The 70,739-nt window shown below is 47.6% G+C and overlaps 3 protein-coding genes across 9 annotated transcripts; 1 reads left to right on the top strand and 2 right to left on the bottom strand.

Moving 5' to 3' along the window:
* Positions 1–14,288: 14,288 nt before the first annotated feature.
* On the bottom strand, positions 14,289–16,386 carry LOC125524569 (protein NRT1/ PTR FAMILY 8.3-like). The gene is made up of 4 exons (XM_048689602.1): positions 16,245–16,386; positions 16,062–16,164; positions 15,753–15,970; positions 14,289–15,648 (listed from the first exon to the last, which is right to left on the bottom strand). Exons 1-4 carry the CDS (start codon positions 16,305–16,307, stop codon positions 14,368–14,370), a joined length of 1,665 nt encoding a protein of 554 aa, XP_048545559.1. The 5' UTR covers positions 16,308–16,386; the 3' UTR covers positions 14,289–14,367.
* Positions 16,387–36,260: 19,874 nt separating this feature from the next.
* LOC125518585 (myb family transcription factor PHL7-like) lies at positions 36,261–39,876 on the top strand. Of its 5 annotated transcripts, XM_048683397.1 has the most exons (8): positions 36,261–36,513; positions 36,836–36,923; positions 37,058–37,281; positions 37,536–37,612; positions 37,703–37,745; positions 37,825–37,882; positions 38,112–38,181; positions 39,121–39,876. In XM_048683397.1, exons 2-8 carry the CDS (start codon positions 36,841–36,843, stop codon positions 39,676–39,678), a joined length of 1,113 nt encoding a protein of 370 aa, XP_048539354.1. In that variant the 5' UTR covers positions 36,261–36,513; positions 36,836–36,840; the 3' UTR covers positions 39,679–39,876. The 5 variants fall into 5 exon arrangements, with proteins under 5 accessions (XP_048539354.1, XP_048539359.1, XP_048539357.1 ...); XM_048683402.1 differs by lacking the exon at positions 36,836–36,923 and having other exon boundaries at positions 37,068–37,281; XM_048683400.1 differs by having other exon boundaries at positions 36,920–37,281.
* Positions 39,877–40,006: 130 nt separating this feature from the next.
* Positions 40,007–42,619, bottom strand: LOC125518586 (probable calcium-binding protein CML21). Of its 3 annotated transcripts, none has more exons than XM_048683403.1 (5): positions 42,406–42,619; positions 41,547–41,809; positions 41,002–41,198; positions 40,654–40,828; positions 40,007–40,322 (listed from the first exon to the last, which is right to left on the bottom strand). In XM_048683403.1, the coding sequence occupies exons 2-5, from the start codon at positions 41,740–41,742 to the stop codon at positions 40,219–40,221; spliced, it is 672 nt and encodes a 223-aa protein (XP_048539360.1). In that variant the 5' UTR covers positions 41,743–41,809; positions 42,406–42,619; the 3' UTR covers positions 40,007–40,218. The 3 variants fall into 3 exon arrangements, with proteins under 3 accessions (XP_048539360.1, XP_048539361.1, XP_048539362.1); XM_048683404.1 differs by having other exon boundaries at positions 42,411–42,611; XM_048683405.1 differs by lacking the exon at positions 42,406–42,619 and adding an exon at positions 41,895–42,015.
* Positions 42,620–70,739: the final 28,120 nt, after the last annotated feature.

The following is a 70,739-nucleotide window of genomic DNA, read 5'->3' as shown; positions in this document are numbered from 1 at the left end:
AGTTGTCTCTGCTTCTCCTCGAATTCGGAAAATTTGGAGATGAGCTCACAGGATTTTTGAAGTCAACAAATGTTACATCAGTGAACAAAATCAAAAGTTATTCACTCCTGGGTGAAAAAAATTCTCAGACTACTGTCGAATCAAACATTCAACGGTAGTCTCGGGGACTACACCCAGTGGGTGCACTTAGCGTGCCCCCACTGGTTCAAGTTACACTCGACATGATCTGTTCAGACCAAGTGAGAAAGTTATGATTCTCAGACCATAGCCGACCGCCCGCAGTCAACTACGGTCTCGGGGACTACACCCAGTGAATGCACTCAGCGTGCCCCCACTGGTTCAAAGACTCAATCGACAGAATCTAGTCGACTCAAGAAGCAAAACTATTCAGCAGTACTATTCGGCAATAAATTAAACACCCAGTGGGTGTGCAAATGCAAAAGGCAGACTGATGAAAAGATGCACAAGGGAAATTTTCAGGTAGCATATCCTAACAGAGCAAGCGACAAGCTAAGAGTTCAGTCGGTAATCAACCAACCTGGACGTTGCTCCGGAGAGTTGAGCTGGCGTCATAAGCAGCTTGACTGGCCCCTCGAACCACCTTCATCTGCTCCATCATGATGCATATGGCCTCCTTGGCAGCACCCACTTGGTCCTCCGGGACGCGATACGTAGTGAAGATTGGAGACGGTGTATCGGTTGGGATCTGAGAAGTCGACGTCTAAGGCTGAGCACTCGACAATGGTACGGCAAAAGTCACAGAAGCTCGGTTGGCATCGCCGGTCTCCTGGATCACTGGCTCCGTCACTAGTGTCGACTGGGGCACCTTGCCAGTTGATGTCTTCTTACTCCTCCTGGGCCTCAGCGGCACATCCTCATCGTCATCTGGAAGATCAATGACATTGGGAGGAGCTGCAAAAAAGAATTAACCATAAAAATTCAGTCGATCAACAAAATGGCTGAGAAAGCAAAGACAAGTTTGCAAAAGTCATACCCGGGTTAGAAGTGACCGCGTCTTCCACATCCTCGTCATCATCCCTGTAAGCAGAAGTCCCAGAGGTAGCAGCTCTGCAAGTTTCAAGATTCACTCGGACAAATGAGAAAGAGTCGATAGCACAAGTCCCTGGTCAAAAAGTGGGGGCAAGACACTTGCGCAGAAGTGACGGGGACGTCGATCTTGATCTTGGGCAGGGTCTTCCGAGGCTTTGGTTCTGCAACTTTTGGCTGCTTTGGAGCCTTCTCAGTCGGCACAGGCGAAGAGGTCCGAGTGCGCTTCGAAGTCTGTCCGGTCGGCTTAGCTACTTCGCCGTGGATACTTGATGGGTCGTGCTTATGTTTGGAACGCTTTTCGTTGCAAGGTGGTGACTCGACTTCTTCACCATTGCTTGAGTCCTCGCTTTCCTCCTCCTCTTCTCCTCCATCAGACTGACAATCCATGCTTTCGCCTCCGCTTTCTTCTCCTTCCTGGTACTGCTCTTGCTCCCTGTTCGTCATTGAGTACGGCTCCGTATAAACCTGTGAAGCAAAAGAGGTGACCAAAGGGTGGTCGACTCAGTAAACAAATGCAAGTCAGAATGAAAAACACTCGGAGATAAGGGACAAACCTTGTCTGGTTGGTTGTTGGTGTCGAATGGTAAAACTCTTCGGGACCCCCTGGGGTTATCCTTGTTCCCTATCATGCTTTGCACCCACTGTGCCACCGACTTCTCATCAACGTCCTCTGGGTGGATCCAAGTGGAATCTTCAATCCCCGAGTACATCCACATGGAGTGATCACGAGCCTGGAGGGGTTGAATACGTCGACTGAGGAATACCTCGAGCAGATCCATACCAGTCACACCCTCATGGATCGGCTGAACTACTCGCTCCATCAACATGGACACCTCCACCTTCTCTGCTGGAGTCACTCTCAAGGAAGTAGGCTTCTGGACTCGCGCTAAGGAAAAGGGGGGAGACCAGTCGAATGACCAGGGGTCGACTTGTCTTTGCAATAAAACCAAGTCGACTGCCACCCTCTAACCGAGTCAGGGAGAGTCATCGCAGGAAAAGCACTCTTCCCCCTCATCTGGATACCTAAGCCCCCACACATCTGGATCACCTGTGTTTTCTCATCACTCGGGCTAGCCTTTTTCATAGTCTGTGAGCGGCATGTGAAGATGTGTTTAAACAAACCCTAGTGCGGTCGGCAGCCCAGGAAATTCTTGCACAAGGAGACATAGGCCGCAAGGTACGTGATAGTGTTGGGAGAGAAATGGTGGAGTTGGGCTCCGAAGAAGTTCAGGAATGCACGGAAAAAGGGATGTGGGGGCAAAGAAAAACCATGGTCGACGTGAGTGGCGAGTAAGACACACTCACCCTCCTGAGGCTGTGGCTTAGTTTCATCCCGTGGGAGCCTCCAGGAATCATGCTCAATCAGCCCCCTCTTGGCCAGGTCTTGCAAGTCATCCAGCACGCTTGTGGATCGGATCCAATCGCCCTGAACCCAACCGCGTGGCAAGCCAGATCTCGACGACGGCCCGCTCCTGGTGGTCTTCTTGCCCTTCCCCTTTGCCGCTCCCTTCTTTGTGCGCTCCAGCGCCGCCATCTTGTCCTTCACCATCACAGCAAGGGGCGCACGGGCGGGAGGCGGCATCGAGAGCGAAAGCGGTAACGGTGGAGAAGGAGAGGAGGAAGAAGGAGAAATTGAGGCGCACTGTGCAAAATTCCCCAACCCAACGTCTTATATGGAGTCATTTCCGAGTGACTGACGACTGGGCCCGGGCAATCATGTCAAATACCGCAACTGTCGCTCGCTCGGTACGTGGCGAAAAAGGTGGCGCGGTGATCGAGGCGCCCCTGCCTAATCCATCCCGATTAATGCGGCCTCCTCCGCCCCGCGCGCTTCCCAAAATTTCGAATCCCGCAAGATCCGGGAACTGCAGAGCAACCTGTCAGACTGAAGATTTCTTTCATATCAACACTCGAAGATTATCAGCAAAAGTTCACTCGACTACTTTAGAATGGATCAAGGCGACTAAAAATGAAGTCAAAGTTGTCGCATAACTCATCAGTCTAAGGAAAATACTTCCACGGCATGTAACAGAGTCGGGACCAACTTCCACTCCTTTTTCCACTCGAACCCTGAACCATTCGGAGGCTAATGACGATGACATGTACCTAGGGTAGGGTCATAGGCCTGACCTAGACACCCTCCCCAAGGACATTGGCCTAAAGTCATAAGCATTCGAGGGATACCATCATTCACTCGACCATAAACAGACCACTCGGAAGATTCAAGTTCACTCGACCAAGGAGTACTCACTCGACCGCGACAAGAATCACTCGACATATAGAAGATCTAAAGTCACTCTGTATGGCAACGGTCAGGCGTTACCCTATAGACTTAATAGTCATTCATGTATCTTTATTGTTGGCATTATCAGTAACGGCCACCTTTATGTACCTTAAACCCTGTGTAATTGAGGGCTGGAGGGGTCCGGTGCACTTTATATAAGCCACCCCTCCTCTGGCCAAGGGTTCGCACTCCCTGCACTACTAGGAAAAGGGTTATAGCTAATATGGACATTAATGGCGCACCACCTATATGGTGCGCCACTGCTATATAGCAGTGACGCACCATGTGTAGGTACGCCATTAGTGTCCATATCACTAATGGCGCACCACACCCATGGTGCGCCACTACTAACAATTTTTTTCCAAAACTAGTAATGGCGCACCACACACTCTGTGCGCAACTACTAACATTTCTTTTACTTTTTTTTCAAAACTAGTAGTGGCGCACCAGGGTATAGTGCGCCATTACTATGTCAAACTAAGTAATGGTGCACCTACATAAAGTGCGTCATTACTAAGTTTGACCAAGGTTTAACCAAGTCATACACATAGTAATGGCGCACTTTGTGAAGGTGCGCCATTACTATGTCAACTAGTAATGGCGCACTATCCCCTGGTGCGTCATTGCTAACCAAATGCACCCCTCTGGACCGCCTTTTCAGTTTTAAAAAAAATAAAAGAAAATGATGAAAATGTCAAAAAAATAAAAGAAAATAAGTTTCCCGCGTGATATGTGGTCTAGTTGTTGGGAAAATTTACAAATATGAATTTCGACTTTATTTGCAAAATCTCTCTGAAATTTAGTAAAATGGGCATAACTTTTGGATACGAACTCGGATTAAAAAGTTTTTTATATCGAAAATCATCTACTCGAAAAGTTACATCTGAATTGAATCGGGGGAACGATGTTCAAGATTTTTCAAAATCCCCAAAAACCTAACAGAATAAAAGATACAAGGCTTTTAAGATCTAGAGGGGGGAATGAAAAAAAATCAAACTTACTAGTGACGCACCATTTGCTAGGTGCGCCACTAGTAACAGAAAAAAATGGTTTCAAATTTTGTTTTTGATTTTTTTTCAAAATATGATACGTAATATGACCGGAAGTTTGAAATATTTTTTAAAATTTCATCACACTCATGAACATGAATAAAGTCCTAGACATCAACAAGGTTTAATAGGATTGATATGATAGATATATCAACAAGTGCCTGTTAAGCATATTGACCCGAGATTAAGCCATAGTGACCCGAGATTAAGAAAAAAAATTGAAAAAAAAATTCTGAAAAAAAAATTGAAAAAAAATTACAAAAAATTGTTAGTAATAGCGCACCAGATATGTGGTGCGCCATTACTAAGTCAGATAGTAATGGCGCACCGTTGGACATAGTAATGGCGCACTATGTGGTGCGCCACTATTATCTGGTATACTAATGGCGCACCAGGGGTGCGCCATTAGTACTTGTTACTAGTGACGTGATGATAGTGGCGCACCTATAGTGCGCCATTAATGGCCAAAATAGGTGCGTCACTAACTGGCCTTTTCCTAGTAGTACTGTAACTTCACACATATTCCAATCGACCGAGCCTCCGGGCACCGAGACATAGGGCTGCTACTTCCTCCGCAAAGGGCCTGAACTCGTACATCCTGCGTGCACAATCTCACCGCAGCTAGGATCTTGCCTCTACATTCTTACCCCCCCTACTTTACTGTCAGACTTAGAACCACGACACTGACAACCTCAAGATTATTTGAATTGACAATAACCTTGTTGCAACCGATTGTTTCTGCTAGGCAAAGACCATATCTCAATGCAGTAGCTTCAGCGAATAGCACATAACAAAAGTCAATTTTCCAATTCCTTGCATTTATGAATTTGCCCCTATCATCTCGAATAATTGCACCAGTTGTCCCCTTAAGAAGGTCTTGATCAAACGAAACGTCCACATTGAGCTTCACATGTCCATTAGGATGTAGCATCCATCCTCCGGATTTCCTCTTAGCTTTTGGTTGCGCTGCTGAAGTGTAGTTTGATGTCAAGACTCGGACCGAAGCTGCAATTTGTTTGGCATTTTGAATTGTCTCACCATGGCGGAGCTTCCTTCTCTCCCACCATAGATACCAACAAGTGTGATAGCTATTATTTCATGCACTTTCTTTTGCCCTAGCACAAATGTCTCCTATTCTGGCAACTCCAGGAGATATCCCAGCACACATTCTCCCGCTCTATCAATTAGACATGCATTACTAATAATGCTATCTAGTCCAAGTTCTTTCCAAACTTGCATAACTATTGGACACTTGAACAATGCGTGTAAAGTAGTATCATCCCCTGTTCTCCAAACAGGGCATTGTAGTGATACCTTAACATGTTTGTTTGAAAGATTAACGCCACAAGGTAAAGTTCCATGAAGAGTTTTCCAAAAAAATATTTTTACCTTTGCCGGATAGTCCAAGCTCCAAATTCTTTACCACACACTACCAACCTGCTTGTTCCTTGTCCATTTGGTCGACGCAGGTTGCCCTCGTGATCCCACTCAACATAATATGCTGATTTCACGAAAAATCTGATCTTTTTGTCATACCCGATGCAAAAAAGTCCTCCATGTCATAATCGGGAAGCGGAATTGCTAAGATTCGATGAACATCCACCTACCAGAAGGTTTGCCTCACTAGTTCCTCATCCCACTAGTTAGTACTAGGATCAATCAAGTCCTTTACTTTTGATACGATATGGTTGCCATGTACAGTAACAAATGTTATATTACATGAACCAGGAATCCATGGGTCATCTCATATATTGATTTTCTGTCCATCACCCACTCTTGAGATGCACCCATGTTTCAGAGTGTTCACCCCTGCCATAATACTTTGCCAAGTGAGGGAAGCTCCCATTTTTAATTTAGCATTGAGCGAATCTCCATCAGGAAAATACTCTGCCTTCAGGACAGTACCACACAAAGAATATGGATTATCTATTAACCTCCATGCTTATTTTGCTAGAAGAGCCAAATTAAAACAGTGGATGTCTCTAAACTCCATACCTCCTTTGCACTTCAGCACACACAATTTCCACCATGCCATCCAATGCATTCTCTTTTGGTTGTCACTGTCCCCCTACCAATGGTGCGACATCGAGTCAGATATTCCTTTATAAACTTGTTTAGGAATTTTAAATACTGACATTTCATATGATGGTATAACCTGTGCAACTGACTTGAGAAGGATTTCTTTACCGCCCAATGATAATTGCCTCTCTTTCCAACCATTCACCCTCTGCATGACACGATCAATCAAGTATTGAAAATAGTCTGTTTTATCCATCCCCACTTTATACAGCAATCCCAAATACTCCCTCTATAACTAATATAAGAGCGTTCTAAACGCTCTTATATTAGTTTGTGATCTAAACACTCTTATATTAGTTTACGGAGGGGGTACTTATCATTGAGCGCCTCTGTCGTGATGCAAACCTCGGATGAATTGCCATGACAAATGTTGCTGATCCCAAGCTGGGCATCCATAAAACCCAGTAAGTCTCCAGTCCACACCCGATCATTCATGAACACCACATCAACGAAATTAGCACACTTATAATTCAAAATCACCTTATCAGCATGATTGCAAAACAGAGCAAGTCCACCTGATCTTCCATCACTGCCAACTACATAAGAGCATCTCCAGCCGTTGGCCCCCCCAGGACGCATAAAAATCGCCCCCTGGGGGCGAGCCGGCGATACAATCGGCGCTGGGGGCGGTTTTGCGCCCAGTCGTCGGCCCCAGCTCGCCACCAGGCACCGAAATTGGCCCACTTTGCAGCCCCATTTCAGCGAATAAAGGGCCCATATGGGCGAGAATAGGCCCATATTCGGCGTGGTTCGCCGTGTCTCGGCGTTCAATTATCAACACAATTTTTTCTTACCACATATTTCATCACAGAAAAATCAAATACTTCAACAAAATAGTACAACAACAAATAGTTCAATACAAATTATATAGTTCAACAAATAAAAACTCGTATTTCATCACACGGCGTCCCCCTTGAGCCTCCATAGGTGCTCAATCAGATCTTTCTGCAGTTGATGATGCACCTGTGGGTCTCGGATCTCCTGACGCATACTGAGATAGGCAGTCCAAGTTGGCGGTAGCTGGTGATCAACTTCGGCTAGAGGACCCTGCCTGTAGTATGGTTCAGTGTCAAACACTGGGTCTTCTTGCTCGCTCTTGATGATCATGTTGTGCAAGATGACACAGCAAGTAACAATCTCCCACATTTGATCTTTGGACCACGTCTGAGCGGGGTACCGAACAACAGCAAATCGAGATTGGAGCACACCAAATGCCCGCTCGACATCCTTCCTGCACGCCTCCTGAATCTTCGCAAACCAGGCGTTCTTGCCTCCTGGCACAGGGTTTGAGATGGTCTTCACAAATGTCGACCATCTCGGATAGATGCCATCAGCTAGATAGTACCCCTTGTTGTAGTGCCGCCCATTGATCTCGAAGTTCACCGGAGGAGAATGGCCTTCAAAAAGCTTGGCAAAGACAGGAGAGCACTATAGCACGTTGATGTCATTGTGAGTTCCTGGCATACCAAAGAAGGAGTGCCAAATCCAGAGGTCATGTGTGGCCACCGCCTCAAGCACCACACTGCAACCGCCTTGGGCGCCTTTGTACATCCCCTGCCAAGCAAATGGGCAATTCTTCCATTTCCAATGCATGCAGTCGATGCTTCCAAGCATCCCAGGAAATCCTCTTGCTGCATTCTGTGCTAGGATCCGAGCAGTGTCTTCCGCATTGGGTGTTCTCAAGTATTGCGGTCCAAACACTGCCACCACTGCCCGACAGAACTTGTAGAAACACTCTATGCTGGTGGACTCGGCCATGCGCCCATAGTCGTCGAGTGAATCATCGGGAGCTCCGTATGCAAGCATCCTCATCGCTGTCGTGCACTTCTGGATGGAGGTGAATCCAAGGGCGCCGGTGCAATCCATCTTGCACTTGAAGTAGTTGTCAAACTCCCGGTTGGAATTCACAATCCTGAGGAAGAGCTTTCGGCTCATCCGATAATGGCGCCGAAATGTTTTCTCGCCGTGAAGTGGAGCATCAGCGAAGTAGTCGGAGTAGAGCATGCAGTAGCCTTCGAGACGATGCCGGTTCTTTGCTTTCACCCGCCCCGGCGCCGAGCCACCTCGCCGCGGCTTTTCATTGCTCGCCAGCAGCTGGGCGAGGGCAGCGAGCACCATGAGATGCTCTTCTTCCTGGACGTCGGCCTCAGCTTCCTCCTCCAGCAGCGCGGCAAGCGCTTCCTCGTCATCCGAGTCCATCGCCGAGGCAGGCAAATCGTCGAACACCTTGCACCCGGTGGGCGTGTCCCCGCCGCTAAACTGCCCCTCCGCGGTCGAAAACGGCGGCCGGAAACGCCCAGCTGCTATTGGAGGGGCTGTCGCGGCAAAGCTCTTCTATTTTTCCGGCGTGGAATGGCTATCTAGTGGTGAAAGGCGGTGGGCGGCGCCGAGATATAGCTAATGGCGGCCGAGGGCGCGGGGGGTGGGAGGCGAGTCGGGGAAGAAAACCTTGACTTTTTCCCTGACGACGTTGGCCAGCCGCGCTTTTCCCTTGCGCCGGAGCCCCCAACTGCCCCCAGTGCGCCGGGTTCGGCCTGTGACCGCCGGGCGGAAAAAAGGCCCGAGCCGGCGTTTTTCGGCGTCCTAGGGGCGCGACTGGACCGTTTTTTCGGCGCCGGCACGGCAAAAACGCCTGGGAAGGGCATGTTGGGGACGCGGCTGGAGATGCTCTAAGCACAATCAAACCCCAACTTACTCCTAATTTCATCCGCTTTATTATCATCAAGATGGGATTCCGAGAGGAACACCACCTCCGCTCTCACACGCTCTTGTAGAGACAAGAGGTCCCAAATTGCCGTCATTGAGCATGCACAACAGTTTCAAGAAAGGACTTTCATTGTCGTCGGCAGTCGGTGCAACAAGGAATGTCAAATAAAAAAATCTCGAGGGAAGAACCATTGGAGGACAGCAAACCTTAGCTTCTTTTGCTAGGGGACGACAAGTCTGTAGAGAAAGCCCCTCGTCAGGACCTCAAACAAGCTTCACGCTGGCTAGATTGATTCACCCGGGCACATCACCATACATGCAAAGCCAGCAAAGCTAGCAGGCAACTGGATTGAATTTCCAAACGGTGCATGCACATACACGTGAGCTTGACTTGGGCTAGCATCAACTGGATCGATTCTTCTCGGCGGCTCAGAATAGCCGTCGCACTCGACGGACACTCTTGTAAAGCCAACAGCAGTAGCAGCCGTCGCCGACGGCGACGACGCTGCAACCCTAGATCGCCACCTTTTTCTCTCCTAGCTTTCCTCATTATTTTTGGTGTTCATTGTACTGCAATGATTGAAGATGAATAGATTGAAAGTTTCTCAAAAAAAAGTTATGTCTCCGCATGTCAGCGCCAACATTGGCATCTAGATGATGGCTGCTCGGCGTCCGTGACACATACGTCAACCATTCGCGGGACGGTGGTGCGGCAGTAGTCAGAAGTGATGTGATGGCGTTTCTCTGGCCAGCTAGTTTGTGTGAGTACGCAAGTAGGGTGGTGGACCGTAACCATGGCGACAAACATTCTCTTCGGGTGTAAACACATGATCTTCCCTCTGACTTGATTGGGTGGCGTCGACTGGGTAACGTCGACGTCGACGACTGCACTTTGTTACTTTGTTAAAGGTGTTGGTTCGAACTTCAGGGTGATATTACTTGGTTTGGCATTTGGTTGGACCACCCGGCATAGGCGCGCGACGATGATTCCTTCTTATTTTTTAGAGAAAGGCATGAAGGGCCGACTTCAAATTAATGAAGCCATCAACCGGCTAGGATACAATGGTGCTGGATTACATAGGCAAAGACTTGACCAAAAACTGAAATAAAACATGCACATGTCAGTACGACCAGTGGCAGCAGCAAACAGAGAACCAGCAGAAACAACGATCAAGCCGTCGGAGATATTGTGCAGCCAGAACGACAGAACCAAAGCCACCCGATGACAACAATTGCCGTGGACATGAAGATCCAGACTGCTTGAAGGAAGACGCCGACTCCGCCGCCCGCCACCTGGGGCCACTGCCAGAGGGGAGACCACTATCTCCCCTTCGTCCGGACCATGCCATACTCGCGGATGACCACCACCGGCTGGCGACCAACCAGCAGACAAGGCGAGGAGCCATTGAAAGATGTGGAAGGACCCGCACACTACCTCCAACGCCGGCAACCAGGGGAACCGAGCACCACCGCCGCCACCAACCACCACGCACCAGGACCACAACCCCCAAACCACCCCTTGAATGGCACCTCCAGGGAGAACCAAGACGCCAGAACGCCTCTGCCGTCCAGCCAAAATGCCAAGACTTTCAGCCGGAGAAGTATGGGGAGGAGGGGGCGGACCTGGAAGCTCGACCCGCCCTTAAGAGGGAGAACGGCATCGGAGCACCACCGGCGTCGAGGTCAGCGCGAAATCGGCCAAGGGTTTCCCCAGTTCCAAGGCTCCACCACCCCATCCTCGCCGGCCAGATTTGACTGGCGAGCTATCAAATCGGCGAGAGGAGACCACCGCGAGGGGAAGGGGCCGGGAGGAAGAAGAGACACCCGCCGCAGCAACAATACCTCACCGCTCTCACGCCTCCCATGCAGCCATGAGGGACGGCCAGTACCCGCGCGCGCCATCCACGGGGGAGATCGATGCCACCATCTCCACCCAAGGCCGTTGTCCTAGCTTCCAGAGCCCCTCACACCAGCGCGAGGCAGCAAATCCGCGCCGCCACCTTCACTGGAAGACGCGGCAGCCCGTGGCCTCCTTGGGTGGCGGCGGGGAGGGGGAAGGAGAGAGGAGAGGTGATGGCGGCTAGGGTTTGGGGCCGCTCTCGTGTCGCCCGAGAGGGGTGACGCGAGAGCAGGGGGAAGTCAAGAAGACATGATGATTTTTCTTATAGGCGTTGTCTTGAAGCGCCGCGTCCTTTTGTCTGCTAATATGTTGTCATAGGTTTAGCGGTACGATTTGAAGATGTTGTGACAAGGCATATCTTAGAAATTTTTTTATCTTTGTATTGTGCAAGCTGATTTACTTGACATTTTTTATTAATATAGATAATATTTGGTTCTATGCATCTCTCGATGTAGAAGCCGATGGTATTTCTGTTTGAAGATAAATCTGAGTTGTGTCGAATATTATGTATAAGGTAGGTTATAGTTGGACTTGTAGTTGTATTGTGTTTAGATAGGATATGGAGTCGTGTCTTAATAGGACACTTGTATCCTAGGCCTCTCATATATAGTGGGGCTAGACACACGATGTAACCTATGCCAACATAATAGCACAGGCACGCAAGGGGGAGCCGGCGACGTGTGCTGGCACCCGGGTGGCCGGTGTGCGGTATTGTGACGGTGTCACGGGGAGGAGCGCCCGTAGTCAGGCCCCGCGATGTAGCCATATCGGTGAACCTCGTTAACAAATCTCGGTGTCGTCCTCGGATGATCGACGTTATGCCTTGAATTTATTCTAACAAGTGGTATCAGAGCTATGGTTGAAGAATGAAGGTTTGCGGAGGCGTTGATTCGATTTAGAGGAAGATTTGATGTTTCGATCGATATCATAATGAGAACGGTTGAGATTCGATCGAAAGACGTCAAGGCGCACGGCAACCTACAGAGATCGGATCGGACTTGCAAGCAGGCTAGACGTACGTGCGGCGAAAAATCTTGCGTAGGTCAATCGGGCGAGCGTACAGTAAGCAGCGGCGGCGCGTCGGGCAGGCAGGCAGGGCAGCAGGTCGATCGGTCGATCGGGCACTGGCTGCGGAGGCCCAAAGGCGCGTGCGTGGGCAGCGGCCCAGCCGGCGGAAGCCCCAAGGATGCATGCGGCGAGTCAAGGATCATGCGGTGAGTCCGGTGGTGTACAAGTAGGAAAGAGCAGTTAGATACGTGATTTTTTTTAAGAAAAGAGGACCGAGTCCTCATGTATGCGACGCAATGCAACAGATCGTTTTGAGCAAAAAGGAAAACCATAAAGCGATACGTATCCATTGAAGCTAGCAGGGACATTGACAAAGCAACAGAGAGCATTGGAGATAGAGCCAGGAGCATATCACGTGAAAGACCAAATTTGGTTGGATTTTGCTATTAGTACACGGGGTTGTACCTCTTGAGGTTTTGCTTGTGTACTTGGGGCATTGCGGTGGAAGCTCGGTTATTTTTCACAAGGTCAGTTGTATGAAGAATCATGACGCCATCGGGCATCGGGATTGAGGTGGAGAAGTTCACGGAACTGAAAACCTTGGGTTATGGCAGACAATGATGGAAGATTTGCTGGCACATTGGGGATGCTTGAAGGGGTTGCAGGAAGTCATATCAGCTAAGATGGAATTATCATGTGATGGATGGAAATTCTTGGAAGACGATTTGGGAGTCTCGAGCGTGTCATGTAGTCGGACAAGTTCGGTTGGGTTGGACTGGATAGTCTGACGGATCGACACAAGTCGGTTGGTACAGAAGACGATGGTGGGATCGGCGACAGCGACATAGGAGCGTGATGCTGATGGTGACCGACTTCTGGGGCGTGGAAACACGTGGCGCGGGTCTGAGGGCTCGTGTGACTTCGACAAGACTATGGCGCGGGGTTGATTCAAGGTGATGTACACACAGAGCTTGAAGTCGACGGGGCGCGAGGGTGGACTGATCATCTACCATTGAGTCATGTTGAAGGTGGAGCTGGATTGAGAGGCTACGGTGTAAGGATCCAGAGAATCGAAGCCTATTCAGCAAGGGGGGGAAAGCGAGTGACACGCAATTCAGCCTGGAGCCCGGTGGTCTGATGAAAGCGTGAAACTCGTCATCGGTCGGTGATGATCGGTGGTACTCTACAGTGGGGGTTGAGTGGTGTGGTTTCGCAACCCTTGAGACTCGACCGGGACAGCGGAGGCTCGACGAGGTAATAGCGGCGAGGCGTGCGGTATGCACGGGACATGGAGACGGACCAGGGCTCTGGTGGTCATACATGTGGTGAGACAACTGCGAATTTGACTCGGGATGACTACAAGCAACGGTGAAATTCCTAAAAGTTTCAGACAAACGGTCGAGAAAGAAGCGGTGATGTTGAGTTCAGGTAATTCTTACGTATGACATCTAATATGTGAGTTGTTCACTTTCACGCAGGTCAGTGATCAGTGTGTGATGGCGTTGGACAGATATTCTGGAAGTTGGGAGCACAGACTAGAGTAAAGAGGAACTTAATTTTGCTCGAGCATTGATTATGGTCAAGAAAAGAAAGGACTACAAGTTGTAGGTGGAGTCATATGGAGTCTTTGGAGTAGCAGCGGTGCTCATGGGATAAGCTCAAGTCCAATGTACATGAAAGTTTGATGCATTGACGAACTCAAGGTGGTGGAGAATATTCACCAAGGTGGAGTTTGTTAGAGTTGTGTCGAATATTATGTATAAGGTAGGTTACAGTTGGACTTGTTTTGTGTTTAGATAGGATATGGAGTCGTGTCTTAATAGGACACTTGTATCCTAGGCCTCTCATATATAGCGGGGCTAGACACACGATGTAACCAATGCCAACATAATAGCACAGGCACGCAAGGGGGAGCCGATGACATGTGCCGGCGCCCGGGTGGCCGGTGTGCGGTATTGTGACGGTGTCACGGGGAGGAGCGTCTGTAGTCAGGCCTCGGTGATGTAGCCATATCGATGAACCTCGTTAACAAATTTTGGTGTCGTCCTCGGATAATCGACGGTATGTCTCAGATTTATTCGAACAAAATCACAGTGGACCATCTAGAGTCCAGCATCTAGAAGCAAAATATTTGAGTTTGCACTGAAATCCATTTTCACTTGATACGTCGCCGATCTTTCAAAAAAAAAAACTTCATACGTCGCCAAGAAGCTAAACGGGAACAATATTCTTGTTCAAGTACGATCGATGAAAGATTTTCAAATTAAGAACATTTACAATTGACTGCTATACTAATGCTGATCTATGCTTTTGTATCTGGTCGAGCAGTAGACGAACTGCAACAGGTTGAGCACGCTGAGAGCGGCCATGAACCAGAAGAAGTAGTCAAGGTGGCCTTGGTCGAGATTGTCCGCGATCCACCCGGTGGTCGACGCGACAGCGCCGAGTAGGACAGAGTTGAGGTAGTTACCGCCAGCGATGGCGAGCAGCGCGAGCGCCGCGCCGAGGCTCTTCATGGACCCCGGGGACTGGTCGTAGAAGAACTCGAGCATGCCGATGCTGGCGAACACCTCGGCCGCGCCCAGCACGAAGTAGCACGGCGCCTGCCACATGATGCTCATCGAGGTCGCCGGCGCCGCCAGCCGCCTCGTCTCAATCAACGCAGCGTAAGCCATACCGGCCGCGGAGAGTGCTAGGCCGACGCCAATGCGCTGGAGCTGCGTGAAGCCCCTGTCCTCGCCGGTGACACGCCGGGCGAGCGGCACCAGGACGGCGTCATAAATAGGAACCCAGACGAGGACGCTGATGACGTCGAAGGTAGACAGGGACGCAGGCGGCACAACAAAGGCGCCGACGCGCTTGTCCATTGCCATGCCCTGCTCGATAAGCGTGGACGACATCTGTGCGGTGACCGCGAAGAAGATGAGCAGCGACGCCCAGACGGGGGACATCCGCAGCAGCGTCTTCAGCTCCTCCACCTGCGACACCGTGCAGAGCCGCCACGGGCCCTTCTTCTCCGACGACGGCAGCACGATCGCAGCCTTGTCAAAGAACGTGAATTGACTGGTACGCTCAGCTCTGTCATTTTCGTGCAGGGCCGAGGAATCATCGGGCAGCTCGAGACGACAATTCCTCGTGGCTGCCACAACCACCTGGAAGACCCTCGCCAATGGGCTACCTCCCCGTCCTAGTGGCTTGTACCTGTAAATCCTCCCCCCGGCGACGAACACGGCTAGGCCGAATCCTATGAGGACAGTCGGGATCCCGAACCCGACGGTCCATCCAATGTTGTCCTGCACCCATACGAGCAATGTCGCCGCCAGCAGCGAGCCAATGTTGATCGAGAAGTAGTACCAGTTGAAGAAGGAGCCCTTGGCCACCCGCTCCATTGGGTCGGCGCCGTCGAACTGATCGGCGCCCAAGGCCGCGGCACAGGGCTTGATTCCACCTGTGCCGAGGGCGACAAGGTAGAGCCCCAGGTATACGGCGGCAGGATGGACACCACCACTCTCGTCGGAGGAACGAGGAAGGAGAAACGGAAGCGCCGCCGATGATGTCACGATGAGCATCCCCTGGCACAAGACAAATTTTCAGAGATATTGCACATGGTCAATGAAAATTTGCAGAAATGCGGCACACCATTTTACAGTAAATTCAGAAACGTTGTCTCGCTTACAACGATGTAAACCGACAGGAAAACTGCAATTGTGGTGTATCTTCCCCAGTAAGAGTCGGCCAAGAAGGCTCCGATGACCGGCGTGAGGAAGCAGCTGCCGATCCAAGTCGACACGTTCCTCGCAGCGTCGACGTTGCTCTCATGGAGCACCGTCGTAAGGTAGGTGACCAAGTTCTTGGCGACGGCGAAGAAGCACATGCATTCGCTGAATTCGGCGCCTGATTTACGTCCAAGGCATAACACGTTATTACTTCTGTAGGGAAAATGTAGAGCCTGAAGCACATGCTCTTAGTAAGCTTTCTGCAGTACCTAGAATGAAGAAGCATGCTCTCCAGTTGCCAGTGCTCTGCTTGAGAGCAGGCTGTCTGTAGATATCAACCGTTCCATCACTTGTATAACTTGAGCTTTCGTCCTGAACACCAATGCGGTCCACATGCTATGCATCACATATGGAAATTCAAAATTTTAGCATTATACAGCACGGAGGATCACCTGTGTCTGTGCAGGCCGGCGATGGCGGTTCAGCAGTGGCCTCTCCTCATCTGCTGCTTCCATTTGACACTCGATGCAGTATTCTCAAGACTATTTGTGAAGTATTCTTAGGAAGTTCCTGAGGAGAACTCTGTGTACACCGGCGTACCAATAGCTTGGCTATATAGAAGCAAGTGTAGCGTAGAATGACGTGAGAAAACAAAAAAGAAAGGAAAACTCAGTCAGGATAAGCAAAAAAAATGTTGTAATTGTCTGCACGTTTGTCCATTTGATTGAGGTTGACTCCACGACACAATCCAGGCATCACTGCCCGTTTCTTGCAAGCAGCGCGTAATATTAATTTGGTCGGCGACGCGGGCGATGAACAAGTCTACGGATAACAGGAGAGCAAGCTGACTTTTTATTCATTTCCATGTTGTCCTGAGCTCAACTGATTGGGCAAATGTGCTGCCGTATAAGCAAGGGGGTTCCTTCTACTAATGGACTAGCATCGTGTGCTCAGACTGTGATCTCTTGCTTGGACTTTGAGGTCTCGTAAATATGCAAGCATAGTTCTGTCTGTGCCGAGCGAAGCTCAAGTTTGCTCCGTTCCCTTGAGAGAAACAAAGCCTAGCGAGGCAAAGGATATACTCCTACATTATTCTCCAACAAATTAACAGAGAGTGAGAGAGACCTGAGTGAGGGAGACTTCTACTCTCCTCTCCTCGAGGAGGGAGACGAATGCGGCAGCAGATTCGTATCTCCAAACTGGAGTATAAACTAAGCTAAGCTCACTGTCGTCACTTTCCAACAGTTCTCAATCAAATGTTTCCGCGCTGCATTGGTGCGGTAGAGTATTTCAGATCGGTTTGGTGGATTCCCGGCAACGTCGTCTCTAAGACAGAGTAACTCTACCTGTTGGGGGTTCCCGGCAACGTCGTCTCTACTGCAGTCTAGTCCCTCCTCTTCTAATATAAGATCGTTTTGCAAGCTGAATCTTATATTATAGGACGGAGGAAGTAATTCTGTAAAGAATCCCAGACTCCATCCTCTCATAATATATAAGATTGTTTTGCAACTTGAATCTTATATTATGGGCCGGAGGGAGTATTTCTGTAAAGACTCCCGGAGACATGAGTAATGAGTAAGGGCATTTCTAACTGATTTTCTGTCCGGCTTTAGAGTTGTAAAAGTCAGTTTTACTATAACCGGCACCTAGCCGATCCCCTAAAACAGTTAGTGAAGGAAAATTCATCCTTCGGCCTCTATCCTGTGCCTAAATTTACTCGGCCACTATCGCTCGGAGTAAAAGTTGAGCCTCTCTCTTGCCTCGCCCCCGCCATTGCCTCTTCGCCGGCACACCTCCCAGCAACCATCCATCGGCCCCATCGCTACCTCGTTGCCTCCCTTGGCCCTCGCCATGCTTCTACCCGACGCAGAGCCCGTTTGGCCCCCGTCGTCGTCACCAGAATCAAGGTGAAACACCGTCGTTGTCGTTGTAGCCGATTTGTCGGATCGCTTCGAATCTTCTTCCTTTTTGGTTGTCGCCGCACCTGGCCTTGCTTGTGCGTCGCTGCAAGTCACTCCCATGCTTCGCCGTCCGCCGATTTGGCCGAAACGACGGCGGGTGGCCGGTGCATCACCACCGCACGCAAGTGTTCCACGGATTTCCTTGGTGAGTTTTTTCGTTTGTTTCTTTTTGAACCGAGCCGTTTGGATTGAACCAGGCCGTTTGAATTGTAGATGAAGAGGTTGAGGAGATGGTCTTCGTGGACTCGTCGTCACCCAAAGAGGAAGAAGATGACAAAGACTTCGAAACCGTTTTAGGCATGATTTGCAACGATGATGTTCGGCCGCCTAGGAGAGAATCGTTGTTTGGCTGCATACACATCAACTGTGATAGAGTGGAGCGGCATGCAAAGATCATGGGAGACTACTTTGCTCCACATCCAACTTATCCGGAGAAGTATTTTCGCTGGCGTTTTCAGGTGCACACAAGTCTTTTTCTGACCATTGCAAAAGTCATTGGTAAGTATGATGACTGGTTCAAGCTTCGGAGAAATGCATGCGGAGAGATTAGTGCAAGCGCGCTGATGAAGTGCATTGCGGCTATTCGAGTCTTGGCATATGGGTGTTCGGCCGATGTTGTTGACGACTGCCCGCGTTGGTGAAGACACGGTCTTGGAGGCCGTTCGAAGGTTTACTAAAGTAGTGATTGATGTTTTTGGATCTAAGTACTTCAGAGCACCCAACAAGGAAGACACTCAGAGGATGATGACAGAGAGTGAAGCAAGTGGCTGGCCAGAGATGCTTGGATCACTTGACTATATGCACTGGACATGGAAGAATTGTCCTGCAGGATGAAAGGTCAGTACAAAGGCCATTCTTTAGGCAGTTGCAATGAAGGATCATTGGATATGGCATTCATTTTTTGGTTTGCCTGGCTCTCATAATGACTTAAATGTGTTGTCGAGGTCACCACTGTTTTCTAGGCTTATTATAGAAGATGCTCCTGCTTGCAACTACTCAATTAATGGGCACAACTACTTGATTGGTTACTACCTTGCGGGTGGCATCTATCCATCATGGACCACGTTAGTCAAAACAATTCCGCAGCCAAAAGGGAACAAAAATATTCACTTTGCCCAATGTCAAGAAGCTGCTAGGAAAGATGTGGAGAGAGCCTTCGATGTGCTTCAGAAGTGCTTTGCAATTGTTCGCGGCCCTGCCGAGTACTGGAGCTCCAAGGTTCTATGGCAGATTGTGACTTGTTGCATCATATTGCATAACATGATCATTGAAGATGAGAGAGATATGCGAGAACTTTCGATACATCACCAACAGGACTCCAGTTGAGCCACGGGATGATACAAATAGAATCCCGGCATTCCTTGAAGAGCATCGCAGGATCGAGATCCGACAAGTTCATGCTTAGCACCAAGATGATCTTATTGAGCATCATTGGCAACTTCATAGCGCTTCCAAGTTGTTCTATCTCATGTTATTTGCTCCATTTGGACCATCCGGTGTGTTTAAATTTGAATAATTCAATGTGTAAGCTTTAAATTCGGTTTGTAAACTATATTCGTGATTTTCTTGAACATTCTTATTTATGTTTAGTCTATATGTGTGCTAATATGTAGTTGCAATGTATACTAGAATTGCATAAGTTTAAAAAAATAAAAAAATTACTTTGGTATATGTACGGGATCGGCTAGATCTGGTCAAAACTTAGTGAAGTAAAAAATACTCCACTAAGGCTTTACTCCGTCGGATCCCCATTTTTATTTTTAGGGAATCGGTTTAGAAATGTCATGAGGTTGGGTTATCGGGCAATAAATTCTTTCACTATTTTGTTACCGAGTTTCCTAGCCTGGGTTACGGAATAGATTCCCCTGACCGTTTTGTTTCTTTGTTTTCAAGTTCAGGGTCAATTACTTCTAGATGAAAAATTCTGAATTCAAATTATTTTGAATGTTTTCCACGATAACAAGGTCAACCGCAAACCCCGTCCCACCTCAATAAAAAGCGTCGTTTCAATAGTTAAAGCTGTGCTCCTACAAAACGAAGTCAAGCAAGGCACTAGCTTCCTATCTCCCTCGCGTCACTAAGAAAAATGAGCAGCAAGTTTCAAAAATAAAATTTAAAAATGGAGCGGCAGCTTTCTATCTGAAAGCTATCCCTACCACACTTACCTACGACTTTCTAGCGCTCTTTAACGAATTATTTCCACACAACTTTAATATAATATTTATGCTAGAGTTTGCTAATGTGCAATTTGAAATGGCAATAATGTGCTGATAAGTGTTATCTGTTATCCGGTTAAACCCTAGACTTGGTACTCAAAGTAATATTGCTTGACAATGACCGGTATAAACAGAGTGGCCCCTACCTGGTAGACACGCCTCACCACATAGTCATCGTCTCTTCGCACATGTTTGCATGATATCTGAGCATGTATCTAGATGGCATCCTCTCCTCTTCTCCGGCGACGACCCTCCTTGAGCACACAATTCTGACAAGCTCACCAGGGAAAAACTACATGCTCTGCAAAGCACAATTAAGTTCTTCATTGGGACCAGGCGCATAGATCGCCGGCTATGTTGATGGATCCGAAGAAGTGCAATTTCAGTAGTGGGCGCCATGTCTGATGTGCCAGTGACCGACGGGTGCTTTAAGTCAATATCCCCCTTCAATATTTATACGAAAATTGAAGCGCCAAATGTGCCATGACACGCTGTGGGCTATAGCGACCCCATGTTGCATGTCAACTTTGACAAATATGGGCTTCCACCAATGTTTGCTCTTCATATAAAAAGAGACATCATAACCTAGGTCAGCTAGCAGAAGTGCTATACACCATATGTCACCTTTACACCAACAGTATCTCGGTCCGGTAGCTTATTGTTCATATTTATTTTTGAAATGCCAACCATTGGTTGGGTGGCTGCAAAGGTGATAGTGCATAGGGACACCAAAGCCAGGATTTGACAAGACAATGTCGGTATTAGTGCAAAAATATATCAAGTCTTCCAGGGGTAATTCACTTTTGAGCCCAGGCTCAGCTACACCCGCCCCGACGAAAAAAATCAAAACAAATATACTAGAAAAAATAAAAAAAAATCATTTTTTTGTGTGGTTGTGTGGTAGATAATTTGATGCGTGAGGCTCACTACAATTTTCAAATCATTTAAACATCTGAGCAGCTCTCGATAAAAAGGAAAATTTTGAGGTCTATAAAAATGTTTACTATTTACGCATTGTTCTGACCTAATTTATCTTTTTTGCTGAGAGCTACTCAGATTTCCAAATGGCCTAAAAATTTGAGCGAACCTCATGCATCAAATTATCTACCACACACAAAATATTTGGAATTTTTTTAGTATTTATTTTGATTTTTTTCTGACGAGATGCAGATGAGTCTGGGCATCGAAACGCCACACTCGTCTTCTAGTACATAGTATCGATATCAAACTGTAATAATATATTTTGTAATTCAGAAGCCACAATCGTATTCCCTCTGTACGGCCGGGCATTTCTAATCGATACCTTATAACTGGTTAGAGAAGTAAAAACACATTTTTACTTCTCTAAGTGAGACCTAACCAATCCTCAATAATACACGTCAGTGGAGTAAAAACTTTATTCGGCCGCCGCAAATCTTCCTATTTACTCCATCGCTTAGTGACCGAGTAAAATTTATGTCCCTCTCTCTTCCTCTCCTCTGCCTTCTCTTCTTCCCCTCGCCTTGTCGTCGGTGCGTTCCCCGCCTTTCCCAGCCGCCCCCTCTCCTCTCAATGGCCGGACGAGGTGGCCGGAGGTCCCTGCCGCCGATCCGCAACGCGGATCCGCGCCGCCACGCCCGCGGGTCATCGTCCGCTGCCATTTCCTGGAGCCACCGCCGCTCGCCAAATCCGCCCGCCCCACCCGATTCGAGGATTTCTCGGAGCTCCCTCCGCCGCGGTTGCCGGCGAGGACCTACCTTGGCGTCTAGCAGCGCTCGTGGTGGACGTGGGTTGCGGAGATCACCGACTGGGAGACCCACAAGAGGAAGTGGGTCAGGTTTCCACACGGCGGAGCTCACTGCCATGGAGTACGACTGGTGGCAAGTCCGGTACCACGACGCCGCGCCCGGCTGATCTTCCTGTTCGAGAAACGCGGGTCCACCTAGTCCCGCCAGAGCCGGGGGTGGTGAGCGCGGCGATGGCGCGGGAGGACTGAGAGGCGAGGGAACGCCTTGAGACGAAGGCCGTCGACGAGGCGTACATGGAGGACCTCTGCCGGCAGCACCCGGAGTTCATGGAGGCGGAGCGGGCTATTTTCACCGTCAATGACGGGGAAGTCATCGCCATCTCCAACGACGAGGCGGAAGGCGGCGAGTAGGAGATCGACGTCGAGGAGTGGCGGAGCGTCTTCCCCAGCGACGATGGCGACAACACCGGCCTGGACCCAACTCTCAGTAAGGGTGGCCTGACGAGGAAGTACTGGCTTGACTTCCACTTCGACCGTTGAATTTGAGTGTAGTTTAGTTTAAGTATTTAGTGTAGTTTAGTTTAAGTTTAAATTTATGTTGAACTTATGTTTAATTTGAGTTGTCAAGATTATCTATGTTGAACTTATGTTTAAATGCATGCAAATTTTGGTTGAAATTAGATTGAATTTTATGCAAATTTATGTTTTACCCCGTTAAGTTTAAGGGATCGGTTAGAAATGCCCTAAGATCTTTTAGAGCACTAATAAAAGATCTTATATCAGTTACATAGGAGAGGGAGTACATTTCTATTGGTGTAGCTCTAAGTTAGTGGTGTGTTTTTCTTCATTCACAAATCTTAATGCGTAACACAACTATAGAAAAAATAAATAAACAAACTTTCACTTAATCCCGTAGCTTACGCAGCCCTATGCTGTATGGATGGAACATGCAGTCAATGTACGTATGTAACTTGGCATGTGTACAACATACCTGTATCGATCGTGAGGTTAGGTCTGAGCCGTATCGACCGTGAGGTCGGAGATGCCCGGCAGATCGGCTGATCCGCCTCGGCATGCGCGCGGCGGCCGGCGCAGGCCACCGACGTCAAGTTCTTGACGAAGCTTCCGAGACGCGCTGACGGCCCTCATGCGGTTATGCCCTAGGGCGCGCGGCGGCGATCAATCGCTTATCGACAGGAACGAGAGAGGGAGACGAGAGCAGGTTTTTTTTTTCAATACAGTGGGGGACACGAGAAATATATATCTGGCTTAAGGGCATGTCCGAAGCTTTTTTTTTCACTTTGTGGGTGAGGGCATGTCCAAAGCTGACAGCCATCCGCAATTATCTGTACATGGACAAAGTAAATTTAAAATTCAAATCTGCCCGACCAAAAAGGGCGCGCCGGATCTCATAGCAGTGCCGCATTACATTATTGTCCGATCACAATAAAAAAATGTTAGAGTTGTGTCGAATATTGTGTACGAGTTAGGTTACAGTTGGACTTGTAGTTGTATTGTGTTTAGATAGGATATGGAGTCGTGTCCTAGTAGGACACTTGTATCCTAGGCCTCTCATATATAACGGGGCTAGACACACGATGTAACCTATGCCAACGTAATAGCACTGGAACGCAGGGGAAGCCGGCGGCATGTGCCGGTGTCCAGGACGACCGCGTGCGGTATTGTAGCGGTGTCACGGGGAGGAGCGCCCGTAGTCAGGCCCCGGGGATGTAGCCATATCGGTGAACCTCGTTAACAAATCTCGGTGTCGTGCTCGTGTGATTGCTTGGTCCTCGGATGATCGACGGTATGCCTCGGATTTATTCTAACAAGTGGTATCATGAGCTAGGTTGTTCGGAGGTGCTAATCGTGTTGATCTAGAGGAATCATTGAGTTTGAGATGCAGCCGTGCTACGGACGTGGTTCTTGACGAAATTGGAGAAAAGCAAGATCAATAGAAGGCACGTGTGCTTATGGCTGCAGCCGTTGGCGTCGGCGGAGTCGATCAATCTAGATCGGTCCTGGTGGCGTGTGTGGCAAACCCTAGGCGAGAACGGGTTACGGCGTTGGGAGCGCGCGATCTGATCGAGTGAGGCGGCAGTCGTACGCGCGGATGCGCGTGGCATTGACAAGTCGAGGCCAAGGCCGGCTAGTGGGCTGGGCCAACGGCGCTGCAGCTCTCTCTGGGTGGCGGCAGTGCTACGCTGGAGGGCCAGGCCCAGGCGATGGGCTGGATGATTTGTGGGGTTCACGCATGCGCGTGCGTTGCGCGGAAGGGAGCTGGTAATGTTGTGGAGCCGAAGCAAGGCATCGTGAGGATTTGTTTGAGAAAAAAAAAGATAGCAATCAGGACCACGTGTGTGCACAGGAGGAGTTTTGGTTCGGTCAATTCGATCAATTTTCTGCTACGAAGTGCACGGAGAAGCAACAGCAAATAGTGACAGGAAAAAGGGGAAATTTGTGCAGTTTGCATGGGAGTTTTTTCTGGGTCGGTTTGTTGAGATGGTTTGAAACACGTGGATAGGTTGCGGAGGCCCGTGGGGCTGAGTCGGACTAGACAGTCTGACGGATCGACGCAAGTCGGTTGGTACAGAAGACGGTGCGGGATCGGTGACGGCGACATAGGAGCGTAATGCTGATGGTGACCGACTTCTGGGCGTGGAAACACGTGGCGCAGGTCTGAGGACTTGTGTGTCTTCAACAAGACTATGGCGCGAGGTTGATTCAAGACGGTGCACACGGAGCTTGAAGTTGACAGGGCGCAAGGGTGGACTGATCATCTACCATGGAGTTATGTTGAAGGTGGAGCTGGATTGAGGGGCTACGGTGTAAGGATCCAGAGAATCAAAGCCTATTCAGCTGGGAAAAAGCGAGTGACACGTAATTCGGACTGGAGCCCAGTGGTCTGATGGAGGCGTGAAACTCGTCATCGGCCTGTGATGATCGGTGGTACTCTGAAGTGGGGTTGAGTGGTGTGAATCCGCGACCCTTGAGACTCGACCGGGACAGCGGAGGCTCGACGCGGTAATAGCGGTGAGGCGTGCGGTATGCACGGGGCATGGAGACGGGCCAGGGCTCTGGTGGTCATACATGTGGTGAGACAACTGCGAATTTGACTCGGGATGACTACAAGCAATGGTGAAATTTCTTCAAGTTCCAGACAGGCGGTCAAGAAAGGAGCGGTGATGTTGAGTTCAGGTAACTCTTATGCGTGACACCCAATATGTGAGTTGTTCACTTTCACGCAGGTCAGTAATCAGTGTGTGATGACGTTGGACTGATACTCTGGAAGTTGGGAGCACCTAGAGTAACAAGGAAATTAATTTTGCTCGAGCGTTGACTGTGGTCAAGAAAAGAAGGGACGACAAGTTGCAGGTGGAGTCACATGGAGTCTTTGGAGTAGCAGTGGTTCTTATGGGATAAACTTGTTGGAAATATGCCCTAGAGGCAATAATAAAAGCATTATTATTATATTTCCTTGTTCATGATAATTGTCTTTATTCATGCTATAATTGTGTTATCCGGAAATCGTAATACATATGTGAATACTTAGGCACCAACATGTCCCTAGTAAGCCTCTAGTTGACTAGCTCGTTGATCAACAGATAGTCATGGTTTCCTGACTATGGACATTGGATGTCATTGATAACGAGATCACATCATTAGGAGAATGATGTGATGGACAAGACCCAATCCTAAACATAGCATAAGATCATATAGTTCGTTTGCTAGAGTTTTTTCAATGTCAAGTATCCTTTCCTTAGACCATGAGACCGTGTAACTCCCGGATACCGTAGGAGTGCTTTGGCTGTACCAAATGTCACAACGTAACTGGGTGATTATAAAGGTATACTACGGGTATCTCCAAAAGTGTCTGTTGGGTTGACACGGATCAAGACTGGGATTTGTCACTCCGTGTGACGGGGAGGTATCACTGGGCCCACTCGGTAATGCATCATCATTATGAGCTCAAAGTGACCAAGTGTCTGGTCACGGGATCATGCATTACGGTACGAGTAAAGTGACTTGCCGGTAACGAGATTGAACGAGGTATTGGGATACCGACGATCGAATCTCGGGCAAGTAGCATACCGATTGACAAAGGGTATTGTATACGGGGTTGCTTGAATCCTCGACATCGTGGTTCATCCGATGGGATCATCGAGGAGCATGTGGGAGTCAACATGGGTATCCAGATCCCGCTGTTGGTTATTGACCGGAGAGCGATCTCGGTCATGTCTACATGTCTCCCGAACCCGTAGGGTCTACACACTTAAGGTTCGGTGATGCTAGGGTTGTAGGGATATGTATATGCAGTAACCCGAATGTTGTTCGGAGTCCCGGATGAGATCCCGGACGTCACGAGGAGTTCCGGAATGGTCCGGAGGTAAAGAATTATATATAGGAAGTGCTATTTCGGCCATCAGGACAAGTTTCGGGGTCACCGGTATTGTACCGGGACCACCGGAAGGGTCCCGGGGGTCCACCGGGTGGGGCCACCTATCCCGGAGGGCCCCATGGGCTGAAGTGGGAAGGGATCCAGCCCAAAGTGGGCTGGGGCGCCACTTCCCCTAGGGCCCATGCGCCTAGGGTGGGGGAAACCCTAAAGGGGGGCGCCCCCTTGCCTGGGGGGCAAGCCCCCCACCCCTTGGCCGCCGCCCCCCTAGGAGATTGCATCTCCTAGGGCCGGCGCCCCCCCCCCCCAGGCCCCCCTATATATACTGAGGGGAATGGAGGACCTCTCACCTTTGCCTTTGGTGCCTCCCTCTCCCTCTCCAACACATCCTCCTCCTCCATAGAGCTTGGCGAAGCCCTGCCGGAGTACTGCAGCTCCACCACCACCACGCCGTCGTGCTGCTGCTGGAGCCATCTTCCTCAACCTCTCCCTTCCCCTTGCTGGATCAAGAAGGAGGAGACGTCACGCTGACCGTACGTGTGTTGAACGCGGAGGTGCCGTCCGTTCGGCGCTAGGATCTCCGGTGATTTGGATCACGTCGAGTACGGCTTCCTCATCCCCGTTCTTTGAACGCTTCCGCGCGTGATCTACAAAGGTATGTAGATGCAATCCAATCACTCGTTGCTAGATGAACTCCTAGATGGATCTTGGTGAAATCGTAGGAAAATTTTTGTTTTCTGCAACGTTCCCCAACAGTGGCATCAGAGCTAGGTCTATGCGTAGTTCCTTTTGCACGAGTAGAACACAATTTTTTGTGGGCGTAGATGTTGTCAACTTTCTTGCCGCTACTAGTCTTATTTTGCTTCAACGGTATTGTGGGATGAAGCGGCACGGACCAACCTTACACGTACGCTTACGTGAGACCAGTTCCACCGACTGACATGCACTAGTTGCATAAGGTGGCTGGCGGGTGTCTGTCTCTCCCACATTAGTTGGAGCGAATTTGATGAAAAGGGTCCTTATGAAGGGTAAATAGAAGTTGACAAATCATGTTGTGGCTTTCACGTAGGTAAGAAAACGTTCTTGCTAGAACCCTATTTCAGCCACGTAAAACTTGCAACAACAATTAGAGGACGTCTAACTTGTTTTTGCAGCAAGTGCTTTGTGATATGATATGACCAAAGTTGTGATGAATGATGAATGATATATATGTGATCTATGAGATGTTCATGCTATTGTAATAGGAATCACGACTTGCATGTCGATGAGTATGACAACCGGCAGGAGCCATAGGAGTTGTCTTTATTTTTTGTATGACCTGCGTGTCATTGAGAAACGCCATGTAAATTACTTTACTTTATTGCTAAACGTGTTAGCCGTAGTAGTAGAAGTAATAGTTGGCAAGCAACTTCATGGAGACACAATGATGGAGATCATGATGATGGAGATCATGGTGTCATGCCGGTGACAAGATGATCATGGAGCCCCAAGATGGAGATCAAAGGAGCTATGTGATATTGGTCATATCATGTCACTTTTATTATTTAATTGCATGTGATGTTTATCATGTTTATGCATCTTGTTTACTTAGAACGACGGTAGTAAATAAGATGATCCCTCATAATAATTTCAAGAAAGTGTTCCCCCTAACTGTGCACCGTTGCGACAGTTCGTTGTTTCGAAGCACCACGTGATGATCGGGTGTTAGATTCCAACGTTCACATACAACGGGTGTAAGACATATTTACACATGCAAACACTTAGGTTGACTTGACGAGCCTAGCATGTACAGACATGGCCTCGGAACACAGAAGACCGAAAGGTCGAGCATGAGTCGTATAGAAGATACGATCAACATGAAGATGTTCACCGATGTTGACTAGTCCGTCTCACGTGATGATCGGACACGGCCTAGTTAACTCGGATCATGTTATACTTAGATTACTGAAGGGATGTCTATCTAAGTGGGAGTTCATTGAATAATTTGATCAGATGAACTTAATTATCATGAACTTAGTCTAAATTTTTTACAATATGTCTTGTAGATCAAATGGCCAACGTAGTCCTCAACTTCAACGTGTTCCTAGAGAAAACCAAGCTGAAAGACGATGGCAGCAACTACACGGACTGGGTCCAGAACCTGAGGATCATCCTCATAGCTGCCAAGAAAGATTATGTCCTACAAGCACCGCTAGGTGACGCACCTGTTCTCCCTGCAGAACAAGACGTTATGAACGCTTGGCAGGCACATTCCGATGACTACTCCCTCGTTCAGTGCGGCATGCTTTACAGCTTAGAGCCGGGGCTCCAAAAGCGTTTTGAGAGACACGGAGCATATGAGATGTTCGAAGAGCTGAAAATGGTTTTCCAAGCTCATGCCCGGGTCGAGAGATATCAAGTCTCCGACAAGTTCTTCAGCTGTAAGATGGAGGAAAACAGTTCTGTCAGTGAGCACATACTCACTATGTCTGGGTTGCATAACCGCTTGACTCAGCTGGGAGTTAATCTCCCGGATGACGCGGTCATTGACAGAATCCTTTAGTCGCTTCCACCGAGCTACAAGAGCTTTGTGATGAACTTCAATATGCAGGGGATGGAAAAGACCATTCCTGAAGTATTTGCAATGCTGAAATCAGCAGAGGTAGAAGTCAAAAAGGAACATCAAGTGTTGATGGTGAATAAAACCACTAAGTTCAAGAAGGGCAAGGGTAAGAAAGCCTTCAAGAAGGACGGCAAGGGAGTTGCCGCACCCGGCAAGCAAGCTGCCGGGAAGAAGCCAAAGAATGGACCCAAGCCCGAGACTGAGTGCTTTTATTGCAAGGGAAGTGGTCACTGGAAGCGGAACTGCCCCAAATACTTAGCGGACAAGAAGGCCGGCATCACGAAAGGTATATGTGATATACATGTAATTGATGTGTACCTTATCAGTACTCGTAGTAGCTCCTGGGTATTTGATACCGGTGCGGTTGCTCACATTTGTAACTCAAAACAGGAGCTGCGGAATAAGCGGAGACTGGCGAAGGACGAGGTGACGATGCGCGTCGGGAATGGTTCCAAGGTCAATGTGATCGCCATCGGCACGCTACCTCTACATTTACCTTCGGGATTAGTTTTAAACCTTAATAATTGTTATTTAGTGTCAGCTTTGAGCATGAACATTGTACCAGGATCTCGTTTAATTCGAGATGGCTACTCATTTAAATCCGAGAATAATGGTTGTTCTATTTATATGAGAGATATGTTTTATGATCATGCTCCGATGGTGAATGGTTTATTCTTAATGAATCTCGAGAGTAATGCTACACATGTTCATAGTGTGAGTACCAAAAGATGTAAGATTAATAATGATAGTCCCACATACTTGTGGCACTGCCGCCTTGATCACATAGGTGTCAAACGCATGAAGAAGCTCCATGCTGATGGACTTTTAGAGTCTCTTGATTACGAATCATTTGACACGTGCGAACCATGCCTCATGGGTAAAATGACCAAGACTCCGTTCTCAGGAACAATGGAGCGAGCAACCAACTTATTGGAAATCATACATACTGATGTGTGCGGTCCAATGAGCGTTGAGGCTCGCGGTGGCTATCGTTATGTTTTCACCCTCACTGATGACTTGAGTAGATATGGGTATGTCTACTTAATGAAACACAAATCTGAAACCTTTAAAAAGTTTAAGGAATTTCAGAGTGAGGTTGAGAATCAACGTGACAGAAAAATCAAGTTTTTGCGATCAGATCATGGAGGAGAATACTTGAGTCACGAATTTGGCACACACTTAAGAAAATGTGGAATAGTTTCACAACTCACGCCGCCTGGAACACCTCGGCGTAATGGTGTGTCCGAACGTTGTAATCGCACTCTATTAGATATGGTGCGATCTATGATGTCTCTTACCGATTTACCGCTATCTTTTTGGGGCTATGCTTTAGAGACTGCCGCATTCACTTTAAATAGGGCTCCGTCGAAATCCGTTGAGACGACACCGTATGAATTATGGTTTGGGAAGAAACCTAAACTGTCGTTTCTAAAAGTTTGGGGATGCGATGCTTATGTCAAGAAACATCAACCTGAAAAGCTCGAACCCAAGTCGGAAAAATGCGTCTTCATAGGATACCCTAAAGAAACTATTGGGTATACCTTCTACCTCAGATCCGAAGGCAAGATCTTTGTTGCCAAGAATGGATCCTTTCTAGAGAAGGAGTTTCTCTCGAAAGAAGTAAGTGGGAGGAAAGTAGAACTTGATGAAGTATTACCTCTTGAACCAGAAAATGGCGCAACTCAAAAAAATGTTCCTGAGGTGCCTGCACCGACTAGAGAGGAAGTTAATGATGATGATCAAGATACTTCTGATCAAGCTCCTACTGAAATTCGAAGGTCCAGAAGGACACGTTCCGCACCAGATTGGTACGGCAACCCTGTCTTGGAAATCATGTTGTTAGACAACGGTGAACCTTCGAACTATGAAGAAGCGATGGCGGGCCCGGATTCCGACAAATGGCTAGAAGCCATGAAATCCGAGATAGGATCCATGTATGAAAACGAAGTATGGATTTTGACTGACTTGCCTGTTGAGCGGCGAGCCATAGAAAATAAATGGATCTTTAAGAAGAAGACAGACGCGGATGGTAATGTGACCATCTATAAAGCTCGGCTTGTCGCTAAGGGTTATCGACAAGTTTAAGGGGTTGACTACGATGAGACTTTCTCACCGGTAGCGAAGCTAAAGTCCGTCCGAATCATGTTAGCAATTGCCGCATTCTATGATTATGAGATATGGCAAATGGACGTCAAAACGGCGTTCCTTAATGGTTTCCTTAAGGAAGAGTTGTATATGATGCAGCCGGAAGGTTTTGTCGATCCTAAGAATGCTGACAAGGTGTGCAAGCTCCAACGCTCGATTTATGGGCTGGTGCAAGCATCTCGGAGTTGGAACATTCGCTTTGATGAGATGATCAAAGCGTTTGGGTTTACGCAGGATTATGGAGAAGTCTGTGTTTACAAGAAAGTGAGTGGGAGCTCTGTAGCATTTCTCATATTATATGTAGATGACATACTTTTGATGGGAAATGATATAGAACTCTTGGACAGCATTAAGGCCTACTTGAATAAGAGTTTTTCACTGAAGGACCTTGGAGAAGCTGCATATATATTAGGCATCAAGATCTATAGAGATAGATCAAGACGCCTCATAAGTCTTTCACAAAGCACATACCTTGATAAGATATTGAAGAAATTCAATATGGATCAGTCTAAGAAGGGGTTCTTGCCTGTGTTACAAGGTGTGAAATTGAGCTCAGCTCAATGTCCGACCACGGCAGAAGATATAGAAGAGATGAGTGTCATCCCCTATGCCTCAGCCATAAGTTCTATTATGTATGCCATGTTGTGTACCAGACCCGATGTAAACCTTGCCGTAAGTTTGGTAGGAAGGTACCAAAGGAATCCCGACAAGGAACACTGGACAGCGGTCAAGAATATCCTGAAGTACCTGAAAATGACTAAGGAAATGTTTCTCGTTTATGGAGGTGACGAAGAGCTCGTCGTAAAAGGTTACGTCGACGCTAGCTTCGACACAGATCTGGATGACTCCAAGTCACAAACCGGATACGTGTATATTTTGAATGGTGGGGCAGTAAGCTGGTGCAGTTGCAAGCAGAGCGTCGTGGCGGGATCTACATGTGAAGCAGAGTACATGGCAGCCTCGGAGGCAGCGCATGAAGCAATTTGGATGAAGGAGTTCATCACCGACCTAGGAGTCATACCCAATGCGTCGAGGCCGATCAAACTCTTTTGTGACAACACTGGAGCTATTGCTCTTGCCAAGGAGCCCAGGTTTCATAAGAAGACAAGGCACATCAAGCGTCGCTTCAACTCCATTCGTGAAAATATTCAAGATGGAGACATAGATATTTGTAAAGTACATACGGACCTGAATGTAGCAGATCCGTTGACTAAACCTCTCCCTAGGGCAAAACATGATCAACACCAGAATTCCATGGGTGTTCGATTCATCACAATGTAACTAGATTATTGACTCTAGTGCAAGTGGGAGACTGTTGGAAATATGCCCTAGAGGCAATAATAAAAGCATTATTATTATATTTCCTTGTTCATGATAATTGTCTTTATTCATGCTATAATTGTGTTATCCGGAAATCGTAATACATATGTGAATACTTAGGCACCAACATGTCCCTAGTAAGCCTCTAGTTGACTAGCTCGTTGATCAACAGATAGTCATGGTTTCCTGACTATGGACATTGGATGTCATTGATAACGAGATCACATCATTAGGAGAATGATGTGATGGACAAGACCCAATCCTAAACATAGCATAAGATCATATAGTTCGTTTGCTAGAGTTTTTTCAATGTCAAGTATCCTTTCCTTAGACCATGAGACCGTGTAACTCCCGGATACCGTAGGAGTGCTTTGGCTGTACCAAACGTCACAACGTAACTGGGTGATTATAAAGGTATACTACGGGTATCTCCAAAAGTGTCTGTTGGGTTGACACGGATCAAGACTGGGATTTGTCACTCCGTGTGACGGGGAGGTATCACTGGGCCCACTCGGTAATGCATCATCATTATGAGCTCAAAGTGACCAAGTGTCTGGTCACGGGATCATGCATTACGGTACGAGTAAAGTGACTTGCCGGTAACGAGATTGAACGAGGTATTGGGATACCGACGATCGAATCTCGGGCAAGTAGCATACCGATTGACAAAGGGAATTGTATACGGGATTGCTTGAATCCTCGACATCGTGGTTCATCCGATGGGATCATCGAGGAGCATGTGGGAGTCAACATGGGTATCCAGATCCCGCTGTTGGTTATTGACCGGAGAGCGATCTCGGTCATGTCTACATGTCTCCCGAACCCGTAGGGTCTACACACTTAAGGTTCGATGACGCTAGGGTTGTAGGGATATGTATATGCAGTAACCCGAATGTTGTTCGGAGTCCCGGATGAGATCCCGGACGTCACGAGGAGTCCCGGAATGGTCCGGAGGTAAAGAATTATATATAGGAAGTGCTATTTCGGCTATCGGGACAAGTTTCGGGGTCACCGGTATTGTACCGGGACCACCGAAAGGGTCCCGGGGGTCCACCGGGTGGGGCCACCTATCCCGGAGGGCCCCATGGGCTGAAGTGGGAAGGGATCCAGCCCAAAGTGGGCTGGGGCGCCACTTCCCCTAGGGCCCATGCGCCTAGGGTGGGGGAAACCCTAAAGGGGGGGCGCCCCCTTGCTTGGGGGGCAAGCCCCCCACCCCTTGGCCGCCGCCCCCCTAGGAGATTGCATCTCCTAGGGCCGGCGCCCCCCCAGGCCCCCCTATATATACTGGGGGGAATGGAGGACCTCTCACCTTTGCCTTTGGTGCCTCCCTCTCCCTCTCCAACACATCCTCCTCCTCCATAGAGCTTGGCGAAGCCCTGCCGGAGTACTGCAGCTCCATCACCATCACGCCGTCGTGCTGCTTCTGGAGCCATCTTCCTGAACCTCTCCCTTCCCCTTGCTGGATCAAGAAGGAGGAGAAGTCACGCTGACCGTACGTGTGTTGAACGTGGAGGTGCCGTCCATTCGACGCTAGGATCTCCGGTGATTTGGATCACGTCGAGTACGGCTTCCTCATCCCCGTTCTTTGAACGCTTCCGCGCGTGATTTACAAAGGTATGTAGATGCAATCCGATCACTCGTTGCTAGATGAACTCCTAGATGGATCTTGGTGAAACCGTAGGAAAAATTTTGTTTTCTGCAACGTTCCCCAACAAAACTCAAGTCCAATGTACATGGAAGTTTGACACATTGACAAATTCAAGATGGTGGAGAATATTCGCCAAGGTGGAGTTTGTTAGAGTTGTGTCGAATATTGTGTACGAGTTAGGTTACAGTTGGACTTGTAGTTGTATTGTATTTAGATAGGATATGGAGTCGTGTCCTAGTAGGACACTTGTATTCTAGACCTCTCATATATAACGAGACTAGACACACGATGTAACCTATGCCAACATAATAGTACCGGAACGCAGGGGAAGCCGGCGGTATATGCCGGTGTCCAGGGCAACCGGGTGCGGTATTGTAGCGGTATCACGGGGAGGAGCGCCCGTAGTCAGGCCTCGGGGATGTAGCCATATCGGTGAATCTCGTTAACAAATCTCGGTGTCGTGCTCGTATGATTTCTTGGTCCTCGGATGATCGACGGTATGCCTCAGATTTATTCTAACAAAAAAGACAAGTATGCTTAGTTTTTACATGATCGATCGAAAAAGAATATCGGCAGTCCGTGCAAACAATTGGATTTTCTTGCCTATTGGACCGGTAATCATAGCTACAGGCATAGAACAACATACATAGTTAAGGGGAAATAACACATCATGGCAAATTTGTGTATAAAAAATTAAAAATATCATGATGCATAGACACTACTTGTCGTGATGTTGAAAAAACACATCATGGTGACACGTTGGTCTCTTTAGATTTGCCTTCAAAGTAGATTAAAAAGATTCCGGGTTCTAACAAAATTGATATTTTACTCTAAAAGTGCCACCCACAAAACAAAGTTGTCATGGTCATGAGAGCATGTTTCAATTTGTAAGAATTGGCAACATTTCAATCTAATGACTTTTGTTTTTTAAAGGAATATATTGATATCGCGAAGATATCAATTACAATTGGTCTCTGCGCCAACAAAATGTCTCAAAGACATCTAGGATGCACATAACCTGAAAAGAAAAAAAGGAAAAAAAACAAAGGCCTTGTCACAATGATCAACTCCTCTCATCAGCAGCACAAACCATCATCAAAGACAACACCCGAAAAATATAAAAGGTCTTCAAAAGTGACGCCTTCAAGAAGGAAACAGTGCACACGCGCCTTCGTCGTCCAATCCAAGATCTTAAGTTTTCACACTAGAGAATGTCCGAGCTCTTAAAACAATACCTTCAGCAAGGCAATTGCCAGGCATAACCAATGAAGGTCGGACCTTCGGTTTTCACCCTAAAAATCACGACTCGGCACCCCCGAGGAGCACTACCAAAAATGAAATCCTCAAGTGAGGTCGTCCCCACTTGTCACTGCTACTTTTGAAAATTATCAAACACCTGGCTGACCCTATCGCCTCCAAGGCCCCCTCTGCCTTTACTGATCCCCCGATATCAACCACCATGACTTTCTCCAACGCTGTCTATGTCATGGAAATCGAGATACTGACATCTCCCATATTGTCAACAAACAACTGAGATTCACGTCGCACCCTCATGGAGCCGCGTAGGCTAATATTGATGTGCACGATCGGATTCTATCTGATCCAAATATCCTTCGACAAGATCTTTGGCAATAGTTCCAGAACACGTTGGCCATATTGAGGAGCATGCTACATGGTAAAAGGGCCTATAGATCTATTTTGCCTTAAAATGGCCATGGACCAAAAAGTACAAAACATTTTCGATAAATTTCTGTGTTCTTTATAATATGTTTACATACATTGTCCATTGTCCACTGCATTTTCACCGGCCATTGTCCGCTGCATTTTCATGGCAAATCCACCGCATAAATTGCCATGACTGCAAAATCCACTGTCCACTGCATTTTCAGCCGAATGAAATCTTCTGGGGGAGGAATCGAGCAAATCTCACCAGCATCTATGACGACATCCTCACCGACAGTACGCCCGTATTCCCGAGCCGGCTCAGATTACAGGTGCCATGTCCGCACTCGCCTGATCGCCTCGACTGCTGGAAGCTCGAAGACGCCACGACCTTGGATTACGATTTTTGCCCCAAAATGCTAAAAATGTGACGTCAGATTTTTTTATCATTGAATTGTAGAGAATGTGAACGAATCTGTGGTTGGATGGTTAGAGAGATAGTTGTATCCCCAACCCACCAGGGTTCAAGTCCAGATGCTCGCATTATTTTGAATTTATTTCAGGATTTTCGGCGATGCGCTTTCAGTGGGAGTAGACGTTTTCGTCGACGACGAGGCACCTACGGTGACTTCGTAAATTTCAATATGACGTGCCGGCTCAGTCTTTCAAAGATGCTCATAGGGTGTGTGTACGCGTTCATAGAGGTGAGTGCATGCGCGTATGTATGAAGAGAAGCAATAAAGATAATTTTTTTTCAGTGGGAAAACATGTATAAGGTGCACGGCGCACTCCACTTCCGCGACGCGTCAGGTGGAGAAAGCCATAGCCATGTGAAGGGCACCGGCTGCCCAGGGCGAACTGAACCCATCCAAATCTCTGCTCCCAGTCCCAGGAGGAAGGGGCGGACACAGAAAGATCTCCCAGTCTGCGGGAACCACCGGGCACGGTACGGTTCCGCGCTAGCCCGGGGCACGGGGATCCTCGCGGCCCGTCCGCGCCATCCGCCGAGCTATCCATCCTGCGGGAGGGGTGGGTCTTGATTCAGGTGCGCGGTCTCTTTCCTCGCCGAGTTCTTGGGAATCTTACTAGTTCTTCTGGTCTCTACTTCCCAGTGCAGGTTTCAGTTAGGTTTAGTTACCTGCTTTGCTGGGGCCGAACCGCCGACCGCGGCCGTTGTCTTGTTGTGCTGTGAAACTGGGGAAAATGTAGATATCCATCTGGCATTTCTTTCTCGAATTGCAACCGTACATGAAAAATTGCATGCCTTCCCCCATCACTACGTAGTGTACCATTTTTAATCTCGCTTATGGCGCTAGATCTTGGCGGAGGGGTTCAATATCTCATGAAATACATTTGTCAATAAGTAGGCCAAATGGACAACTCCGAGTCCGTCCTTAATAAAAACAAGAAACATGGTCCAACCTCCACTTATGGGTGGACTGCATTCCTAGCCAGGTGATTGTTCAAGAACATCAACGAAGCGACGGGACAGTAAATCAGTCAGATTTCTTATACTCCCACTGCATAATCTACTTGTTGTGGTGGAAATCCACAACGTGGTTACCTAGTTGATGACGTTCTTTCTTCAGAGGATGCCAGATGTATGAACCAAAGCCATTTTCGAGCACTGGATCAGCGCACAGCAATCCGGTTTCTCACGATCAACAAATCGGACCAACTGCCAACAATGCAGCATCTAATATTGGTGGGAATGGCTCAAACAACAGCTTTGCCACCAGACAGCGTTTACGGTGGACAGATGAGCTTCATGGACGTTTTCTTGAGGCTGTAGCACAGCTTGGTGGACCCGACAGTAAGTTACTACATCTTTTTAGTTTGCTTTTTCTCTTTTAACACATTATAGATGCATAGCTTGTTTGACTATCATTGGCTTAACATGATATGTATGCTCCCTGTTTAATATTTTTTAATTCTTGGGTGCATTTTTGCTGACTCTCGACACAGGTTTATTCTAGTTAGTTAATGGAGCAGCCAAACATGATATGTTGGTATCCAAATATTTCATGAACCCATACATTTTAGGCACTGATGCAGTTGTTCTTTCAGGGGCTACTCCTAAGGGAATTCTTAGAACAATGGGTGTTCAAGGGTTGACCATTTATCATGTCAAAAGTCATCTCCAGGTAACTGAACCCTGAGACACTTAGCACTTTGGCATAATATTCTTATGAACTTACCCCTGCATTTACTGACTGCGTTACCTGTTTCTTCAGAAATATCGGCTTGCAAAACATATCCCAGACCCCACAGCTAGCGGTGAGTAATTGTTGAACAAAAATGTTTCATTTAGCTTGCGAGAGTTCAGATGCACTGTGATTCAATTTTTGTATTGTAGGTGACAAGCCAGAGAAGAAAGATCTAGGAAATCTGCTTGCAGGAATGGAAAGCTCCCCGTAAGTTTATTTTTCGCATGTATTTCGCAAAAGGCTGTATATGTGGCATACCAATGTAGTCTAAAATTTAAACTTCAATTTTATATATTTTACTTGGGTCTAATCCATTTGATGCTGCTCAACAGCATATACTGTCAAATTATCGACTGGAACTTTCTGGTAGATTGGTAGTAAATTTGAAGGTTATTCTGTTTCCTGAATCTTGATAAAGCATACCTTTCAACAACAGGGGAATGGAGACAAGCGAGGTTCTAAAGTTGCAGGTGGAGGTACAGAAGCGGCTATGTGAACAATTAGAGGTAAGTAGATACACTATGGGCAGTGAGCACCCTGTGAATGACTTATTCAATTTGAAGCTTTTCCATGAAGGCTGAACATTTGTGCTTTTAACATTGTAATAAAAGGGCAGCCCAGTGCACGTAGCTCCCACTTGTTCAGGGTTCGGGGAAGGGTCCGACCACTTTGGGTCTATAGTACGGAGCCTTTCCCTACATTTCTGTAAGAGCTTGTTTCCAGGACTCGAACCCGTGACCATGGTCACAAGGCAACAGCTTTTAACATTGTAATATTATGTATATTATTGGAAATAGTACAGTTTTCTGCATTGAATCTGGTTAATCTGTCATATTAAGCCCATTGACATCATACTCCTTTAGCAAGTGATTGCCAAATATTTACAGCAGCACATTCCCCTTACTGTAGGTTATGTTGTTACCCCGAAACATAAAAAAGACTTGCTCAGTGTTATTTGTATTAACTTAGCGACAATTAATATGTATCGGAGGGAGTACATTCTAATGGCACAGTATATATTTTTGACTTATCATGCATACAACTTTCTTTTTCTGGCTCAAGATCAGCTGAAACACATTGTTACTGCAAAAATCAGTTCAAGTTGAAACACACCATTCCTGACCTAAAATAAACACATCATCACTAGATAAATCAGCTGAGATTGAGAGACATCATCTCTGCAATAAAACCTAAATAAACACTAGTAGTTCTGACTTTGCAAACATTATATTTCTTGGGTGACATAATCCTGTATCAGTAATCATCAGTTCACATGAGCTCTTAATTCAGTCTCAGCGAAACTGCTTTAGGAAGCACAGTAGTGAGACTGGTCTGGTCATGCACAATTTTTCAGGCAGTGAAGCAGTGTCATATGAAGTTTCTGTCTTTGCATTCCAATTGCAGGAAACTATATCACTAACTGCTTCAGCAAAACATATTTGCAGGTACAAAGGCAGCTACAGCTCAGAATAGAAGCCCAAGGCAAGTATCTCCAGAAGATCATGGAGGAGCAGCAGCGCCTGAGCGGTGTGCTGTGCGAATCAGGTAAACCGAACGCGCTCGCCCTGGCTGAGGAGGAGCTCCACCATGATTTCAGCAAGACTGAGCCATCGACCCCAGTGTTGACCTCGGAGCCCTCATTCCGGGACAAGGCCGTTACTGCAAGTGGTGATCTGGAAGGAACAGACGAGCTGCTCAAGGTTCTTTCTTCACATGATGACTGCCTCTCCTTGGACCATGAGCTTTCGACCCCGGATTCCAGTTGTGTTGCCGGTTACCTCCTAAACAGCCCCAGAGATAGCAAGAGAGCTTGCATCAGCAACAGCCTTGGCCACGGAAACAGCGAGTTCACACTTCCTCACATCATTCCGGAGTCGAGCTCGGGTTCCGATTTGCAACTGAGAAGCTCGGTGTTCTCATCCGGCACAGGGCGATCTGGTTCATCGGCGGCTCTGGATGCCAGTGAAGATGGTTTTACCAATGGCTCAGGCAGTGATGTTTGATTAGGATTCACTAGTTGTATCCATCAGTCAGTAGAGTTATTGGTCTTAGAAGAGAGTTGATGATGTGGACCATGTCTTCGATGTGTGTTGTATTGCATCACTTGTGTTTATTCAGTCAGAGGTTCCATAATATTCTAACAGATTGTAATGTAACGATCTAGAGCTTCATCACGGTGAAATTGCTGTTATTGGGCTTCAGATTGCGTGACTTTGGGCTCGGTATCTGGTAGCTAAACTGATTTCACAATCTGTTGTCAATATAGGCATGGATATAAGATGATGCATGTCAACTAGTATAAGCTACGCAAGAACAAATTAACACGGGTGATTAGACACGGGATTTCAATGTTGTCAATATTTTGCTTACACAACATAACTTGCGCAGTGGAGGCGAAGCAGTCACAGACACTGTTTGATACAGGTGTTCAGACATGTCAGTCATTCTATTTGGAACATGCCGAGTCACTATTAACAGGAAGATAAAACCACCATGCAACCAATTTATAGTCAGCCATTCTTCAGCTGTCGCTTCCACATCGTTCATTCATCGTCGTCCTCATTTTCGCCAATCCCTACCCAGCGAGTGAATGCAAACAGGAATTCCTTGAAGGTAACCATCCCATTCTTGTCCCAATCCATCTCCTCTGGTGCCATGTGAAAAAAAATGGATATACGTTAGTTACCGGATAAAATGAGCTTCTAGTCTAGACTAACAGTGCAGATTATCAGTTTTGGATTCCGCAGCTGCAGAGAAGGCAAAACATTCACAATGAAGCAGAGAGTTTGTTCACAGATGATGCTGTCGACAGGTGACATCAAGTAGCTACATTCGGAGGGCGGTAGCAGTGTCAAGCATTTTCCTGTGCATATTTAGTTTTCTTCATCTAGATGACGACTCATGAGTGCAGAGTCAACAGTAAAAAAAGGGCGAACAGAGATTAGAGAGCTAGTCATTTTATGAACTGGAGAACTCACCAAATCTTTTCATGGCTATACGGCCAGCGGAGCGTTCCCCTGGTATGCTCTCATTTATTGCTTGAATCATCTCATCCTTGCTCACATACCCGTCCTTATTCTTATCCAAGAAGACAAATGCATCAACCAAGGTCTCAAAAGTTGACTCAAGATCTCCTAATCCCATCTTTGTCTTCTGTTATTCAGTTAAGGAAATAGTAACACTCTTGCATAATTAATGTACGAGACCTAAAACAGGAACTGAATGCAGAAGTTTGTGAATACCATCTAAGAAACATTAATAACGCAATCATATTTATGCTATGATATCCTTTTAAAGGGAAACAGTGTATAAAGAATGAAGGATACTGCTTCTGACGCAGTCGGATCATTGAGAAGATAAACAAGGCACAGAAAGACAATGAACTCATTGTACTTCATGCCCATATCTTCATTTATGTCGCAAGCTTCAAAGAGATCGCCTATCTCCTCTGTGAATGAGATTTCCAGCTTCTGAAAACAATGCTTCAGCTCTTCTTTATCAATTTCACCATTGGAATCTTCATCTGAGAAAGGTCGGAAGCAAGTTATGGATCTGTTAGTTACACAAAAAGCAACAAAATGCCTAGATAAATTATGCTTGTTTGCACAAGTCAGTTAATATTTGTCAAAGTGCAGTATTCTTCCGCATAGGTACCGCTGCACTGTAAAACATCACTTGAACTCAACAGTTTACTGACAAGAACAATAAGTGAAACAAGGGTTCAGATATCAACAATTTGTTGAACCGCTCCTCCTTCATTATAACTTCATAACATAGTAAGTAAGATGATTGTCACAATTCGTTAGCTATGAACTTAGAAGGACAATAGAAAAATGACTAGCACACAAAGAGCGAGTGCGGCAGGGCTCACCGAATTGCTCAAAGATAGTCTTGCATTTTCTCAAGCCCTCGTCGATTTTGGGGAACTTCATGATAATAGTATTGAACGACTTGACCGAAGTTCCATGCGCCGCTCTCTGCTTCATGGACTCCACCATCTTCGACTCTAGCTTCATGCCATGCGAGCCCTGCCTGCCGGCGTCGGGGCGTCCAAACACGCCTCCCATGCCAGCACTTCAGTTCCCTCAGTGCCCACAACTGGATACAGAGCAAATGAGCGAACAGTAGCAGCACCTGAAAATGAACCATAGTTGTCTGTCATATCTCAAGCTTTGGTGACTGCTTCACTGCATTATAATATTCTGCCAAGTAGTAGTACCAGAACCAAGCTATGCTCGCCGCTAGCTACCGCATTCAGAGTCAGAACTCACTAGAATATCATTCTTTTTCACACGAGAAGAACAGGACTCTCACTCAGCATTTCATCGTCACCACCATCAACCAATCAGCTAATCATACTGAATCCGGAATGGACAGTGAGGAAATCAGCAGTGGCAGCACGGGCCAGGGCACGCGACAACAAACAACAAGAGCGTACTTGACAGCACTAATTAACGAACATAAAGAATCTAGGCACAGGCAAGTCCCTGGGCTAACCTAAGCAAGACCCCACCTAATCCTACCAACCAAGTACCAACCGGGCTCGGCCTCGGGCTCGGGCTCAGTTGAGTTCTCGCGTAGCGCCAAATCATCGTCTACCCGGAAGAAAGAAACCTGCGGAAGTCCTCCCGCGGTTGCTTGCGCACGCACGGGACGAACAGACCAGCCGCAAGAACGCCACGCGGAATCAATCAGGGGGAAGACTGCGAGTGGATAGAGCAGGGGCTTGCCTTGCCTGCGCGAGGAAGCCGGCGATGCGGATACGCGCGGGGATCCGGAACCGGAGGCGCTGATCGGCGGCGAGGGAGGTGCGATATTTTTCCCACTTCGCCCTTGGGATTCTTCGGGTCTGGCTGGGGGAGGCGAGGGAAGCTTTTCCTTTTCGGCGCAGGAGATAGGAGGAGGGTGGCGAGAGCGGCGTGAGGTGGCAGCAGCCTGCGCGGGGGGACCGGGCGAGGATGCCTTGGTGCGGCTGGCATGTGGGGGCGCGTGAGGTGGGGCCCGGACGTCAGGGAGTGATGGGTGGGGGCAGGGGGTGGTGGGTTAGGTGGCTCTGTGAATGGGGATGACTTCGCCGGGATGACACGCCCGCCGGGTGGCGGGTGCCCCGTGAATGGAAGAGTCGACCTCGGACCGTTGTCTCGCTGTCGCCTCTTCCTTTTCTTTTCTTCATTGATTGAGTGCATTATTATCGCGAAATTGCTGCCACGCGATGATTAAAGCGCGTATGCATTTTGAAATTAAACTTTAATCGTAAATTGGACCAATAAAGGCGAGTAACCAAAATTATACGCTTCAATTCGTATTTGAAGTGTTACAATTTTTAGATCATACTCCCTCTGTCTCATAATATAAGATGACTTTTGACACTACACTAGTGTGAAAAAACATCTTACATTATGGGGCGGAGGGGGTAGTATATACTAAGAAGGGTTGGACGCGCTTTGATGGGTCATTGAATTTGTTGGGTTCTTAAATTTCTTTACTCAGTCATAACTTTTTTGAAAAAATCAAACCTCTTTAAATTTGATCAAATTTGGTAGAGAAATATATCAAAATTCATAATTTCAAAGCGGTTTTATTAGATTCATCATGAAATGAATTTTGATATTTTTTTCATTAATATTATGGTTGTCGATATTTTTGACTCTAAACTTGGTCAAAGTTAAAGAAATTTGATTTAAAAAATAATAATAACCCTTATATTTTGAAATTGATGGAATATTTAGTTTGGCCGGCGGGGGAGACGATGGATTGTGTTTTATGTTTATTTATAATGCGGTTATTTGGTGGGCCATTCACAGTGCGATTCTGTGCTATTCGCTAATCAACCCATATTTATGTGGGGATATTTTTTGCATGGGTGGTTGCATGTACTGTGTTCATGCTATAGTATCACCTGGTTGCGCTTTTTTCTAGGTGATTGGAGTCTACGAGGGGTTGGCCGGTTGCTACTGATTGATTTGAAATGTTGGTCCGATCAAAACTGTAAACCATATCCAAAATTGAATACTTCAATCGAATGAAAGAACTTTAAAATTAGGGAACACGGAGAATTAAAATAAATAAGCGGGAGAGCTCCTGGAGAAATTGTTGACTCGGTCAAAATCGGGTGACCCAATTCTAAATTAAAGCTTCAATTAATTATGAAGATTTAAAAATTAAGAAGCATAGTGTATAGAATAAAAAACTAAATGAGAGAGTTTTCAAAAATTGTTAACCCGATCAAAATTAGGTAACCAAATCTCAATTGAAGACCTCAGTTGATTGTGAGGCCTTCAATCCTAGGAAGCTTAGTGATGTAGTATATATATTGTTAGTCTAATTCATGATCAAAATTGAATTTAAAATGTTTGCACGTCTTATTCGTTAAATGAAGGGAATAATAGGCTCGTGTCGCCTATGTAATAGTTGCACCTCCATGTCACATATAAAGCACACTCTATATGGATGATATTTTATAGCTATTAAGAGCAACTTAGCATAGTCACTATGTTGGCAGCCTCCGTATCACATATGTAGCGTGTTTTATATGGATATGGAGGATGGACGCTACTCAGGTGATGCACAAACTCAGAGTTTTCATAACGGTTGCCTCTATATCATGGGATCCACTCATCAGTGTGACATCATTTTTTCAATCTTCAATACATATTCAGTTAAACCAACAACATTTAGTTAAACCTGAGCACAACGACAAGGACTTGGACGACCACTAGCACGAGCACAACGTATTTCAACTTGGATTTCAACATGGATTTTAAGAAGGATTACAACTAGGATTAGAACAACCTTAAAGCTATAATTCTCTACTAATTCAAGTATGGACTCTTCCTCCTCTTGAAAGTGAGCTTGTAGACGAGGAAGGCTTCAAGTACCTTGACTTCCGTGTTCATGCGGTGGATGAACGCATGTGCGTCCTCAATGCCGGATATAATCACGTTTTTTAGGCCGGCGTGAATGTGGCTTCCATTTCTATGCAAGTGGCCGACGAGATGTAATCGAAGTACACGAGGGCTGTGGGGAGGCGAGCCCGGCCAACGGCTGATTCAGGCTTACGACGTGCGCCGTTATCGACCCACTCAGAGTAATGCCATACCCTCTCCCAGAACTTTCTCTCAACACGGCTCTCTTTGGTCTCGCCGAGGGTCCGCGGGAGGGTGCCACCGCACTGACATGGTCGATGCCCGTGGTTGTGGCAACAATTGGGGAGTGCAAAGAGAGGGGCGAGGTGGTGATCGGCTTAGAGGCTGAGTGTGGTGGCAACGGTGATTAGGGTTATAATAACCACGAAGGGGCACGCTCTAGAGAAAAACGGAGGATAATTTCCGTGAGCGGGTAGGAAACAGGTGTGAAACACGACGACGCTTGTTAATTAGCGCTCTTCCCAGTGAAAATGCAGTTGCCGCATTGGTAGGGCCATAAGTGGCAGCCGTACGAACGACCACACCATTAACAAACCAACGACCATAGCCTCCAAATATGGAGGCTAACAAGCTAGGTATGAACTGTCTACCATAAATTATGGTGACTCAGGGCCATATAATCACTCTACTAAAGTGTCATTTTAAACCAAAATCAGCATATCAACAATTATTATGTTGATCGGCTTGATATAGCAACTCTGCTAAAGTTGCTCTAAGCGCCCGAAAGCTCCCTCTTGCATCAGATCTGCCATGGTTATAGGCGGTTTTTGGCATGAGGAAATTTTCAGCTCCCGCCCGATCATCCAGCTGCATCATCGCCATGTCTCCTCCATCCACCTCCGCAGCCTGCTAGTGACCCATGCCCCTTTTCCCCTAGCGTCGCACGCCCTTGGAAGCACCCACGCGAGGCATTGCTGCCACGTAGTCGTCGCCCTGCATGTGACGCCCCGAGACCGATGCGCCAGGTGTCTTTCAGTTATTCGCTGTTGTTGTCTTGCCATTTGCTTGTGTGTTGCATCTTGCCATGTCATCATGTGCATTGCATCATCATGTTTTCAAAACTTGTATCCGTCCGGGTTTCCCCCAGTTCCGTCCATTGTCCGTTCTGAGCCCAGACACACTTGCACGCGCCCGCGGCACGTCCGAAATAGCATTTTATAAGTGGCCAGAAAATGTTCTCGGAATGGGATGAAAATTGGTGTGCGGTGTTGTTTTGTTGTCAGTAGTCCGCCTGCCAAGTTTCATCGCGTTCGGAGTCCGTTTGATGCCCCAACGGATAACTATAGCGGCAGTATAGCCGGTCTTATCATCAGACGTTTTCGGTCTCCGGAAATCGTGTCGGGCTGCATCTCTCCCCTCTTCTCTCAGACCAACCCGCTCTTCACAGTCCACCTAGGCCCATGCCTACCCCTCTTTGCACAGTGCATTGGACCTCCTCGCGCGCGCGTCCGAAAGCTGTCCCGGACTCGACCCGGTCAGTCGGCACCGTTGGGTCCGGATCATCCCCAAACGTCTACAAAACATCACCGTTTTGTTATTTGGACTCCCTAACTATTTTATTCACGACCGCCCAATTGCGATCGTAGGGACGTGATAGCCTCTACCCTAAATCCTTTGCAATATAAATAGTGGGCAGCCCTAAAACCTAGGGATCTGTCCCATCCATCCCGTGTTCGCCGCCGCCACCCACTCGAAATCTCTCGAGATCCATCCCCAATTCCTTTGTCCCATCAATCCATCCAGCCGGAGCACTCCACTCCTCCCCTCGATTTCAGTCAACAGCCAATCCATCGATCCACTGCCTCCCTCGAGCTCCAACGGGACCGCGCCCCTGGATCCCCTGCCCGAGCTCCTACTCGTGTGCTCCCTCCTAGACCCTGCTGCCGGACCCGGACCCGGATGCCCCTGCGACCAAGCTCGCCGGGAGGCCACCAAGCCGCTGCCACCTCCCTCGCTAGTCTCCCACGCTGGAGAGCTCTGTTTCCGCGTCGCTGCCGTCAAGCTCCGTCGAACTGGAGCAGCACCGAACCAGCAGGACCGTGGCCTTCCTCTCCCTCCTCCCCTCTGTTTTCCTCGTGCTCCTTGGCAACGGTCTCTCTTAGATTCTCTCATCTCTCTCGTTTCTCTTCGCAGGGATCGACGCCATGGACGCCCATGATCTACCCCGAGTCCACCACCGCCGCCGTTTTGCGTCAGATCCGGCCGAGGACCGCCGGATCTCGCCGCCTCCGCCATGGATCACCCATCCCCAGACCTCCTCCGCGCCGCCTTGCCTGAGCCGTGCCCCGTCCGTTGCGCCTTCGCCATGTCCCTGCTGCTTCGTCCACGCGATGGAGACGAGCGCTCGCCCACCTTTGTTGACCGCGCCTCGCTCAAGCGAGCGCCTGGGCTGCCTCCCCTCCAGCGCCCCAAGGCCTAGCGCCACCTCTTTCCTGCAGCCCACAGAGCTGGCCCAGCTGCTATTGGCCTAGCGTGAGCAGTTCCCCGCAGCCCAGTCCGCCTCAGATTCAGCCCATGTCATGTTTTTTCTCTGAAAGGATCGATATGGTTGACTAGAGGGGGAGGGTGAATAGGCAACTACCAATTTTTAGCTTTTCTTTACCAAATTAAACTTTGCATCAAAGTAGGTTGTCTAGATGTGCAACTAGGTGAGCAACCTATATGATGCAATAACAACAAGCATACAAGCAAGCAAGGGTAGAAACAATAAAGAGCTTGCACAAGTAAAGGTAAGAGATAACCAAGAGTGGATCCGGTGGAGACGAGGATGTGTTACCGAAGTTCCTTCCTTTGAAGGGAAGTACGTCTCCGTTGGAGCGGTGTGGAGGCACAATGCTCCCCAAGAAGCCACTAGGGCCACCGTATTCTCCTCACGCCCTCACACAATGCGAGATGTCGTGATTCCACTATTGGTGCCCTTGAAGGCGGCGACCGAACCTTTACAAACAAGGTTGGGGCAATCTCCACAACTTAATCGAAGGCTCCCAACAAGACCACGAAGCTTCACCACAATGGAATATGGCTCCGAGGTGACCTCAACCGTCTAGGGTGCTCAAACACCCAAGAGTAACAAGATCCGCTAGGGATGAGTGGGGGAATCGAAAATCCCTTGGTGGAAGTGTAGATCGGGGCCTTCTCAACCACTCCTAAGCAAATCAACAAATTTGATTGGCTAGAGAGATAGATCGGGCGGAAATGAAGCTTGGAGTATTTAATGGAGCTTGAGCAATAAATGGAGCTTGGGAGAGAAAGAGGTGGGTGAGAAGGAGGAAGGGGACTCCCTTTTATAGTGGGGGCAACAATCTCGTTGCCCCCCACCAACCAGCCCCGCACAGGGCGGTACTACCGCTGAGATGGGGCGGTACTACCGCCAGGCGACGGTACTGCCGCGCCAACCAGCGGTACTACCGCGTTGAGGAGACTTAGTAGGGAACGGACCCAAATGCGGTACTACCGCGGTGGTAGGGCGGTACTACCGCTCCTGGAACGGTACTACCGCCACTACAACCGTGACTAGTGCCGCAAAACCCGACACGAGAAAAAGACCTCTCGAATCGAGGCGGTAGGAGCCAAACTACCCAGCGGTACTATGACAGTGGGGTCAAGGGCGGTAGTACCGCTGTGGAGCGGTACTGTCGCTTGTGACCCTTCGGCCGTAGTACCGCAGGCAGTGCGGTACTACCGCTGGGGCGCGAGAGAGAAGGGATCTCTCAAAAGGCTGAGGACCAGCGGAGGTGCCAGGCCCCCAGCGGTACTACTGTTGTGGAGCCACGGTGGTACTACCGCTGCGAAGCGGTACTGCCGCTTGTGGCTTCTCAGCGGTACTACCGCTGGGTGCGCGGTACTGCCGCTTAGACCTAGACAGAACAAGGAAAAGAGGAGAGATCTCTTCAATGGACAGGAAAAGCTCGGAGGGTGAGAAGCTGATGTGTACGTGATGATTCCACCCAAGCAAAACCCTAGCAGACCCCCTCTTGATAGTACGGTGCCCTCTACGCAACTAGTCCACCTAGAAAGAAACGAAAGAGCTACACCGTCTTGAAATACACTCCGAGGGGAAGAAAGCGTCTCGTGCCAGGGGAGAATCTGAGAATAATTCAACGCACAAGATTAGTCCGCAAACATGTTGTCATCAATCACCAAAACTACCTTGAGAGAGATATGCCGTAACAATCTCCCCCTTTTTGGTGGATTGATGACAACAAGGGATTTGCGCAAGGAAAAGAATTAAAATGAATAAAACTAAGAACTACAAAATATAGACGGGCTTCCCCAAAATGTGTGCACCAAGATAAGGCACGACACACACATTCGGATCAACACTCCCCCTATATTTTATAGTCCAACAACACTAAGCACAAGATATATGAAAGAAGAGAATAAACAGGACAAGCATGCATCTCAATATAAACTACAGTACTCTGAAGTGACATAAGTAATAAGGTAGCGATAGGGAGCATATGTCTTACACCATATGACTAGGACTTAGGTCTCACACCAAACCAAACCAAAGAAGGAACACACAAGAAAACACAAGACGACTCAAAGCACGACACAAGAAGCAAATCCCTACACTCTCTCCCCCTTTGGCAGCGAGACACCAAAAAGGGCATAGAGTGACATTATGACTCCAGGTGATGGGAGGGGAAGGTCTCGAACATCACATCTCTGCATCTTCATCGTGGGTCGAAAACTGCTCGGCATCGGAGTCGGTCCAGTGGCAATTCTGATGAATCCAGTCCTCCTCTTCAGTGATCTGACCCTTAGACCCACTGACAACAGTTGCTCCCATCTGACGCATGAGCTCCTTGTGGCGCGTCCTGGCATGCTTCTCCGCCACATGAGTCATGTACTGACCATGAGACTCCATGCAGAAAAGCTTCTTCATCTTGCGCTTAAGCTTCTGTGCCCACGACGGTTCTGCACTAGAGGGGCCAAAGTTCTCCTCATGATCATCAGTAGCAGCCTCACCCTCGGTCCCCATGGCAGCAGCAGCAGCAGACGGACCCCCTGTGGCAGCAGTAGCACATGGACCCCCTGTGTGAGGCGCTGTCCAGTTGTCCTTCTTCCTTAGACGCTTGATCTCATGAGACACCAAGTCTCCAGTCTCTAGCAGCACTCTGGGATAAGTCTGTGCCCAGGCCCTCTCAATGAGCCTCATGATGAATGGACCATAGATAGGACACTTGCGCTCAGACACGGCAGATAGAAGTTCAGACCACATGACATGAGAGATATCCAGGCTCTCTCCAGTGCTTGCTTCCTTCTCATGCTGACAGAAAAGGAGCATGTCCACGAGGTAAGAGTGGACCATATCCAGATTCCCGATCCGAGGGAAGAGAGTCTCACGGAATATGCGATGAAGAATGTCCAGATACGGAGACAACTCATAGGTCTTCTTCTGAGTGACTGGGTGAACCTTCACAGTGCAGTAGGGCCAAAGGGCTTACTTGTGGGTGGATGTAGCATTGCGGTGAGGACGGAAACCGACAGGAGTCTCAAGCCCGGTATCCACCACATCAAGTAACTCCATGAAAGCCTTCCACTTGACAGAAAGCAGCTTGCCATTGGTCATCCATGTCAGAGTCCTGTCGACATCCGTCCCAAGGTGGACGGTGGCATAGAATTGAGCCACCAAATCCGCATCGAAATCCTTATTGAATTGCATGATCCTAAGAATGTTTAGCTGAGTGCACATCTGAAGAGCTTCGCCAAAGTACTCCGGATCCTTCTCCATAGCATCAGTGTCAATGGAGCGAACATCAACAAAAAGATTCTTCTTGGCCTTGATCACATCAAAGTAGATGGCAAACTGAAAACGGTTCCAGAACGGGCGGTTGACCAAAGTGGGTTCTTGGTCCACCGCATAGGGGTTGCGGCGACGCTTCTCCCAAAACTCCTTGTTGGTCATCTCAGTCACAGTCTTCCCTTTTGGCTTGTTGGCGGCTCGCTTCGATTGCTGAGGAGGTGGAGGAACACTTGCAGAAGCACTTGCTGGAGGCGGTTGGGTGCTCGAGGAACCACCGGCAGGCTCTGAGGTGCGGTAGCGTTTTGATGTGGCACGCCCGAGGTTGATACGGCGACCTTGCTGCTCGGAACGGTCATCACCTGGAGCCAAACACAAGAACAACGCGAAACAACCAGAAAGAACGAGCATAAGCCAACAAACACAACAAAAAGATCAAGGTAAGGCAGGAGAATGATGGAAATTGGCATGCAGCGGTAGTACCGTGACCTGCCCGCGGTAGTACCGCCCCAAGCGGTAGTACCGCCGCAAAGGGAGCGGTAGTACCGCTCTAGGTCAAGCGGTAGTACCGCTCCAAAGGGAGCGGTAGTACGGCTTGAGGCAGATAAACAATAGTTTCATAGCACGAGGCGGTGAAACAGTGGTTTCCTACTACCGTGGTCAGATCCGGCACTACCGGCCTACCAAATTCAAAAATAATCCTACCAAACTCTAATCTAGAAAGTCTAGTTGCCTCCTCCAACCAACTCATGCCTAGATTTTGCCAAAAATCTAGAGATGCAACCACCATTGCCCCTAAGAAACAAGAACAAAAAGGAGACAAAACGAAAGAAGGAACGGGGGCACTACCGGCATCCATGGCAAGAGGACGAGGTGGGGATCGACTCCACCAAAGGAAATGGAGAGGGACGCCCCGGAGACGGAGATCCGCCGGAGCCCTCCCGCGGCAAGAGGAGGCTGGAGAGAGGAAGAGACAAGAGGGGCGAAGTGAATGGGTATGGGGGAGAAGAAACCCCCCTGCCTCGACTTAACCCTCAGGTCCCGTCCCTTAGCGGTAGTACCGCGCTGGGGGCGGTAGTACCGCCCAGCATGCCACGGCAACTAAACAGACACGGCTTTAGCTCGACGAAACGACAAAAACGGCAAGAGAGAAACAACAAAGCACAACAGCAAACGACCAAGACACACCTCTTCAAAAGAGGGCGGTGGCCCAGGCCACCTATGTTTGAGTCAAAAGGTATGGCACCGCGAAGATTTTAACCTTGGGCCCATGACCAAAACTCGTCTTTGAAGCACAAGTGCCATCAACAATGGCTAAGGTGAAAGACTTGATCAATTTATGCATAATGGGGGGAGGGAGAGTTCATTGAGAGAACAACACTCCCCCTATGTCCATGCCTACACCTAAACTAGACAACAAGTTGAGCGTGATAGGGTGTGCGCGAGTTCAAGCAACATTGCTCGAATCAATGATATTTAGCTCATGCCTTTACTCACGAAATCTTGCTTCATCCAAGGGCTTCGTGAAGATATCTGCAAGGTTATCATGAGTGTTGACGTAGTTGAGCTCGATCTCTCCTTGCCTAATGTGATCCCGGATGAAGTGATACCGGATCTCAATTTGCTTCGTCTTGAAGTGTTGCATCGGGTTGAGAGAGATCTTGATGGCACTTTCATTGTCACACCAAAGAGGCACTTTGTCACAAGTGACACCGTAATCCTTTAAAGTTTGCCTCATCCACAAGAGTTGTGCACAACAACTACTGGCCGCCACATACTCTGCTTCGGTGGACGAGAGAGACACACAACTTTGCTTTTTGGAAGACCAACTTACCAAAGAGCAACCAAGGAATTGGCACCCTCCGGAAGTGGACTTCCTATCCACTTTGTCTCCCACCCAATCGGAATCCGAGTACCCTACAAGCTTGAAGTTTGATCCTCTTGGGTACCATAAGCCAAAGTTTGGGGTATGAGCCAAATATCGAAAGATTCGTTTGACCGCCACATAGTGACTTTCCTTAGGTGCGGCTTGAAAACGTGCACAAATTCCCACACTTAACATGATGTCCGGTCTAGATGCACAAAGGTAAAGCAAGGATCCAATCATGGAACGATATACCTTTTGATCCACCACTTTACCATTGGGATCTAAGTCAAGTTGGCACTTGGTGGGCATTGGAGTGGAAGCCGGCTTGACGTCACTTAGCTTGAATCTCTTGAGAATGTCTTGAGTGTATTTGGATTGATTGATGAAAGTTCCTTCTCTTCTTTGCTTCACTTCGAACCCTAGAAAGAACTTCAACTCTCCCATGGAGGACATCTCGAACTTTGAGGTCATGAGAGCGGCAAATTCCTCATTGAAAGCTTTGTTAGGAGAACCAAAGATAATATCATCAACATATAATTGGCACACAAACAACTCCCCTTTGACCTTCTTAGTAAAAAGAGTGGGGTCGATTAGCCCAACTTCAAAACCACGGTCTTGTAACAACTCGGTAAGGTGGTCATACCACGCACGTGGGGCTTGTTTAAGGCCATAGAGTGCCTTATCGAGTTGATACACATGATCGGGAAAGTAGGGATCCTCGAACCCGGGGGGTTTCTTGACGTAAACCAATTCATTAATGGGACCATTAAGAAAAGCACTCTTCACATCCATTTGTTGTAACTTAAAGTTATGATGAGAAGCATATGCAATCAACATGCGAATGGATTCAAGACGAGCAACGGGAGCAAAGGTTTCACCGCAGTCGATACCCTCGACTTGGGAGTAGCCTTGTGCTACCAAACGAGCCTTGTTGCGAATGATAATCCCATGGGCATCTTGCTTGTTCTTGAATATCCACTTGGTTCCAATGACATTATGGTTCCCCATTGGCCTTGGCACCAATCTCCACACTTTGTTGCGCTCGAAGTTGTTGAGTTCTTCGTGCATGGCATTGAGCCAATCCGGATCTTCTAGCGCCTCATAGACCTTGTGGGGCTCCACACAAGAGACAAACGCGTGATGCTCACAATAATTTGCTAATTGTCTATGAGTGCTTACCCCCTTTCTTAAACTTCCAAGCACATTCGTCATGAGATGATCCTTGGTGGAGAGCTTGGAAGCAACCTTGGCGGCACGACGCTCTAATTCCTCCTCGGTGGTGAGTTGAGGAGCGGTTACTTGATCATCTTGAGCGCCGTCATGAACTTGTTCTTGATCTTGAACTTGCTCGGGGGAGAGAACTTGACCTTGGGCATCACTTGGTGTGTCAACACTGTCTTGAGTATGATCTTGCCCTTGGTCTTGTTCATGAGGTTGAGGGCCTTCACTTTGTTCTTCGGAAGCGTGTGGGCCTTGGGTTGGTGATGGCTCCACTTGAGTGGAGCATTGTACTTCTCCTTCGGCCACAAGGGGTTCCTCAATGGGTAGGATGAAACCAACACCCATTCTTCTTATGGCTTGAGGAGGAATTTCATCACCTACATCACAAGTGCCACTTTGCTCCACTTGGGAGCCGTTATTCTCATCAAACTCCACGTTACATGTCTCCTCAATAAGTCCCGTGGATTTATTGAGGACACGGTAAGCATGAGAGTTTGCAGCATAACCAACAAATATGCCCTCATAAGCTCTAGCCTCAAATTTAGACAACCGAACACCTTTCTTGAGAATGAAACACTTACACCCGAATACCCGGAAGTACTTGAGGTTGGGCTTGTTACCGGTGAGTATCTCATATGGGGTCTTGTTCAAGCCCTTGCGGAGGTAGAGACGATTGGATGCATGACACGCGGTGTTGATGGCTTCGGCCCAAAAGTTGTATGGAGACTTGAACTCCGCCATCATGGTCCTTGCCGCATCCATCAACGTCCGGTTCTTCCTCTCCGCAACACCGTTTTGTTGAGGGGTGTATGGTGCGGAATATTGATGCTTGATTCCCTCATCACTAAGAAATTCATCCAAGGTGTAGTTCTTGAACTCGGTGCCGTTGTCACTTCTTATTATCAAGATCTTTGCATTGTGTTGACGTTGTGCTTCATTTGCAAAGTCAATGACGGTTTGTTGGGTCTCGCTCTTCCTCTTGAAGAAATACACCCATGTGTACCTTGAGTAGTCATCCACAATCACCAAGCAATACTTCCTACCTCCAAGACTATCGAAGGATGGGGGCCCAAAAAGATCCATGTGAAGGAGCTCCAAGGGCCTCTTTGAATAAATGATAGTCGTGGGAGGGTGAGCCTTCTCATGTAGCTTTCCTTCGATACAGGCACTGCAAGCACGATCTTTAACAAAGCTAACATTCGTTAGTCCACGGACATGGTCCCCCTTGAGAAGACTTTGCAAAGATCTCATATTGACATGGGCTAAACGGCGATGCCAAAGCCATCCCACATCAACTTTAGCCATTAGGCATGTCGCGGTCTTAGTGGGTCGCTCCGAAAAGTTAATCACATATAGACCATTCTCAACATGCCCAACAAAAGCTACTTTAAGAGTCTTGCTCCATAAGAGGGCCACGGTATCGATATCAAAGAAAGTGGCAAAGCCCATGATTGCAAGTTGATGAACGGAAAGTAAATTGTATGCAAGGGACTCAACAAGCGTGACCTTCTCGATCGTGAGATCATGAGAGATGACCACCTTTCCAAGTCCCAATACCTTAGAGGATGAGGCGTCACCCCACTCGACATTGGTGGGCATAGATGGAACTTTGTGCACATCCACCACCAAGTCCTTGCTTCCGGTCATATGATTTGTAGCTCCGCTATCGAGCAACCATGATCCACCACCGGAAGCAAACACCTACAAGAGATCAATGCTTAGTTTTAGGTACCCATTTTGTAATGGGTCCTTTGATGTTAGTAACAAGGGTCTTAGGAACCCAAATAGACCATTCAATGTACTCATGAAGAGAACCAACAAATTTGGCATAAACATGCCCATCACTAGCACGGCATAACACATAAGAAGGATTAAAATCGCCGGCTTTATTGGGAGGGATGCCATTGCCCTTATTGACATTGTTCTTCTTCTTCTTCTCCTCGGGGGCACTCTCTCCCTCCCTCACAAAGGTTTGCATGAGGGGAGGAGGTCGTTTGGTCTTGTCATTCTTCTTCTTGTTCTTGGAGTCGGGCACGTACCCAACCCCTTCCTTGGCCACACCTCCATTTTGGTTTATCAAGAGATCGTTGAGGTTATTCTTGCCTTGTATGCAAGTCGCAAGACCTCTCTCAAGTTGCTCTTTCAAATTAGCATTTTCCTCAACAAGATGTATATGCTCACAACACGGGTTAGTAGCATTTGCATTATCAATTAAAACCATATGAGGAAAAGTTGCTTTCTCCTTAGTTAGCTTCACTTGGAGTTGATCATGAGACTCCTTGAGACTAGCGTGAATACCCTTCAAGGCCTTGTGGGCCTTGTCAAGTATATCAAACTCCTCTTTGAGTCTAGCAAGATCAACCCCGAGTTTGGCCTTCTCGGAATTTAGCACATGAGAAACAATGAGGGCATGATCATAATCTTTCTTTAACTTAGCATGATCAACGTTGTGTGACTCCTCAAGAGCCAAACGAAGACCACGCTCTTCCTCAAGAGCATTGGAAAGATCCGAAATCTCATCGGCATAGTCACGACTATGCCCTTCCATCATAGAGATGGTGTCTTCGTGAGCCTCGATCATGTCATTGGCCTCACCAAGTTGTTCCAAGAGAGCAACAAAGTGCTTCTTGGATTTTCCCTTGAGTTTGCCCATAAAAGCCTCAAACTCGTTAGCCTCCACATTAGCTCCCTCAAGTTCATTAATGCTATTCGTATGGGAAGGATGATTAATGATGGTAGTTTTGATGTTGGAGGTTATCTTGTTGGTGGCTTTAGCCATGAGGCACTTGGCGGTGATGCTCTCGTTGGGTGAGTCAAAGAGAGACACCCGTGACGTTGTTGCAATGGCAACGGAGGCCATGGCAACTGACTCATCATCGTCATCATCCTCATTGTACTCTTCTTGCACAACCAAAGCCTTGGGAGGAGTCTTCTTGGTGAAGTTGTTCTTGTTGGGGAACGACTTGGCCTTGTCCTTTCGGATGAGTTTGCCACCATTGTCTTCCCTCTTCTCATACGGGCATTCCACAACGAAATGACTCACGTTGCCGCAATTGTAGCAAGTTCTTACACGTTGCTTGCCCCTTGTGCCACTCGAGTTGTTTTCGCTAAAGTTGGGCCTCGAGTTTTTCTTGCTCCAAAATTGCCTTGAAGCAAGTGCCATGTGTTCATGATATGCATACTTCGTATCTTCGGGGTTGCTCTCCTCTTCTTCCTCTTCTTCTTCTTCCACGGCGAGCTTGGACTTCAATGCAAGGTTAGGCTTCTTTGCCCGTTGAGAACGGAGCACCGCATTGTCGGCGGTCTTGTCCAAAATGTTCATGGCCACAAACTCATCCAACACTTCGCTTGAGGTCAAAGTGTGGAAGTCCGGTCTTTGACGAATGACGGAGGACATGGCCTTGTGGTAGGGCATCATTGCCTTGAGGAATTTGCGCTTGATCCAATTGTCATCCGTGTCCTTGCTCCCGTGATCTCGTAGTGAGACCGCGAGTTTGGTTACTCTCCAATAAAGCTCACGAGGTTCTTCATCTTCCTTCATTGCAAACTCATCGGCCTCATCTTGTACCACTTCATAGTTGGAGCGTTGAATGCTTGCGCTTCCCCGGTAGAGAGACACGACACAATGCCATGCATCTTTGGCCAAGGCGAAGGGACGAAGATGAGGTAGGTCTTCGGGTGGAATTGCATCTTGAATGATGAAGAGAGCATTCTCATTGAATTGATTGTCCGCGGCTTCTCGAGGAGTGAAGTTGCTTGGATCATGTGGATAGAAACCTTCTTCAATGATTCTCCAAAGGTTAGTGTTCACATGATTTAAATGACATTTAAAGCGGTAAACCCAAGAATCAAAATCCTCATTTTTCACAATCTTAGGGGGAGGACCGGCATGATTCAAATGAGTGGAAGGAACCGGTCCACCATAAACAAGTGGTGGTTCCACATGGGCAAAGATGCCGGTGCCATTCTTGCCACTAGAAGAAGGAGCCTTTTCACTACTAGCTTCCCCCTTGTCAGGGATAGCATCCGACACCTTGTTGGCGGAATCACCCACTTTCAACGGTGCGGTGGATAGTTTAAGCCCCTCAAGAAATTTAGTAAACATGCTTTCAACTTCGGTCGTCATGGAGGTTTTCAATGTCTCCAAGGCCACATTGAACTCCTCACGAGAGACCGAAGTTCCCCCATCTCCCGTAGACGAGATCGGATTCACACCCGAGTGTTCCTCCACACTGTCTACAGTATCAACCATACTCTTTGGATGGTAAAGTCCTTAATAAAGAGATGAGGCTCTGATACCAATTGAAAGGATCGATATGGTTGACTAGAGGGGGGTGAATAGGCAACTACCAATTTTTAGATTTTCTTTACCAAATTAAACTTTGCATCAAAGTAGGTTGTCTAGATGTGCAACTAGGTGAGCAACCTATATGATGCAATAACAACAAGCATACAAGCAAGCAAGGGTAGAAACAATAAAGAGCTTGCACAAGTAAAGGTAAGAGATAACCAAGAGTGGATCCGGTGGAGACGAGGATGTGTTACCGAAGTTCCTTCCTTTGAAGGGAAGTACGTCTCCGTTGGAGCGGTGTGGAGGCACAATGCTCCCCAAGAAGCCACTAGGGCCACCGTATTCTCCTCACGCCCTCACACAATACGAGATGTCATGATTCCACTATTGGTGCCCTTGAAGGCGGCGACCGAACCTTTACAAACAAGGTTGGGGCAATCTCCACAACTTAATTGGAGGCTCCCAACAAGACCACGAAGCTTCACCACAATGGAATATGGCTCCGAGGTGACCTCAACCGTCTAGGGTGCTCAAACACCCAAGAGTAACAAGATCCGCTAGGGATGAGTGGGGGAATCGAAAATCCCTTGGTGGAAGTGTAGATCGGGGCCTTCTCAACCACTCCTGAGCAAATCAACAAATTTGGTTGGCTAGAGAGATAGATCGGGTGGAAATGAAGCTTGGAGTATTTAATGGAGCTTGAGCAATAAATGGAGCTTGGGGGAGAAAGAGGTGGGTGAGAAGGAGGAAGGGGACTCCCTTTTATAGTGGGGGCAACAATCCCGTTGCCCCCCACCAACCAGCCCCGCACAGGGCGGTACTACCGCTGAGAGGGGGCGGTACTACCGCCAGGCGACGGTACTGCCGCGCCAACCAGCGGTACTGCCGCGCTGAGGAGACTTAGTAGGGAACGGACCCAAATGCGGTACTACCGCGGTGGTAGGGCGGTACTACCGCTCCTGGAACGGTACTACCGCCAGAACAACCGTGACTAGTGCCGCAAAACCCGACATGAGAAAAAGACCTCTCGAATCGAGGCAGTAGGAGCCAAACTACCCAGCGGTACTATGACAGTGGGGTCAAGGGCGGTAGTACCGCTGTGGAGCGGTACTGCCGCTTGTGACCCTTCGGCCGTAGTACCGCAGGCAGTGCGGTACTACCGCTGGGGCGCGCAAGAGAGAAGGGATCTCTCAAAAAGCTGAGGACTAGCGGAGGTGCCAAGCCCCCAGCGGTACTACTGCTGTGGAGCCACGGCGGTACTACCGCTGCGAAGCAGTGCTGCCGCTTGTGGCTTCTCAGCGGTACTACCGCTGGGTGCGCGGTACTGCCGCTTAGACCTAGACAGAACAAGGAAGAGAGGAGAGATCTCTTCAATGGACAGGAAAAGCTCAGAGGGTGAGAAGCTGATGTGTACGTGATGATTCCACCCAAGCAAAACCCCAGCGGACCCCCTCTTGATAGTACGGTGCCCTCTACGCAACTAGTCCACCTAGAAAGAAACGAAAGAGCTACACCGTCTTGAAATACACTCCGAGGGGAAGAAAGCGTCTCGTGCCAGGGGAGAATCTGAGAATAATTCAACGCACAAGATTAGTTCGCAAACATGTTGTCATCAGTCACCAAAACTTCCTTGAGAGAGATATGCCGTAACATTCTCGTTCTACGAATTTGTCCTTTATCCAGAGTTTACGGTTTTACAGAAAAACCCCTAGTCTTCATGCATATTTTAACTCACAAACTAAGCATCACATGTAAAAACTTAATATATGAAACTTGCTTAGAATTTTGTGTAGATTAATAATTTGCAACTTTCATCCTTCTTAAAAAATGTTTAAAATGTTGTTTGGTTAAATTTGCTCCTATGCCTTGTTAAAATGCTTTATTTCATAGCTTAATAACCGTAGCTCCAAACCTAACAAACTTTATATGTAAATGGGGTAGAAAATGCCTAGTTTAACATGGTGACATTGCTTTGCATGTTTAACAACCCTAAAATTGTGTTTAGGGAAGAACAACACCAAACCTAAGATGTGCTTATGGGGATTTACCGGGATTGTTGTTCGTTGTTTCCGGCCTCATTTAAACTTGCCTAGATAGGTAGTTTTGTTTTGCTTCACCTCTTGCCATGTTAATCAACATTTAATATTGTTGAGTACGTAAACGGGAGAGAACTAAATAAGTCATGTGGTGTTTCGTCTTTATGCAACTTGTTGCATATGGAGCTCCATTTAATTTGTAGGTTTGCTTGTGCACTTTGCCATGCCATGCCATGCCTCATTAATCCGGACATGCATCATATTTGGTTGTGCATCATGTCATGCTTATGTGGTGGTTGTTTACTACGGTGTTTGCTTCTTTCCGGTGTTGCTTCTTCGGGTTGGTTCCGAAAACGTTGCGTTTGTGAGGATTCGTTCGACTACGTCCGTTTGTCTTCTTCATGGACTCATTCTTCTTCCTTGCGGGATCTCAGGCAAGATGACCATACCCTTGAAATCACTTCTATCTTTGCTTGCTAGTTGCTCGATCTATTGCTATGTTGTGATACCTACCACTTGCTTTATCATGCCTCCCATATTGTCATGTCAAGCCGCTAACCCACCTTTCCTAGCAAACCGTTGTTTGGCTATGTTACCGCTTTGCTCAGCCCCTCTTATAGCGTTACTAGTTGCAGGTGAAGATGAAGTTTGTTCCACGTTGGAATATGGATATGTTGGGATATCACAATATCTCTTGTTTAATTAATGCATCTATATACTTGGTAAAGGGTGGAAGGCTCGGCCTTATGCCTGGTGTTTTGTTCCACTCTTGCCGCCCTAGTTTTCTTCATACCGGTGTTATGTTCCTTGATTTTGCGTTCCTTACACGGTTGGGTGTTATGGGGACCCCTTGACAGTTCGCTTTGAATAAAACTCCTCCAGCAAGGCCCAACCTTGGATTTACCATTTGCCTCACCACCACCTACTTTTCCCTTGGGAGTCGCTCTCTGGAGGGTCATCTTTATTTTAAGCCCCCTCAGGCCAGTGCTTGTCAAAGTGTTGGTCCGAACTAGAGTCCTTTGCAGCGCCACCTCGGGGAAACTTGAGGGCTGGTTTTAGTTGTACGGAGTGCTCATCCGGTGTTGCCCTGAGAATGACATATGTGCAGCTCCTATCGGGATGTCGGCGCATCGAGCGGCTTTGCTGGTCTCGTTTTACCATTGTCGAAATGTCTTGTAACTGGGATTCCGAGTCTGATCGGATTGTCTTGGGAGAAGGAATATCCTTCATTGATCGTGAGAGCTTGTGATGGGCTAAGTTGGGACACCCCTGCAGGGTTTTGAACTTTCGAAAGCCGTGCCCACGGTTATGGGAACATGGGAATTTGTTAATGTTCGTTTGTAGAGAAATTGAAACTTAACTTAATTAAAATTCATCAATCGCGTGTGTAGCCATGATGGTCTCTTTTCGGCGGAGTCCGGGAAGTGAACACGGTGTTGGAGTTATGCTTGAACGTAAGTAGTTTCAGGATCATTTCTTGATCACTTCTAGTTCTAGTTCACGACCATGTGTTGCCTTCTCTTCTCGCTCTCATTTGCGTAAGTTAGCCACCATATATGCTAGTGCTTGCTGCAGCTCCACCTCTCATACCTTTTCCTACCCATAAGCTTAAATAGTCTTGATCTCGCGAGTGTGAGATTGCTGAGTCCTCGTGGCTCACAGATTTACTTCCTAAACCAGCTTGCAGGTGCCGATGATACCGTGCAGGTGACTCAACCGAGCTCAAGGAGGAGCTCGATGAAGATCTTGTTCATCGTGTTGTTTCGTTTCAGTTGATCAGTAGTGGAGCCCAGTCGGGGCGATCGGGGATCTTTTGCATTAGGGGTAGTCTTCTTTTATTTTGGTTCCGTAGTCGGACCTTGATTGTATCTGGTTGATGTAATGCTACTTTTATGTATTGTGTGAAGTGGCGATTGTAAGCCAACTCTGTACCTCTTTCTTATTCAGTACATGGAATGTGTAAGGATTACCCCTATTGCGACATGCCTACAATGCGGTTATGCCTCTAAGTCGTGCTCCGACACGTGGGAGATATATCCGCATCGTGGGTGTTACAAGTTGGTAATCAGAGCCTTCCCCAACTTAGGAGCCCCATGCTTGATCGAATCGCTGGCGTTGTTGAGTCTAGCAAAAAATGTTTTGAGTCTTATAGGATTATATATATCGGAGAATAGGATTCTTTTTACTCCTCAGTCCCTTCGTCGCTCTGGTGAGGCATCCTGACGTAGATTTTTGACTTTTCTCTTCTCAAATTTTACTAAAAAAAATTAGGACCACGCGGGTATCTTGGAATCGTTCCGATGGTTTTATGACGAGAACATTGTTCTTGGTGCCTCCTGACATTTAGGGGTTGTGGCATTGTCCCGGGGAGTTGAGCTCCGAGGTGTTGTCGTCACAATTTTATCATTGCAATTCTGGAATACCTGAGTTTCGCCGACATCGAAAATCTCTTTTATGCAGTTGTTGGTGAGATAACCTCGACGCCACCCAGTACTGGGGCGGGAGTTCGGGAGTATTGCCATAACTCGTATAACGGATGCTTTTCGAAGGTTGAGGTAAATGATTTCCGAAGGTTTCTTGGTTATGTGTTGAAGGATGGATACAGCTGAATGTAGGATTTGCTAGTTTTGGGTGAGATATTATACTTCCCCTGTATCCCCAACACCTAATTGCATAACCGGAAAGTTTCGGGAGTTTATAAGTGGGAATTCAGGTAGCTCCTAGGATATCTTTCCCACAGATGTATGATATGAAATTGGGGTTCGACGTCTAGTGGTCCGCCTATCAACGGTTGGTTTTAAAGTGGTCTCGTTGTGTCTTAAAGAGTCCTTGGCTATGCTGACTCGGGAACACTTCGTATGTCATGTGCACTGCCTTGTACATGATGGTGCTGTACGATCGAGTCCGTGTGGGCCCCATCACAAAAACTTCGGACGAAATCTCTATCATATGTTTGTTCCGGCTTATTCTGCAAGCCAATCCTGTGTTTTGTTTTTGAGTTGTGGTATTCGAGTTGCTTCGAAGTCAAGTGTTGATTCCATACTTTTCCTAAACAGTGTTCTCATACTCCTATGTGAATACTAATCCTTCATGATAACCGAGATTGTCATGTCAATCCTTTTCAACCGATGTCTTTCTCTTCAAGTGGATCCGATCATTCCAACATTTGCAAGATCCAATCTCAGTTTTCTCAACGGTGCTCGTTTCATCCATTCCAAATTGTCTTTGTTTTCCCGCCCACCCACCCTTTTCATTCAAGGACTCAGACTTCATAAACAAGTATCCATTTTATTCATGTGAAGTCTCTTCATTATTTTTTAATCAATGTTCTTCCCTGGTGGTTCTCGTGAAGATGATCTACAAGTTCATCATTCATCATTCTTTTTTTCTTCTCCGGTGGTTCCAACTCGAGCCTTTCAAGGTTGATCGTATTCTTTCCTCGCTTCAAATGCTTTCTCATGTCGGTTCACCTCATAATCATTCACTTCTCACTACGCATTTGTTCGGGAGTGCTGAAGACATCTCAGTAGACTCGTCTTTTCATTCAAGATCCGTTCAACCTATTTTGAGGTTGTTATCTCATTCAAACCATTTAATTCTACCGGCGCAATCTCTCTTTCAAATCTTTCAACGATGTTTCTTTTGAGTGGGCCCTAACCCACAGGTCTTTTCCCAGAATCTTACCTGACTCTTCTAATTTTTCCGGAGCTTTTCAAATACATTTCAAAGTTTGACGTAAGAATGAATTGTCATCAGTCAAATGCCTTCTCCAAGATCTTGCACATTCTTTTCATCGTTGGCTCAACCTTTCTAATTTTTCATTCCGGAGTGTCTAAATAATTCATGGTGGTGTTTTTCGTCATAATGATTAGATTTTGAAGACCGAAAAAGAGTTTCTCTTAAATCTTGCTCCATTCTCTTCAAGATTCGTGGTTCTAGCTTAATGCCATCCTCTCATAATTGTTTTCGATTGTGAGAATTCTTTTCACCCATCCGGAGCAATTCAGGAGTTTTTTTTAGTTTGATTCTCCAGAGCCCATCATCTCAGAAGTATTCATTCTCAGCTTTCAGCTCTCTTTCTCCAAATCTTACCGGTGCATCATTCAAATATTCTCTAATAAGTTCGCGATCTATTCGTCCTCATGTATCAAATCCCCTCAAGTATCATCATTCGTTTTCCAATTCTTTCCGATGATTTCTGTCTTTGCCACTTTCATTTTTAATTCTTACGGTGGTTCTTCCAGGATTCTCTTCCGTTGTTATCATATCAATTTATTCGTTGTTCCAATCCTACCGGTGGATCATTGAAGACCTTCTCAAGTTGGCGCTATATCTATCTTAATCCTTTTTCTACGAGAATAAGCAGTATGCCAAATTCATTGCTTGTCATCAATTTAAATTGGTGAAGGATGGGCATAACATAATTCTTATTTTGGATTCACCCAAATGATTAATTCCTTATTCCAGAGGCTCATCAAATTCTTGGTTCGAGATGCTTTATTTTTTATTCCGGAGTTCCAAGCTTCCACTTTATCTCGTCGCAAAGCTTCATCTAATAATTGCAAGGCTTCAATCTTATTCTTTTCATTCTTCATTTCGTTTGTTCATTTTTTTTCTTACCGGAGTTCGTCATTGTAACACCCCGGATGTAACTTTCCCTATTTGTACTCCAACTCTTGCCGTTTCTGGCGTTAACTTATATTTATTTCTCGGGTTCAAGTCTTTGTCTCCGTGTGTTGTTTTCGTTGTCATGCATCTCATATCATGTCATCATGTGCATTGCATTTGCATACATGTTCGTCTCATGCATTCGAGCATTTTCCCCGTTGTCCGTTTTGCATTCTGGCGCTTCGTTCTCCTCCGGTGGTCATTTCTAGCTTTCTTTCGTGTGTGGGGATTAAACATTTCCGGATTGGACCGAGACTTTCCAAGCGGCCTTGGTTTACTACCGGTAGACCGCCTGTCAAGTTTCATATCATTTGGACTTCGTTTGATACTCCAACGGTTAACCGAGGGACCGAAAAGGCCTCGTGTGTGTTGCAGCCCAACACCCCTCTAATTTGGCCCAAAACCCACCAAACTCTGCTCCATCACCTAGAGCGTTCGATCACGATCACGTGGCCGAAAACCGCACCTCATTTGGACTCTCCTAGCTCCCCCTATGCCTATATATACACCCCTCCGTTTTCGGATCTTCTCCCTTCCCGAAACCCTAAAAAAAAAGCTCTCCGCCGCCGCCAGACAACGTCCGCGCGAGCCGGACATGTCCGCCCCGCTCCCCTCAGCCTACCGCAGCCCGCCACGTGGCGCTTCCGTCGCCAGCCGCCGCCGAGGCCCGGGAGCCCGCGCCCGGCCCTCCGGGCCCAGCCGCCCCGCGCCGCCTCCTCCCTCCTCCCGCGCCGCGCGCCGCCGCACCGCCCCGCCACGCCCTTGCCGGCCGGCGCCGAAGCACCGCGCCGCCTCCGCCGCCTCGTCGCCGGGCCGCCGCCGCCCGTCCCCGGACGCGCCGCTCCTCCTCGCCGCCAAGGCCGGTCGGCCCCGGCCTCGCCTCCCCTCCGTTCGGCTAGGCTCCGGTCGCCACCGTCCATCGTCGCCGGCGAGCTCCGGTGAGGATCCGGTGATCCTCGGGCTCCGCGCGATCCAGATCTGGACCGGAGCTACAGTAAACCCTAACCCTCGTTTTTTCTTCCAAGTCCCGGAATTTTTGGCTTCATATGCTCCTGTTCGAGGCCCCGTAACTTTGCATCCGTAGCTCCGATTTGGGCATATAGTATATCAAAATGTTCGCCTCGACGAGTACATCATTTCATTCCATTGTATCATTTTCGTTTGAGCTCATCTTGATGCCTGAAATGCTGTTAGAAGGAGACTTCGTGAGTTAATTGTCAGATCTGCTAGCTCATCTTAGACTTTTGTCATTTTTGCCATGATTATTGTGTGCATGCTATGCCTGTGAGTCCTTCTTATGTCTTGTTATGAATTGTGTCTTCTTTCCAGAGGTGCAACCCATGCATTTTTAGGATGTGTGTGGTGACTTGTGCAAGCTTACAAAGTGAGGCACTCGGTAAATCTGTTTTTCAGGGACTTAGTTGTTTTCACTAAGTCTGGGATTTTTAGTTCATGATGCCACATGTTCAGCTTGTTTCCTAGTGATCCGTGCCTCTTTTGAGGATGATCGGTAAAGGAGTTTTGTTAATCATGTTATGATCTATCCATCCATATCTTTGTTTGCAATTATGGAGCACCCTAGTTTGAGTCAATCGAGCTCTACGTTTGCTTCATGGTGAATCTGGGCAGATCGTCAACTCGTTTGTGATTTTGCCGGCGTTGTTGTAGTTGATCCGTGCATGCTATGCCATTGTTCTTGCCATGTATAGCTTGTATTTTGTGCCTTATTAATGGATGTATGCTTTCCTTGCCATGACTTGCACCTTGGTGAGTGCATCGAACTCGTTTACATGCCTTCGTGAGTTATATTTCAGCATGTCTCAGTTTTCACTAAGTCTGAAAACTGATTGTGTTTTAGCTATGTTCGTGTGCCCGTTATTATATTTTGTGAACCCTTTTGGCCCCAGGTCACTTTGGGTATTTTGTTAAGCTTGTTGAGTAGCTCCATGCCATGTTCTTACTTGTCTTAATCAGGTCCTGTATCATGTTGTTTTGCTGCTCCGAAGAGGGCTTCGTGATCTGAAATTTCAGACAAGTGTTAATTTCACTAAGTCTGAGATCTGTTTTGCATTTGCGTTTTTGACATGCTTGTTTCAACCTCATAATGGATGATTTGGCCGTGGCTCGGTGCTAGTCTTTTGTTAAGCATCTTGTGTGCATCCCTGACATGTATTTGTTTGTCATGTTTGGTGGCTGTAGCATGTTCATTGCATTGCATTTAGATGCCTACTTGCTGTAAATCGCAGACCGGTGTCATTTTTGAAACGCTTGCCATTTCCAAACCGTAACTCCGATTCCGATGATCTTTATATCGTTTTCAAGCGATTTCATCTCATCTTTCCAGTGGCACCCTTGGAATTCCAAGTTGGGGCCAGATTCATGCATTTCCTGTCACATCTTGCATTTTGCATCCCGCATCGCATCCCGCATAGCATACCATCTTTGCATCTTATTGTTTGAGCTTGCCCGTGGTTGATTGTATCCTTGTTGCTTGTTTGTCTTGTTTGGGTAGAGCCAGGAGACGAGTTCGCTAACGAGGAGCCCGTTGAGTTTGCTTTTGAGGATCCATTCAACTCTGACAACTGTGCAGGCAAGATGATCATACCCTCGAAATCACTACTATCTTTGCTATGCTAGTTTGCTCGCTCTTTGCTATGCCAATGCTACGATGCCTACCTTTTGCTTGTCAGCCTCCCAATTTCCATGTCAAACCTCTAACCCACCTTGTCCTATCAAACCGTTGATTGGCTATGTTACCGCTTTGCTCAGCCCCTCTTATAGCGTTGCTAGTTGCAGGTGAAGATTGGAGGCCGTTCCTTGTTGGAACATTTATTTATTTGTTGGGATATCATTATATTGTCATGTTATCTTAATGCATCTATATACTTGGTAAAGGGTGGAAGGCTCGGCCTCTCGCCTAGTGTTTTGTTCCACTCTTGCCGCCCTAGTTTCCGTCATATCGGTGTTATGTTCCCGGATTTTGCGTTCCTTACGCGGTTGGGTTATAATGGGAACCCCTTGATATTTCGCCTTGATTAAAGCTTGTCCAGCAATGCCCAACCTTGGTTTTACCATTTGCCACCTAGCCTTTTCTTTCCCTTGGGTTCTGCAGACTCAGGGGTCATCTTTATTTTACCCCCCGGGCCAGTGCTCCTCTGAGTGCTGGTCCACCTGTCAGCTATCGGTGGCCACCAGGGGCAACTCTGGGCTGGCCTACCCGTACCTAGGACAATCTGAGTGTGCCCTGAGAAAGAGATATGTGCAGCTCCTATCGGGATTTGTCGGCACATTCGGGCGGTGTTGCTGGTCTTGTTTTAACCTGTCGAAGTGTCTTGAGTTACCGAGATATCGAGTCTGATCGGAACGTCTTGGAAGGAGGTCTATTCCTTCGTTGACCGTGAGAGCTTGTCATGGGCTAAGTTGGGACTCCCCTGCAGGGATTGAACTTTCGAAAGCCGTGCCCGCGGTTATGGGCGGATGGGAATTTGTTAATGTCCGGTTGTAGATAACTTGAACCTTAATTAATTAAAATGAATCAACTGAGTGTGTTACCGTGATGGCCTCTTCTCGGCGGAGTCCGGGAAGTGGACACGGTGTTGGAGTAATGCTTGCGCAGGTTGTTCCTCTAGATTCTCGCTCGCGCTTTGCCTCCTCTTCTCGCTCTCTTTTGCGAATAAGTAGCCACCATACTTGCTAGTCGCTTGCTGCAGCTCCACTCATGTTTAACCTTGCCATACCTATAAGCTTAAATAGTCTTGATCGCGAGGGTGCGAGATTGCTGAGTCCCTGTGGCTCACAGATACTATAACTCCAGATGCAGGTCCAGGTGATTCCGCTCCAGGTGACGAGTACGAGCTCAAGTGGGAGTTCGACGAAGACTCTCAGCGTTACTACGTGTCTTTTCCTGATGATCAGTAGTGGTGCCTAGTTGGGGTTTGATTCGGGGCCTTGTTGCATGTTGGGTTATCTTTTATTTTGGCGCCGAAGTCGGGCCATGAGTTTTTGGATGATGTAATGTTATTTATGTACTTTGATGTGACGTGGCGAGTGTAAGCCAACTATGTTCTCCCCTTTATTATTCTTATTACATGGGATGTTGTGAAGATTGCCTAACTTGCGACATATGCCTTCAATGCGATTATGTCTCTAAGTCGTGCCTCGACACGTGGGAGCTATAGTCGCATCGAGGGTGTTACAAGTTGGTAATCAGAGCCTTCCCCGACCTTAGGAGCCCCATTGCTTGATCGTTTTTAGCAGCCGAGTTGTGTCTAGAAAAATGTTTTGAGTCATTTAGAAATTATATATCGGAGAGTTTAGGAATTTTTTTTACTTCCCAGTCTCCTCATCGCTTTGGTAAGGCATCCTGACGTAGAGTTTTGACTCTTCTCTTCTCAAATTTCACTAAAAAAAATTTAGGATCACGCGAGTATCTTGGAATCGTTCCGATGGCTTATGATGAGAATACTGTCTTGGTGCCTCCTGTCAGGGGTTTAGTGGAAGTGTCCCGAGGAGTTGAGCTCTGAGGTGTTGTCATCATAATTTTATCGTTGCAATTCTGGAATACTTGAGATATGTTCGCCGACATCGAAAATCTCTTTTATGCAGTTCGTTGGTGAGATAACCTCGACGCCACCCAGTATTGGGGCGGGAGTTCGGGAGTATCGCCATAACTTGTATAACGGATGCTTTTCGAAGGTTGAGGTAGATGGTTTCCGAAGTTTTCGCGGTTATGTGTTGAAGGATGGATACAGCTGGATGTAGGATTTGCTAGTTTGGGTGAGATATTATGCTTCCCCTGTATCCCCAACACCTGATTGCATAACCGGAAAGGTTCGGGAGTTTCATAGGTGGGAATTCTAGTAGCTCTAGTTCTTCTTCCACGAATATTGGTTTGAGATTGGGATTTCTTACCGATTATTCATTCTTGATCCGTACCTTGTTGATTTATTTCTCTACCTTAATTCTACGTGGCTTCTCAATTTATGGATATGTGGCCATTTGAAGAGGAATGCATTCGTTCATTTTGTTCGGATGTGAAGACTATATGTTGCAATTTTCATTCCGTTGGATTCAGCTTCAATATTTATCTATCAATGTGCTAATGGTGGTCAACCTCTTCAGGATGGCTCCTCCAACGCTCACGACTCCGAATCCTGATCCGCCACCGCCTCCACCTCCTCCAGAGGCATGGCAAGCTGTGATGGCCGCGACCAATGCAAACACACAGCTGATCATGCAAATTCTTCAAGAGCACAATCAAGGCAGTCAAGGGAATCAAGGCAGCAATCAGAGTCACTTTGCTACACTCAACCAGTTCCTTGCTAACGGGCCAAAGACTTTCAGCAATTGTGTTGAGGCAACCGATGCTGACGATTGGCTTGTGGATCTGTGTAAGCATTTCGAGTGCAGTAACGCCAGGCCTGAGGACTTTGTGAAGTTCGCTTCCTTCCAACTCAAAGATCAAGCTGCAGAATGGTTCCAGCAGTACAAGGATTTCAGAGGTGGACGTGTTATCACTTGGGATGATTTCCGTCGAGATTTCCGAGCTCATCATATTCCGCAGAGCGTGGTTGAAAGCAAGCGTGAGGAATTCCGCAATCTGAAGCAAGGCTCTTTGTCTGTCTATGACTACAACAAGTTGTTCCAGAAGCTTGCCCGCTTTGCCAAGCAGGACGTGCCTGATGAGAAGAGCATGATATATCAGTTCAGGGGTGGTCTCAGAGAAGATATTCAGCTCGCTCTTGTTCTCTTCGAGCCCTTGAGATAAGATGAGTTCTACAACATGGCACTGAAGCAAGAGGCTGCTCAGTTGAGGTGTGATGCTTCCAGGAAGCGAGTCAGAGATGTTACTCCTTCTTCCTCTACTCAAGTGGCCAAGCAGCAGAAGTTTTGGCTTCCTCCTCCTCCGTTCCGTCAGCCGTATCAGCAGAAGAGCAAAGGTGGCAGTGGTTCTTCCCACCCACCCAACCCTGGCTTTCAGAAAAAGACTTCGTCTCAAGCTCCAAGATCGAGTGCTCCGTATCACCGTCCGCTTTCAGAGGTCACGTGTAACAAGTGCCAACAGAAGGGTCACTATACCAACAAGTGTTTCAACCAGAGGCGTCTTCCTCCTCCTCCTCCTGTCAGATCGGTAAGTACAGCTGTGGTCAAGCATAACCCCAAGCATGCCAAGGTCAATTTGATGAATGCAGCTCAGGCAGAGGACTCGTCAGATGTGATCATGGGTAACCTTCCTATTAACGATATTCCTGCAAAAGTTCTTTTTGACACTGGTGCATCGCATTGCTTCATCTCGAGACCGTTTACAAA

This window comes from Triticum urartu, chromosome 7 (assembly GCF_003073215.2).
Source record: "Triticum urartu cultivar G1812 chromosome 7, Tu2.1, whole genome shotgun sequence".
Lineage (NCBI taxonomy): Eukaryota > Viridiplantae > Streptophyta > Magnoliopsida > Poales > Poaceae > Triticum > Triticum urartu.
This window is presented reverse-complemented; position numbering and strand designations above follow the sequence as displayed.

What these genes read in the sequence shown, in the direction of transcription:
- LOC125524569 (XM_048689602.1), bottom strand. Translation starts at nt 16,307, where the DNA reads ATGGAAGCAGCAGATGAGGAGAGGCCACTGCTGAACCGCCATCGCCGG. An exon ending in GCCGGCCTGCACAGACACAG is followed by an intron (nt 16,165 to 16,244) that starts GTGATCCTCCGT and finishes ATTGGTGTTCAG; the next exon opens with GACGAAAGCTCAAGTTATAC. An exon ending in AGCATGCTTCTTCATTCTAG is followed by an intron (nt 15,971 to 16,061) that starts GTACTGCAGAAA and finishes GACGTAAATCAG; the next exon opens with GCGCCGAATTCAGCGAATGC.
- LOC125518586 (XM_048683403.1), bottom strand. Translation starts at nt 41,742, where the DNA reads ATGGGAGGCGTGTTTGGACGCCCCGACGCCGGCAGGCAGGGCTCGCAT. An exon ending in ATCCGACTGCGTCAGAAGCA is followed by an intron (nt 40,829 to 41,001) that starts GTATCCTTCATT and finishes ACTGAATAACAG; the next exon opens with AAGACAAAGATGGGATTAGG. An exon ending in TATAGCCATGAAAAGATTTG is followed by an intron (nt 40,323 to 40,653) that starts GTGAGTTCTCCA and finishes ACATGGCACCAG; the next exon opens with AGGAGATGGATTGGGACAAG.
- LOC125518585 (XM_048683397.1), top strand. Translation starts at nt 36,841, where the DNA reads ATGGACAACTCCGAGTCCGTCCTTAATAAAAACAAGAAACATGGTCCA. An exon ending in ACAGCTTGGTGGACCCGACA is followed by an intron (nt 37,282 to 37,535) that starts GTAAGTTACTAC and finishes TTGTTCTTTCAG; the next exon opens with GGGCTACTCCTAAGGGAATT. An exon ending in ATGTCAAAAGTCATCTCCAG is followed by an intron (nt 37,613 to 37,702) that starts GTAACTGAACCC and finishes CTGTTTCTTCAG; the next exon opens with AAATATCGGCTTGCAAAACA.